Below are 71,702 nucleotides of genomic sequence, written 5' to 3'. Positions count from 1 at the left end.
AATTTCTTCTTCAATATTAGGTTTGGATTCTAGACTGCTAAAATCTGACACCATGTATCTCCACCAAGTACAAAAGAAAAATTTTGAAGTTGGGTGAAAGAGGGAGGTTTATTCACTGGATAATGGATATTTGGCTAACTGCTGCAATCAGAACCTAGTTTTGAAAAGAAATATATATTTCAATAAATTTTGATAGGCTTGGGGTTTTTAGACTATATAGTGGAAACAGAATTACTGTGATAATTGGTAAATGTTGTGGTTGAACTCCATCTGGCAGCTCAGCCCCAGTCAGCCTCTTGCTCCCTCCACTCAGTGTGGGATGGGGGAGGGTGTTGGAAGGGTAGAAGTGAGAAAAATTGTGAGTTGAGATAAAGACAGTTCATTAGATAAAGCCACACACAGTCTGAGGTGTTCTAGTTTAATCCCATGCATGGCCACTGACGCCAGCTTACTCCCTGGTGGGGTAGGGTGAGAAGCAGCACTGTAAGTGCTGCATGCTGTAGCACCTGTTCAGCACAAATCCAAAACACAGCCCCATACCAGCCATTGTGAAGCAAATTAACTCTATCCCAGCCAAAATCAGCACAAAGCACATGTGTGCAAGCAAGGTATGCTTGATTTTAGGCCCAGAAGCAAAGAATGCTCAGTCAGTGCTGTTTTAAATTGCTGTAGAGAGGCTATAAGGAATGTTTTATAACTTCTCACTTCATTTAAACAGCTCTGTTATGAACCTTATCACACAGGAATCAGTAAAACTAAGCTTGGAAAATGCTTTAAATTATCTATTTGCTTTGAATATCTGTCACTGCATTTAGTGAAACAAGGGAAATAGAACTGAATTCTTCCAAGTAAAAATGTGTCTGTTTTTTCATTAAATGATGAAAAGCCAATCATACATTTGCATATCTCATAGCACATGCTTCCCATTCCAGCTGCACAGAGTAATTATTTGGGATATTTCTTTTCCTATCAGGTTTATTTTTGAATATAAGTCTAGTTCTGAAGCTTGTTAAATAAAAGGTATCAAACTTCCATGTGCTTCAAGTTGCAACAGACATTTTATAACTGGAAAGTGACTCTTCCCAAAAGAGACTTGGAGTTGGAAGGCTGTGTAGTACTTGAGCAGCTGGAGGGCTGAACCCATTGCAGAGTTTCATGGTAACACCTGAGGAACACACTGCATATTTGGTCTCAGGCGTATTGGTCAGAGATTTCATCCTGTTGGATCATTTGCTCTCCCAAACTCAGGCTAATGTCCACTGATATCAAAGTCATCTTCATTTCACTGACATAGTTACATTACTGCGGTAGCAATAGTTACTGTCACTGGAGAAAGCACCTCTGGCACAGGGTCACATTCTTTGTTACATGCAGAGCTGCATCTTGTGTTTGCTGTTTGCTGTCAGCAGAATCTCTCTGGCAGTATTTACCAAGGACTAAAGAAGCAAAAGATTAAAACCTCAGTTTCTGCTTTGCTGTTGTTGCTATAATTGGCTGGTATAAATCTGATAAAGTCACAGAGAGTGACAGAGCTCTGGAATGAAGCACTGCTTTTTTTTGTCCTTCATGATCATATTATTGAGACAGCATCACATTTCAATGTTTGGTAGTGGGAATATCTACAACACATATATGGGCTTCAGTCAGAGATAGGACAGTCCGGATACCTTGGACTACAACTTGGTCATCACTTTTCTTTAATTTTTACTGCTACTTTATTTTCTGAAAGTTGAACAGACAGTCACTGGCAGCTGACTGTCCCTGAAACTGATTGAAGTCATGCAGGCTGTCACCAAATTCTACCAGAGAAGCAAGCTGCATGGTCTTTATGCTGATAATTATACTTGTGACTCTAGCTTTAAAAATCCAGATGTTCAACATCCTAGGAATTTCACCACCATCAGCTGGGGGTCTTGAAAAATTACTTACTTAGGACAGTGGTACCTCTGTCAAAAACTCCATGGTAATGAAATCTGTAGGCTTTTGAAAATAAAATAATTTTCCAAAAATGAATAATTGAAAAAATAGAGCAATTTTTTAATTTGGGGATAGGACCATTTTTTTATTTGGGGAGGTCTGATGAGAACACATCTGTGTGGCCCTGCCTCAGTTTCCCTTTATCTAACTTCCTCATTACACCCCATTTGGTTTCCTGCTTTATTGATTGTCTTTCCTGCTTAGTCTAACAATAGCATATTCTTTGTTTAAACAGATTCATGTATATATCTGTGTCTCAATGGGAGTATTATCTAAAGAAACACAGCTGATAATCAGATCAGCTCTCCCCCTGCTGGCCTTTCACGTCAAATGGTAAGTTTTTCTAACTCCTGGTTTGTCTGTCTCCCAGCTTCCCAGTGTCATTCACCCTTGTATTCAAGTTTTTCCCACTCACAAAACCATTTAAGATAAAACCAGTTATAATTTACATTACCACAATACAAGCATCAGTGGCAGGGAAGGCCAGCTGACCCAAAGCACAGTGCTAAAGGTGTACACCATCTTCCTTTTGGAGGAGGCAGTGAGATGGAAGTGTATGGAATATCTCCCGACTGTGTGTCGGTGTGTGCATGCATGCACGTGACAGTGTGCCTGTTTCCTGGGGACCTTCACACTAGTCAGAGAGGACCTCTCTGCATTTAGTAATCATGCCAAATTTTCTTAGGGACTTAGCCTGCTTTTCTTCTCTATCCTCCCCAAAGGCAGCAGCATTTGAAGTGTGTTCCCCAAGGATATCGCAGGACTTGATTGACTGATTTTACTGTTATTATCAAAATTCTCATTTCAAGCCACCCATGATATGATTTTTCCAGTGTTTAACGTCAACTCATTCAGATGTTGACAGTATTCAGAATCCTTCACACTGAAGAAATTCAGGTGCCCAGATAACAAAATTATTGAGGCTTCTTAATCATTTGGGCTAATGTCCCAGAAAACGAGGCACACATGTGAAAAACAAGTATATGGACATCCTTCCTTATACCCAACAATGACAGTGAAATTGTAACTCCTAAATTCTAGCTGTGTCAGTAATGTCATGTCAATATAAGGAATTGAAAAGTAGAGTGTATGAAAACTGTAGCTAAATAAACTGGTATTTATATATTTGTTACTCTTGAGATGAATTCATGCTATGACCTGGAGAAAATTGCATAGCTCATCATTTTTACTTCACTCTCATGAGATGCAAAACGCTGTTTTGTATTTGCGAAAGAAGCGAGGAATATGTTCAACAATACTTTTGTGAGTCAAATTATAACATTTGTTTTGATAAGAGATTGGTGACTGTATCCTGAGTGGTGATTGCTTACGTACCTTTTACGTTTTAATGGAACCAATGAACACTGGACTTCCCAGACATTTAAATGACATGGGAAAAGTCCTTTAGTGCATGCAAGTGCATAAAATTACCTCCACTTTAATCACAGAGTCATTCACAACACCACACTTCTCTTTTCAGCATTTTGTTTGAAATGTCAAGATAGAGGCTTTTCAATGTTAAGCTTTCCAGATTTCTCTTAGTTTGCTTCCTTTTATTGGAGGCAGGGGTGCAAAATCCTTCACCTTCCTTGAAAAACCAGGAGCTGTCAGATTTTCAGCATCCTCTGAGTTATGACAGCATCAAAGCAGCAATTGACAAATCCCTTGACATGTAAGGTCTACTGATTTCCATCAAAGAGAGGTAGTAGCACTCAAACACAGCTCCAATCAGTTCATTCTTGGATGACTAGTTTTCATTTGTTTCTGGAGGACCTTGCTGATTTTTAGGTTTTTGTTATTAAAGTATATGTGTGCATTTTGGACAGTATCATCACATTGATTAGAAAAAAACAGACTAAAGTACCAAGATGCACCCATTGCAGCTTGTAAAATCTGCAAGCAAAAACTCAGTTATTCACTGAACTTGTTCACTTGGGTTGTTATGCTCCTCTGTTTTCTTTACAGGTGGGATTAAAGTGGAATAAGAGAGGCAAAAAAGACTGTAAGTGGTTAAAAAATGGCACACTAGTGATGTTCAGGAGCCTTCCTGAGCAACACCTGCCATGCTTTGGCTGCCCTGCAAGCATCGCATGGAAGGGAATGATGGGCTGCAGAGAAGAGGGAGAATTTTGCTGTGGTGCCTGATGAACCCCTGCAAAAAGCTGAGCAGTCCCAAGAATATAATGTACCCTGTGGCCACAAGTCACTGCTTCTCTTGTGATAAGAGATATCTGCAGTACAGACAACAGAGAGGTCGACAAACTGGAGGGGCTGAGGGGAGGTCACCCGGACAGCAGGACTGGATCCTGCCCACTGCAAGAAGGGACCAAATCCTTTGTGGGGGTAGCTGTCTTTGGTTTCCTTCTTTTTTGGGGGGGTGGGGTTTTTGTTTGTTTTGGTTTGGGGTTGTTGTGGGGTTTTCAGTTTGTTTGTTTCTGTTTGTTTCTTTCATGCTTCCTTTTTTTTTTTTGAAAGGTCATGAATGGCACACCTCTCCCCAAAAATGCAGCCCTCCCACCCACATTTGGAAAGGCTTTGAAGAGACCAGAAGACAGTATGGGCTGATGGCATTGCAGTTTCTACAGATGTGCAACCTTGGGTCAAGAAGCAGTTCAACGCAATGCAACTGTCACCTTACTTTCTCTCTGAGCTACTGCTGACAGGATTCAACCTGGAAGATGACACTTCCCTACCCAAGGCTTTCTGGTACTGTAACTGTGGGGCTTTAGGAGAAGGTGAGGGCACAGGGTATATGCAAAGAGGTGATATTTGAGCACAGGCCTCTTGTCCACATCTGCATCTTCCCAACTTTGTGCTCCTTGTCTCTTCTCCTCTGCTGATATTTCTCCATTTCTTATCTCACTCCGGCTTGGTCCTGAAGTAGAGATGTACGAAATATTGGAAGTATCCTGCCACCTCTACTCATAGTAAGCATTTTGGTAGAAAAATTGTCCATGTGGTATTTCACAAACTGCCCACTGTTGGTGGGAAGTGAAGAGGGAGGTGCCTGTCCTCTCCTCCCTGGGATACACTGATAGGACACATGGAAATGGCTCAGAGCAATCAGGGGAGGCTCAGACTTGACATGAGGAGGCATTTCTTTTTCAAGTGTGTGGTCAAACACAGGAACAGGCTTCCTTAAGAGGTATTCCCCAAGCCCATTAGTGTTCCAGAGCCATTTGGACTATGTCCCCAGTAACAGGCTTTAATTTTGGTCAGCCCTGAAGGGGTCAGGCAGTTGGACTAGATGGTCACTGTAGGTCCCTTCCAAGTGAAATATTCTATTCTAATTTTCTATTCCAATTGAGCAACAGACTGTTTGCATGGAGGTATTCAGGACATTTTTCTTCCCCAGACATCACATGTAGAAATCAAAGTTGAGTATTTGTGTTTCACTTGGATGTGTCTCTTTCTCCTGGAGAAAGTCAGATTGACTATGGAGAGGGTAAGTGTGCAAAATAGCATAGCTTGTCTGCTGTGATGGTAAGCAGAAATCAACCATACAATGACAAATTTGTTCTCGTGTCACTTCCCTGTGTTTTTACTTCCTCCTTTTACACTGAATGCTATGGGACCACAAGTGTCTTCGTAGGATCTCTGTGGGCATGAAAGATAAGATGATGGTGTCCTGAACTCAAGGGAATATGGTTGCTGACTACTGTAAAAAGTGTTCTAAATTCTTAGGGGAAATGAAGATTAAACAATTCAGACCTTCACTTGCCTAAGGTGAGTAAATTTAATGAAAGCGAGATCAACATATTTTTTCCCATTATCACCAAAACATCTGGTAGCTCAATTGTAGAAGATCCCGAAGGACATGCCGGAAAGAAAAATCCAATTTCCAATTATCCTGTTGGAGCTAAAATGCTGCCATTATGAGCAGGCCTGTTCTACATCTGAGAGACTGAACCCTTGTGAGAGATGCCGACAGATAAACACTGGCATAGCTCTTGGGGGCTTTCAAATGGAAAAAGGGAAAAGATGGGTGCAGAATGGCCATACCAAACAGACCAAAATCAAATCTACACCCCAGTGCAGCCAGAGGACACAGATATCTGGCTAATGATGTGGCCAACTGCTGGGCAATGCTGGGGGGGGTGATGTAGCTTTAGTGCCATCCTCCTGTTTCCAAGATGCAGACTCCTCCGCCCGTAACTCTGCTGCGCTTTGACCAGAGAGCAGAAATTGATCTTCCTAGGAATAGCATGTTCCTGAAGGTCACTGGTGTTAAATGTGGATTTGGTGATCAATTCAGGTCATTGAACATGATGTTCTAAATGTGCTCATGGCCTGTAATCTTCCACCACAGCCCATGTCGAGATCAGAGTGCAGTGAGTGAGGCACTACAGCAGGTGCCATTATTCTGCCCCGTCCAGGTACATGTGTTGGAGCCAAATCCTTTTGTTGGTTGCTCCCCCAGGAAGGAGGCCACAGCCTCCTACCAGCCACACATGAGTCCAGCTGCATGAACAGTATGAAGTTTAACAAGGGCAAGTGCCAGATTCCACACCTGGGATTGGGCAACCCTGATTGTGTGTACAGACTGGGGAAAGAGAGGCTGGAGAGAAGTGCTGCAGAAAGGGACCTGGGGGGTCCTGGTTGATGGCAAGTTGAATATGAGTCAGCAGTGCCCTGGCAGCCAGGAGGGCCAACCGTGATCCTGAGGGGCATCAGGCAAAGCATCACCAGCCGGGCAAAGGAGGTGATTGTCCTCCTCTGCTCTGACCTGGGGCAGCCTCATCTTGAATATTCTGGCAGTTTTGGGCACCACAATATAAGAAAGGTATTGAGCCATTAGAGAGTGTCCAAAGGAGGGCAACGAGGACGGTGAAGAGCCTTGAGGGGAAGCTGTATGAGGAGTGGCTGAGGGTACTTGATGTGTTCAGCTGGAGAGGAGGAGACTGAGAGGAGATCTCAGTGCAGTTACAACTTCCTCATGGGTGGAAGAGGAGGGGTAGGCACTGATCTCTTCACTCTCATAACCAGTGACAGGACCTGAGGAAACAACACAAAGCTGAGTCAGAAGAGGTTTAGGTTGGATATCAGGGAAAGGTTTTTCAGCCAGATGGAGGTTGAGCACTGGACAGGCTCCCCAAAGAAGTGGTCACAGTACTAAGCCTATCTTGAGTCCAAGAAGAGTTTGAAAAACACTTTCAGTCACATGGTGGGATTCTTGGGGTGTCCTGTGCAGGGCTAAGAGCTGGACTCGAAGATCCTCATAGGTGCCCAACTCAGCATATTCTATGATTCTATGCATAGCTGAGAAGCCTTCATGTGGTGGGGTGTTCCTTTTGGTGTAAGATGTATGAAAAAACACTACAGAATTTTCCTTTGAGGACCCTATGGACTCATTATAGATATTCTGCATAATCCAGGTTGTAATGTGTGTGCAAAACTTTTTTTGCAGCATTGGGTTGCCTTCTGAGTGTTTAGCAGTGCCACGTTGGTTTTATATCAGCAAAGAATATTATGTAAACCTGTTTCTGCTAGGGAAAAAAAGGAGAAGAGAAAGGGGAAAACTTGGCTGGTGGAAACGTGATCAGTGTTCAAGTATCAGAGCCAGTTCTGATTCCAGAGCCATCTAAGTGCATTAGTGCAGCCAAGGGAACAAAAAGTTGCTATTTATGCTCCTCACTGCAGCCATGGCACTAACAGTTTTGCCTGAAAGGTGGCTGACATTCAGTGAGCAACTTGAGTGCGTTCACACAGATCTAGCAAGGCAGATCTAGGAAGCACTCCTGGCTCATCTTTTTCACAGAGGCTGCCACAAATAACTCCACACCAACCTTGGAAGTAATGGTGCACGTTGCAGACTCATGTAAAGAGTAGAAAACTGATTTTACAGCCAGGGCATGAGCAGTGAGGGATGTGAAGTCACAATCCACCCCTCGGTGATGTCACCCTCCACCAGCAGGTGATGCCCTCACAGGCACACAGCGTCATGAGATTTCTCGTTTTCAACTTCTAGATTTCCATGCTGCTCTGGAGCCCTCAGTCACCTGCATCATGCGTCCGTGGCCATGTATCAACATCCCTCATCCAAGCTTCCAAACCATTCCAGAAATCACACAAGATACATACTCAGATACATACTCAGTAGAAAAATGTTTTCTTCATTTTTCCTCCATGTCAACAGCATTAAGAATTCCTGAAGAACTTCTTCTATACTGGTAGCTGCAGTGTATTTGTAATATCTACATAAAGAAAGTTTATTCAATTGAACGATAGGTATTGTGTATCTATTTTATACATGGCCTTTCAGGCTTTTTTTTCTGCTTCTGAATCTTTATTCTTATTTATTATCACTTTGTGTCAGAATAGTTCTTCTCACATCTACAAAATAATATTAAGAAATAGTGTCTCCTCCTTGTTGACCCTGCTCTGCTTTCTGGTCTGGAGTCACATACTGTTTATTTGGTAAAGAGGGCCTTAGTTTTTTGTTATTTGAAAAAGTCCTTCGGGAAATAGCTTGCCTGGAGAGAGTGGCTTTAGGAGCAACAATCCGGATTAAGATTTTACTATCACATTTTTAAACACTATCACTTAGGACAAAAATCTGTTAGAGTGATGTATCTTGTACAATTTTTTTTATGTATTTGATAATACTATCAAAAAAAGGAAACAGGAGAAGGGTGTAGAGCAAGCAAGAAGGGGGGAAAAGATAGTGCTTTAATAATAAATACTTCTGTATATTTTTAATATCATGGCAGTAGTTGTTCCAGTTTTCAACACTGGGAATGATGGGGAATCATATCTCCTTTCTTAGCAGATCGTACTCCTCAGAGTATGGACAGAGAATAGAAAAAAAGTTGAAACATAAAGGATGGGAATAGAACAAAGCAACACTGAAGGTAGAGTCCATACCTCAACAGAGACTTTGTAGGAAGCTTTAGAGTAGCCAAGACAGAGTAGTCACTGCTATCTGCTTATCTACCAGACCAGCCATTTAATTGTACAAGGTTATCAGGTTGGTTAAGCAGGGTTTCTCCTTGGTGAATCCATGCTGAATGTTACTGAGGGCTTTCTTGTGCTTTGCACACCTGGAAACTCCAGAACTCATCCCTTCCCCAGGGAACGAGGCAGATAAGTACTGGGAGACAGCACAGGGCCTGTGGAAGATTGGCACAGTGCTCAAGTAGAGGCTTTCCAAGGCCACACAACACTACCACCTTGAGTCAGCATTTCCATAGCACAAAAAAAATCCAGTAGTTAAAAGCAGTGCATTTTTATTACCTTTTTAGAGATGAACAATTTTTCATTTCTTGCTAATGATCATGATTTCTCTCTCTCCTCACTTCTGGGAAATCACTTGTATTAAAGCAGGGCTGTAGTCCTTCAGACAGCTCTAGAATCTGTCATGTGCATTCATTTTATGGAGTAAGTTTACTGAGCTAAATGCAGTAAAATATCAAGTACCTCACCACACTCCTCACCCACCCATTTTCTGCCAGTGCATCTTATGGAGAGCAAAGGCTTCATAGGGGTCACTAAGTTTCAAAAACATTTCAAACATTTTATAGGTTGCAATAGAACTGGTAAAGACATAGTCCCCAAATTTGAATTGTTTGCCTCACTGGTATTCTAGGAGTGATCAGAAACTGTGCAAGCAGGCACAGGCCAGAGAGTCACCAACTACTGATCTTTATAACAAAGAAACTGGCAGTCTAGTTCCTTCTGGGTTTTCCAAAAGAAATACATGTGGGGGAGGACAGGAAATAAAGGTGTGGTCCCTTTATCTGGGGAAGGGGAACCAGGACTAAAATCTCACAGTCCTGTGCCTCACATTGCTGGATGAAGCACATCAACCTGTTACAACCTGACTGCAGGCACTGCCATGTCTGCGAGGCCAAAAGTTCCCAAGACTTGTGCAGGTCCTTTAGCTGTAAAATTGATTTTCTCCTCTATCACGTGAGTCTGCAATGTGCTCCATCATTTCCAAAGTTGCTGTAGAGTTATTTGTGGCAGTCCCTGTGAACAAGATGAGCCAGGAGTCCTTCCTAGCACTGACTTCCAGCCAGGTCCACATGAACAGACTCAAGTCCCTAAGAATGTTCCCTCTGGCTGCACTAATGCACTTAGGTGGGTTTGGAATCAGAACTGGCTCAGGAGGGGTAGAAAAGCAAATTAGCATCCACTTGCAAACTGACTGTGTTTTCACTGGCCAAGTGAAAACAGTTTCTGCCCTTCACAGAAACAGGTTTGCATAACATTCTTTGCTAATATGAAACCAATGTGGCACTGCTAAACACTCAGAAAACAGCCAGGGCCAAATCACTACACTGTCAAAGCTATGAATGATGCTTCTTGTAACATGCAGAGATAAAACAATGCATCACTGTGCTACAGTGCAAACCTGGACTCCTGCAGAACTTAGGAGGAGGTAGTGAGAGAAAGAGTTCCAGGATGACTGCTTGGATTTACGTGCCGTACTCCACCTGAGGCCCATCTCAGGCTGCTGTACCCTCACTGTTCTTGTCAGAAGGTGAAATCACCCACCTTTTCCTGAGAAGTTTAGCACCAATGAACCTTAAGGAGACAAATAGCCAGAAGATTTGGATCTCTAGCACTACAAATAGAAAGAACAGCAGCAGTCCATGTTGAAATTTCACCGTGGAAAAAATCAACAGAATTGAAAAAGAGAAAATAGGACCCTCGTTAACTGCATTTACCAGCTCCACCTCGTGGTCAGCTGTGTATTTTTGCAGGGCCATCCTGACACAGACTTTGGGAGTGCTGGGTGGGCCGAATAAAGCTTGGGTTGCCCCGGAGCACCTTTGCATGTCCTTATCTTTGAGCAAGGAACACAGCACACAAAGCACAGGCGATCAAGTTCAGGTTGTGCATGAATTCCACCTCACACAGCGGCGTGAAACTCCAGGCACAGCCTAGGAAGGGATCACCACACCTGTGAAGGGCTAGTCAAACACTTAGAACGAGCCAAGCGTAAAGGACACCTGACTCACATATACTGCAGGTAAGTGTGCATTTGGGATCGTGCTTAACTTCTAGAAATAAAATGCAAGAATGGTGCTCCACTCTCTCAGCCTGCAAACTAATGTTCTTTGTCGTGTTCTGTCAGTTTAATAGATTGCATCCAAGTCTTACGCAGTGGAAAAGAAAGGAATAGAGTTAAAATCAGTTCTTCCTGGTTGTGGTTCATGAGGAGATCTTAAGAGGTCTGCAGCCCAAAAAATCAGGGATGATGTGATGAAAACTAAGTAGTTCTGATCAGAAGGAAATTTCTTGTTATAAGAGATAAAGTCAAGTACTCAGGCTACCTCTGAGTATTTCTTTTCTTGATGATATATGTCCGCAAGGTTCTTACATACATCACACCATTTCTGCCTGTCAGCAATAGAAAAGAGGAAGAAAATCTCACACAAACAATTTAAGTTTTCCCAGAAAATATAAAAATGGCTTTCAAATTTTAGCAAATAATTATTAGTAGGTTCAGCTGCCAAACACGTAACACTTGTTACCCTAAATTTTTCCTCATTACTTCTGTAACTGAGTAAGAAAATTACTGTAAAGGATTTTAATTTTCTTTTTGAAGAATTTTCAAATTAAGGAAACAAACCAAACACTCCAGTCAGTTACAGTGACAGCTGAGAGTCTGATTTTTTTAGAACTGTACATCTATGAATTGCGTGACATATATTCTGTGATTTTAAAGCAGAGAAAAATAAGTCTACTGATTAATGCAGAGCTACAAATGAACTAGCAGATCTAAATTCTTCAAGGCAGTGAGTTTCATCAGTAGACAGAGGATAACACAGAATCCTCTAAACTACTAATCTCAAGTACAATTATTCCAGGAATATTTGCCCTATCAAAATGGACAGGATCCAGAAACCTTACACAGATGAGATTGTTTAGTGTTTCAGCAATGGCATTCCCTGAACTAGAAATCTTAGGAGTGAATTATGGAATTGAATATGATTTACCTTTCATAGAGTTCCAAAAGTTTTTGGTAAACATCTGTGTGAGGTGATAGATAAGGCTCCTGATGGTTCCCCAGAAATTGGTAAAAGGATTAAAATGAAGAACGAATGATATGGAGACAACACTGCTTTCTCCGTCCCCCTCCCCCCCAAACAACCTGGCTTCCGGGAACGCGGGAAGTGGATCCTTAGGCCTATTTCATCTGTCTATCATCCCAAAATTAGTTTATTGGCTACAGCCACTCAAAAACTGCCTAGAGAAAAAGGTATAAAAAGAGACTTGACATAAGCAAAAATAGAGGAGAAGTTCCATCAACACTGTGGAGGTAACTGATGGGCTTCCTTTCCTCCCTCCACCTTCTTGGGATGCCTTGGGGGGAGCAGTCACTTTATACACATACCCTAATTTTACTTTTGCTCCACAGCACTTTAAAAATCTTTACTTATTCTTTGTTAGTTCTTCTGCTTTAGGTTTTTTGCTTAGGTTTTGCAGTATTAATATTCTTTGTAAGCTGGTTTTTGCTTTAGCATGTGTGCCTATGCTTTGTATTGTTATTATTATTACTACATAGTTTGTGTGCTTTTTTTGCAGTTAGACCCTATTCCAGACACAGCAAACCCCAAATTGCACAAATTGTCACAAATTTGTATTAATAAACATGTTATTTCATGAACTGTTTGAGTGAGTCTGTTTTTAGGTGCTGACAGTTTCATCGATGGCAAAATAACTCATAGGAAAAACCTGCTGAGGGGTTTTTCTACCACTGTTTGGTGTAGTCCTTATATAAAAAGGTATCAGATGTCCTGTCTGTCTCAGTGAATTTGTTAAGCAAAGGGTCTCATTAGGTGAGATGCTAACAGACTGTTTTGGACATTAGAAGACTTTGATCTTCTAGGGGGCGCTGATAGCCGGAAAAAATAAATTAATACAAGTTGGACAGAAAATTCATCTTTTCTATCTCTTTTCACATTACAATCTGCTAAGTCTCCATTGACATCTCTTTGGTTGGATTTCTCATATGAATTTGATAATCTCTTAAAAAAAAAAAGTATTGGTATGAACAGTTATGTGTTATGAGAATAAGTTCTGCCTAAAAATATTACTCTATTTCCTTCAATGAGGTCATGTTAATGTAACAATCAGTGAGCAGAATCTATTAGATAATTCTGCACAGCCTTCTGAATCCTCTTAAGTGAAAAGCTTTTGTTGCTTCCTGAGCTAATTACCAACAATTTGAAACTTTTATATATTACATAATCTGCCTGCATAACAGACAATATACAAAGCACATTAAGTCATGCCATGAAAGACCCACACTCAAGTAACATATTGTCCTGTATAGTAACAGAAAGCCTGAATCTAACTGCAAAAATGAGAAAATTTCAGTATGCCTTGAAATCAGGCATCAACAATTGTAATTTTAAAAAGTACTTATACTGAAAATACAAGAATCTGAGAAAAATAGTGATTGTTGCTGTCAGAGACACACTTAATATGCAACCTTATCCTTCATAAATCCCCAAATAATACAACAGTATGTGGTAACTATATACTGTAATAGGCTGACATGCACACCCCACCCAGCACACGGCTATTTTAAATGTACTACTGCTTTTGAGTAACAACAAATTTCATAACAATCCACATGGTGTTGGAAGCTGGAAATATAAGTTACTAGATAAAACAAGGTCAACTAGATAAATTAGAAAAACTAGAGAAGCACTGTCAAGTGTTTCTTCAGCTGCAATCATGGAAATTTCTAAGCATGGAAGAATTGCCTGTATTTCTTTGAATTCATGTTCTCTCTTGCATGCTTCACTGCTACTTAGTCTACACAAGAAACTTAAATACCCTGAAACTGAAGTTCACTATGGCATTGGACACACAAGTAATACAAGCTCCAGCTTCTCTGAAGGTTCCATATAACTTCAGGCCTCCAGAAAACACAACCCAAGTCTCAGCTTTGCTTTGTTCCTGTGTTCAACTCCATAGTCACACATTTCAGGGAAAGAAAAAGTGGATCTTTACTATAACTGACAGTAACTGGTTTGGTTCAAGTTCAGTAGCCTTCTTATATTCCTCTTTGGCCTGATCAGCTTTGGCTGCTCTAAACTAGCAGCTGCCAGGCCAATTAATACCCAAGCACCGTAGTTTTTTTTCTCTTGCTTCAAGACTGCCTAGAAATACACAGTTTTGAGTGAAATGATGAATGAAAAACATCTTATAGACCCATGGCTTGAATTTTATCATCACAGTTCAGTGAACTATTCTATTATATAATACTAGAAGTTAAATAATTTTTAGGAGAAGGGTAAGATTAATAACTTCAGCTTTTCCTGCCAGACAATGCTTCATATCTGAATTTTTCTGTCAGTAGCCATACCTGGAGCTCAGCAATCAAAGCACTTCTGTGAGGTCTGGATTAGAAATGGATTTTTATCACTAGCATTCTACACTTTATATTCTTATCACCACATATAAGCAAATGCAAAAGGAAGGGGAATAAAAGTTCACTTGTGGTCAACTAACACAAATGATCAATGAAGTTAAATCTGAAGATCAATCTCAACCATTATATCAATAATGTACTCCACACTCTGCATTACTATACAGCTGTAGGAGTATGAGAACAGCAAACAAAAAGTGCAAAAAATATTACTTTCCAAGTAAAAAGTTATTACCTTGCAGTGCTGTAACGCTTCCTTATATTCTTTATTTCTTATGGCATCTCTAGCATTCTTTAATTTTGTCCTCACCTCCTTACTTAACATTTTGGCTACTAAGTGAAAAGGACATATAATCAGTTCTTATAAAAAGACATAGTGAACTCAAAATGTTATTTCTATCCTATTGTAATTGCACAGAGAGTATTTTAAACACCAAAACACAGCACAAAATCCCAAAATATAAACACACAAAAAACCGCTGGGAAAAAATAATATGGTTTAAAAGTTACTTAAGCTTAGCTCCAAGGCAGGATTTAGTCAATATTCCAAGCAGTTGATACAAAGTAGCTATTCCAGAATGAAAGCTTTGTTAAGGTTTAAGACAAATTTAAATAGGAGGAGATACGTTACAGGACAAGCACCTCAGCCACACTCCTAGGAATGAGCATGTAGCCTTTTTTAGGAATTACAAAACAGTGAACAGTGCTCAAGAGGCATTTTGCACTGGATATATGCTCAGTTCCTAAGGATCAGGGTTTTTCTTCCGTGGTCTCTCCAGCAGCACCATGATGAGCCTGTTGCTGCTCCTCTTCCTTCACATTTATTAAGAGCAGACCCCCCTTGCAACTACACCAGGAAGCAAAAAAGCATTTAAGGACACACCAAAGAGGCATTCACGCTTTTGACCTCGGTGCAATGTTTTGGTGTACATAGTAAATATTTTGCCTCAAATGAACTTTAGGAACACCACAGTCAAAACTGCCTAAATGGAATGAGGCTGAGAAACCATAGTGGTGGTGGTGTAGGAAAAATCCTTGCTTTTAATTTAAGAAAACAGCAAAAAATACCTGCAGGACAAGGAAAATTGCAGCAAGGAATTCTTTATTGCAGCTCTGGGTGCAATCCTAAGTCACATGGGCCTGGAAAGCACACCTGTTGTTTGAAAAATGTGCCTTTTTGTACCCTCTTGGTTACATAAGCTGTTACACATTCAGTAGGTGTCAGGTATTTTACCTTAAAAGGTAATTTCTCGGACTCAGGAGGGAGTGTTACCCTCCCTCCTGATTGATTGGTGACGTACAATGTACAGAGGGGTCTCTCTGCACACAAAGGCCATCTACATGGCTGAGAGTACATTTTTATTTTTATTCTTTCCCTATTCCCGGATGCAAAGTTTCCCTGGTGTCAGGCCCAGACAGGGCCTTCCACCTTACAGCTTTCACAATATGCCTAAAAAAACCCCTTGGAATTAAATGAAAGAAAAGAAAATCCCACCACCTTCTGTTTTCCACTAAATTCTTTTTGCTTATAATAAAACCAGATTATTTATTTCTCATAGTGTCAGTGTTGAAAGAGACGGGAAAAGCAACCAGCCAAAGAACAAAAAAACTTTTCAGCAGCTGAAAAGCAAAAGATAAAGAGTAGCTGAAGTGCCTAGTGATAAACTGGCAAGATACATTAGTAGATAATTACTAATGAAAGGACAAAGGACAAAGGATGAGGGCGACTTGCCAAGATCCCCTCACATCCTGAAGAAAATAGACAGAAATTGCTCCAACTTACATTGATCAGAAGTTTCTGGAGACAAATTTGCGTCCCCAGAGGGCACAGACGCCTCGGCCACCACCAGCGCACCCCGATGTGGCACTGCCTGAGTGCCACTGTCACCCATGCAACAAGAGACATCGCATCGGCACCTGCCCTGCATGGCGGGACATGTAGTTCCCGCTGCTCCAGGACACGCTTGGAGCTGCAGTCCGGGGAGATGCTGCTTCTCATGGATGCCCCTGGCTCCTGGATGAGAGTTGGGGAGGAGACCACATCCCAGCGAGAAGAGCGGGATCGCGGTGGTGGCTGCCAACGAGGGCTTCCCGGGGCATGCTTGTGTTCCAAACCAAACTCGGCTTTGTTCCCAGGAATGTGCTCCACGCTGGCATCAGGCACATGACGGTTGTCAGGTAGCTCTGCACAGGTTGGTCCAGCGGTCAGGTGTGCTACCCATGGGGGACGCAGCAGGAGGACACTGTGGGACAGGGCTGCTGGGACAAAGCTGGCGTGTGAAATGTATGCTCTTCTGTCGGCTTGAAAAGCAGAATGGAAAGGAAGGTCACTAAACTCTGTTACTCTTCCCATTCTAAGTTCTAAAACCATTAGGGATGGGATGGACAGTTCCTGTAATTACAGATGAAATGGCTGAGTTAAGCTGTTGGGCATCACAAACTGATTAACTCAGGCTTTTATTAATTATAAAATAAATACTACAAGTAACTTGTAGTATGAGTCTTTCCAGCCAAAAGGACAATGGAACCAGTAGGTATGTTTTTATAAATTTCTAGTAGCTTTGTTACAGTAATTTATTGATATTCTTGTATTAACCCGAAGACAGGTAGAGAAGATATTTTTTTTCATTCACAAATACTAAGTATATTTCCTTGTGCACTGCTAAAGACAGCACATTTTTTACCCTCTTCTCACCATGCTTCTACCTGCCCACCCAGCCTACGGGTGGGCAAACCAACAAGCTGAAGCCCTGCTGGCTGTTAAAAGGCCTGGGCTTTCATTTGAAAGTGTGCCTGCCTTTGTGGAGGGTGGTGCTCCCTGTGGAAGACTCAAACCTGTTTTGTCAAGTGTGACAAAAATTTTCTTCTCAATGCATTTGGCCTCCAGATTAGTGATGTCTTGAACAGCCAGTTTTTCTGCTGCTGTGTCACAGAAGGCACTGCACTTCTTACAGGGCTTGCTGGTGGAATGTGTTAGTTGGCAACTCAACTCCTAAATTTCTGCTTGAGGTTAACTGAGTGATAACAGGCTCTGCTTGCAACTCATGTCGAGTTCCTGGATGACAGGAGCTTTCATGAATTACTCAGAATAATTGCATTGCCTCGGGTCCCTCAAAACCGGCAAGTCCTACATGGTTCTTACAGAGTGGATCTCCAGAAATAGCTGCAAAGTTTTCACCTTCTCAGCCTTTTCAAGAAGCTTCTGTCACTGAATAGGCATCACTTGTGCAGTACCCAAAGAATGAACTCTGGTCTACAGCTGTTCAAAGAAACAGTATCTTTGTTGGAGAAACTTGTGAATATGTGGTTGACAGGGCGACATATCACTTGTGTACTTCCTCATGAGCACTTTCATCTCAAAGTCCCCTTCAAATTCCTAACGGAGATTACAGCTTTATTTCCAGTTTGTCCTACTGACTGCATGTTCTATTTGCCATTCATAGTAGTGTACAAAATTAGGTGATTGGTATTTTGACATGCTCGCATACAGGCCAGTTCCAGTTGCTGGTATACCATTAGCTCTACTGGAGCCAAATGAAATTATTTTCTCTACAGCACCATGTTATCCAAGAGCATTTGCTGCCAGAAGACAAACAGAGGGATTCTTTTTTCTTCTGCATGCATTCCCTGTGTTGAACTCTAAAAGGTGAAGACAATGACATTAATCTCCAATTGTGGATGTAGTGTGTGAATGATAGCAGGGTGGCCAGGGAGGTAATGAAGAACTCATGCAGTAAGGTTAAAATATTTGAAACAGTGACAAAATAATTATAATCTTAAAATATTTCAGTAATTTACAAGAATTATTTCCTGCAGTGGAACACAATTTTGCTGTGCCTAACTGTTTCTGGATTCTCTCTGAAACCTTGCAAAGTCTGATTATATGCAGTATTCTTTGTAAATTCTCTCTTGGATGGTTAGTGCCTATCCCCAGGGAATTGTGTGTAATGGAAGCAGTTGTAACACAGACTGTAAATTTTTCAGGTTTGCTCTCGCTAATTTTTTGGGAGGGTTTTTTGTCCTCTCACAAATTATTCAAGAAAATTCAAACAGTAAAGCTAAAGTGTAAATTTGAAAAAATATCTCCTATATATACCCTATATATGTCTCCTATATATATAAAGGTGCAAAAAGTCCAGAGTATGAAATTGATAAGGTGGCTTAAATTGTCTAATCTCTATTCTTGAAAAGATGCAGACAGAAAGAAACTTAAGCTTCCAATGTTATGTCTAATGTCTAATGAGTAACATAGGAGAACATGATCTTAAATTCAGCATTTGTTTCAAATGGTTATTTTAAAAACAAATACACTCTTAAAAAGAAAAGGAAAAAATAATATTCTTATTTTTAAAAATTGCAGATTTCAGTGGGAGAACAGTCTTTCTTCATGAGCCAGTGTCTATCTGTCAGCATCTCTCAGAAGGGTTCAGTCTCTCAGATGTTGTAGAACAGGCCTGCTCATAATGGCAGCATTTTAGCTCCAATAGGATAATTGGAAATTGGATTTTTGTTTCCAGCACGTCCTTTGGGATCTTCTACAATTGAGCTATCGGATATTTTGGCAGACAATTGTGATGGTAATGCCAGTGGTGTAATAATAATAATAAAGAGGAGCATCATAAGTATTTCTTGCAGTTGAATAGCAGCCTGAGACAGTTATTCGGGAGAATGTTTATTAAAAGCCCCAGCATATGCCCAGAACAAACCCATTATCCCTCTTCTGTGGAACTCATAATGGGGAAAAATATTTTTTCTCACTTCCATTAAAATTACTCACCTTAGGCAACTGGAGAAGAGACTTTTTCTGGTCTCATTAATTTAATATTCATTCAAAATACTTTGCAACACTTTATGCAATAATCAGCCACCATATTCCCTTGAGCTGGGCAGAAAAATGACCTGAAGACCTCCATGCAAACAGTCTGTTGATGAATCAGAATAGAGAATAGAACCGAATAGAAAATAGACCACTATTTCATTTGGAAGGGACCTACAGTGACCATCTAGCCTGACCCCTTCAGGGCTGACCAAAATTAAAGCCTGTTCCATAGTCCAAATGGCTCTGGAACACTAATGGGCTTGGGGAACACCTCTTAAGGAAGCCTGTTCCTGTGTTTGACCACACACTTGAAAAAGAAATGCCCCCTCATGTCAAGTCTGAGCCTCCCCTGATTGCTCTGAGCCATTTCCATGTGTCCTATCAGTGTATCCCAAGGAGGAGAGGACAGGCACCTCCCTCTCCACTTCCCACCAACAGTGGGCAGTTTGTGAAATACCACATGGACAATTTTTCTACCAAAATGCTTACTATGAGTAGAGGTGGCAGGATACTTCCAATATTTCGTACATCTCTACTTCAGGACCAAGCCGGAGTGAGATAAGAAATGGAGAAATATCAGCAGAGGAGAAGAGACAAGGAGCACAAAATTGGGAAGATGCAGATGTGGACAAGAGGCCTGTGCTCAAATATCACCTCTTTGCATATACCCTGTGCCCTCACCTTCTCCTAAAGCCCCACAGTTACAGTACCGGGAAGGCTTTTTGCACACAATAAACAAAATAAAATTGTTGCTGTACTTAGCTGTATTTTTTTTCAGTACTGGTCTGAAGTTCCTATATATAATCATTCCCTGTAGTTGTGTTGATGACAGTAACAGTAATAAAGAAACTCATCCTCTGACTTGTTACCTAGGAGAAGAGACTGACCCCCACCTCACTAAAACCTCCTTTCAGGTAGAGAGTGAAAAGGTCCCCTCTGTGCCTCCTTTTCTCCAGGAAAGGAGAAATACATATGGAATTATTACAAATGCAGAAAATGAATGTAAAAATTAAATAAAGGAGCTGATGATTTTCCTTATTACTGTTACTGTCACCAACACAACTACAGGGAATGATTATATATCAGATTATTTGTTAGTAAAAAATAAAAGTTCTAAAAAAAAAAATCACATGTTTCAGGTATGGATAATCCTTGCTGGCCACCATGCCTAACAGTTTACTCTAGAAAATACAGTGTAAATGCATCTAGAGATAAGATTAAACCTGAAAGCACAGCAGGTTCATTAGCTTATCAAAGAAATGTCCATTATGAAGAGTCAAGTGGAAGAAATGTGATAAAGACTTTTTATAGGTATTATACCATTGATCTGGGCAAGCATAATAAAATGTGATAATCGGTATCAGTTCTTACCTTCTTGGAAGTGCAGGCAGTCATTATGAGATAGAGAATCAGAGAAACAGGACTGAAATTACTGTTAAGAGTGAATTATTGAAGTGAATTCTGTTCAAAAAAGCAGGACATGAATCTCATTGGAACTAAATATTAGATGAAGTAACTATTTGAGGCTTTATCCAGGATCTTTTAGGCTACCGATCTGGAAAATGTTCTTTTCAATGCAGTCTGCAAAATTTGCTTTTTCACAAGAGTCACGTGTAAATGGCAGTTCCTGGAGAGAACATGGGGCAGTAGATAAAGCTGTATTTCTAGCAGTAAAAGCCAGTGAAAAATCTTTTTCTGTATTGTCCCCTGCTCAGTCTGTACTGTTTATTCTTTAACTAATGCAAGAATTGCACAAGCCTGCTTGAAATGCAAAGGTCACATTCACACTGTTCTAGGGGATTTAAACTACAACAAAAAAAGTGATGTCTCGGACCAACCAATTTTATTTCTGAATGAGGTATCATAAAATCCACAAAGTATGACCAAAATAGCATTAAGGCTTTGTAAGGTTGCCAAATAAATCAGGCTCTGAATGGGAACAATGTCCAGGCAGCTACTGCCATCCTGCTGATCTTACCTTCTTCTGTAAGTGTGTTTGGCATGAAAATATAGGAAAAATAAAGACAATAAAGTAGAAAGTAAAAAAAAAAAAAAAAAACAAACAAAAACCCAAACCAAACCAACCAAACAAACAAACAAAAAACAGAAAAACCCTGGTATTCCCCAAATTCAGCCGATACTAAGGTAAAAGACCACAGGCACAGAGGAAAATGCGTTAGAGCAGGGTACAGGAATGAGTTGCTACAATTCACAAATCTGGAACCTTTCTGCTGCTCCCAAACCCCCCACCAGGTGGCACTTGGCTACAGGGACAACTGCATCTGTGCCATCTGCAGTGACTCAGAAAATATCAAAGCAGCCAAACTCTTAAGAAAACATCAGGAAAAAAAATCTATTAGAAGACTAGCTTACTGTCTATATGTGTGGAAGTAACCTTTTCTCTTACTGACTGAAATGCACTCACTTCCACAACCAGGTGCTGCTCCAGTAGCTGGTTGGTAGCTCAGGATTCTGTCATGGGACCTGTTAGGGGGTAATGTGACCCATTGTTACTCAGGTCTTACTTGAATGGATGGTTTCAACATGGTTAACAACCTTGAAAAAACAAACAAACAAACAAACAAAAAAACCCAAAACAAACAAACAAACAAACAAAAAAAAACAAAAAACAAACAAAAAAAACAAAAAAAAACAAAAAAACAAACAAACAAAAAAAAAAACAACAGAAAACGGGAGCAAAGCAAAGCTGGTTATTATTTCACCTCATAGTGCAAAGGACAATGCACTTCCCATGGGGCTATGAGAGAAAAATTGTCATTTTAATGTGCTTTTGGTCAGCAGATGATTGTCACCAGATTAGCTGTCTCCTTATCTGTGCTGAAGCTTAACACCTGTGATTGTGCTGTTTAAGGAAAGGGAGGAGAAAGCAGGTCTTTGGTCATCTGGCACCAGCTGTGGAGGCAAGAATCTGCTGCCTCCTTTGGGCCTTTTGCTGCCTCTGAGTTGAAATATCTCATGTTCTGTTCGTACTTTGTGGGTTCACATCCACTTCATGGATGAGAAAGTGGCCATGAGCAGTAAGAGGGTCTTGTTACAGGTATTTCATGATAAGGAGTACTTAACTACACCCCTCATCTAAGGAAAGAAAGTCTTTTGCCACCTTGCATTTAATAAACTCAGTAGCATAATGACAAGTTGCTTCAAGGGCTTTCTTTTGTAGGATGCCTGATGTCCCAGGGTAGTCCTTAATGTGCAGGTGGGTAGATAAGCATACAAGTATCAGCTGTGAAATGAAGCTGTTTGCTATTGATCGCTTATGCAATTTGGGCCATACAGGGGCCACAATGTGCTGAGCCAGTTTTCAGAATGAGGTGCCTAGATAATTAATGCATGCAAAATTCAGGCTGTCTGTAGAAATGTCATCACTAAATGAGCTAGAGGTTAGGTGGTAAGTGTTATTTTAATAATGGTTCAGACATGCATACATGTGTATGTGTGTTTGTACAAATACATATCTATGTGTGTGTATTGCTATAGGTGTATGTATTTATATACACAGTTTTTTGAGAAGTGTCCTCATTAAGGGTTTTCTAACTACATTTTGCATTTTAGTATTTTGGCCAATTTGGAAAGCTTATAGGCAGAGTCAGCCAAACAGTGATAGCAATAATTGGGGATTTCCTACTCTGGTTCTTATGGTTAATTCACTACAAGCTATGCTTATCTCCCGAAGAAAATAAGTGTCAGTGCCTTATTGGTTTATCCTGTGAGTCTGATAGTGACGTTTCACTTTCTGGGTAAAACTGGGTGGAAGTTCCTTGAACTGGAAAGCAGAGAGTTGGCCAGTCTATACAGTTGATCACGTGCTGATCAGTTAACAACTCGCCTTGGAAACGTCACACTGTCACTTAAACCACTCTTCTCAGTGCAGTGAAACATGGAAATATGCAGTTGCTGATCCTGAGGACACATGTCACATAGCTGTGACTGAGCAGAGTTTTGGGAGAAGGCAGCATTCACATGGGCTCACGGTGAGGACAGCAGAAGGAGGAATGTGAAGCTCTCCTCTTCTGTTATCAGGCCAGCCCCAGCATGTCCCAGCTTCTTATCAGCCCTAGCAGAGCTGGGTTCTGACGTGCTGAGCCTCCATACATCCTGCCATAGGGTGCTATAGAGGCCGGCCCCACTGCCTCCCATTTGCACATAAAGAGGCGTTGCGATGCGCGTCATGACAGACCAACAAGGCCTGGCAGATAGACAACGTGAAGAGAGGCAATGCTGGACCTCATCATCCTCAGCATCCATTTCTTCATCTGCTTTCTCATATCCATTGCCATCTGGTGTGGAGCAAAGGTACAGTGCAGCTTTCAGTGGCTCTACATACCCTGCAGCCAGAGGCTCTCCCACCTGCAGTTTCCCTTTGGACTCTGTGTTTATAAAGACCTGTTTTAAACTGATTTTTCTGAGGAAGTGAGAGTAGCATAGTTGTACTGGGAATTTGAAGGAAACTGGAATACAGTAGCTAATTGTAAGTAAATTTAATGGGAAGGCAGTTTTTGTGATAAAGCTGCTTATATAATCTGTTGGGAGAGGGTGAGTCTATTAGATGTTTGAAATACATAAGAGGAGGAAGGCAAAGGCAGGCACATTTGTTAGAAAGGTCAAGTTGAATACAGCTCAATAAACAATGCTTTTTCCCTTTTGCAGAATAATTTTTTTATCAACTTACATCACTTTATCTTTCTAGCCATATTATTATTTAAAGAATAATGGATTTACATGTGAATGTTACTCATTGCATAAATAAATTATATAGTATGTTACATTTACCATCTTTGTATTTGTTTGCATATAGGTTTTGAGGGGAGAAGGTGGTTAAAGTGCAGAGTAAGTGAATAGTGATTGAGAATTTATCTTGCCTCAGCCTCAGGTATCTGGTTTGCAACAGCTGGTTTTCCTTGTCCGTTTCTGTTAGTGGACATGTGGACTGAACATTATCACTAAACTCCTGTGCTTTTCTTTGTCTGTATGTTGATAGTCTTTCACTAAAATTTCTCCTTTCACCTCATGCATCAGGGTTTTCTCTGAGGCATCCACTGTACCATAGAAATCCAAATGTGACCTGCTTTATACGTGGCTTTTTCATTTATTTTGTGTGTGTTTGTGTGTTTTAAGGATGTAGATTTGCACAGCTCAAGCAGAGGAGCAGCTGAAATGAGGCCAGATGGTCTTATATTTATTGGCAAAGAAGAGGACATAAAGAAGTCTGGAAGAATAACAGCCAAAATCAATGGCAGAGAAATTGTTGTTTTCTACCATGAGGGGAAATTTCATGCTCTGGACTCTCGCTGCTACCGTAAGATACTTGCACATATGATCTCAATGTTGCAACAATTAAGCATAAAATATGTTTGCTACATAAATAATTATGGTATTCTGCCATGTTTCAGATGAAGGAGGCCCTTTGTGTCGTGGAGAAATAGAGGTATGTAAACAAAATAAAAATAATGCATAGAGTCATGTGAAAACTCTAATGCATTTTTTCTAGTACTTTTATCTGAGCATACCATTGAAAAAACTGGTTATATAACAGCAGACAGCCATACAGCCAAATCATCAAACATATCTTTCGTCCTAGAAGACGACTTGCTATCTTTTCTTCTTCTTCCTGCAGGATATCCATGGCCAAGCATGTATTGTTTGTCCTTGGCATAAGTTTAAAATTACCTTGGAAACAGGAGAAGGATTATATGAAGGAATAAACCCTCTGGAGCCATCACCAACACCACAGTGGCAATCAAAAGGAGTCAAACAAAGGATTCATAAGCTCACAATAGACAATGGAAGCGTTTATGTGTGTCCTCCAGATTTGTCTGTGAGCTTTGACTCTGACTATTTTGCTGAAAAGTACAAAAATGGTGGTGAGTTAGCTATGGGAAAACAAAGCCACTCAGATGCAGCAGAGTAGGTCGTGGCCAGAAAGCAGAATCCTGGGGAATGCACCAATGAAAAACCACTGTCATGAAATAAAAATGCACTGTGCCACGAAGATCATCTCCAGATTAAATTCTATTGTTAATGTTATGTTAAAGGATTGAAACACATAGAATTGAGTAGGATAAGAAGCCCTGCATTGCCAGAAATGTGACTGATCTTCTGCCAAGGACTTTTTTTTTTTTTTGCATTTCAGAAAGTCTTATTTACAGTAGAGTGCCTTATAATATTTGAAATTTTAGAAGCCCTATTTTGCTAGAATTTTTTTAAATTTTAAGAGGGGATATAGTATGTTACGGCTTATAAAACTTATTACAAAGCTAAAGGTAAATAGTCAGGTGTAAAGGTTATGTTTATATACTTAACAGTTTCTACTTATAATGCCTTCAGTATAAATGAAATGGAAATTTTTAATTTTTTTGGTATTTAACTGATCTCTAGGTGTTTATTAAGTGCCACAAATGGAAGTACAACACTTCAGTAATTTTTAGTGAGTTTTTTTATGCCTGTTCATGCATTACTACTGTGAATCTATAGAGGTATTTATTTTCCTTCTCCTCATTGAACTCCTCTTGTTCAAATTATCATATAATGTGACAATCACGTCATCATATAATGTGACAAGAAATTGTTATGTATAACTCGTTCTTCCTGCTTCTGTTGGTTAAAGAGGAAGTTGTTGGGTATAGTATGTGATGTAGTGGCCCTCATTTGCTTGTTTTCGTTTATTGTAAATACATTTTTATACATTTATTTGAAAATATGTGCTTTCTGTTTAGAGCCAAAACTTGTGTTTTCCTATGTGTAGTCACTGTATAACATCATATCTGCCCCAAAAACTGCCTCCAAGGAAGTTTCTCTCTGAGCTGTACTGCTTTCCAGGACATGGTGGGGTTTTCTGCCCAGACTGTGGGGTCCAGAGTGCAGAGTTACTCTGTGAACACTGAGCATCATTGAATCATTGAATCTAGAAAAGACCTCCAAGACCATCAAGTCCAACCATTAACCCAGCACTGCCAAGCCCACCACTAAACCCGGTCCCCAGGTGCCACATCTACATGTCTCTTAAATGCATCTTGCATGGCTGCAATTCTTCAGCATATTTTTTTGTTGTTGTTGTTGTTGGCTTTTTGCAAATTTCATTCATAATCAAGTTCAGTTTGAAATGCCTCTTCTTCTTCTGTAAGTTTCTCTTGTGCATGCAGTAGGTTGTCTTGCTTTTAATGTATGTCACGGGTAACTAGGTCTGTGTCAACGCTATTGTTCATACAAATGTATTTAAAAGTAGTGAGGCAGAGGGAAGTTTCAGAGGAAAATATCTGTGCCTCATTGATCACAATGAAAAAAGCAAAGCACACAATCAATTTATTTTACCACATCTAAACTGTGATAACCACCTTTGATCATGCCTCCTGACATTGTTTTTGTGGTCAACAGAGAGAAGTGGCACCGTGAAAGTGCTGTTTAGCTGACCTATTTCAGTTTTGTGTTTTATGAGAATTACAGCACAGAAATGTTTTCTCTTTCCTCCTCTTCCTGGCTGACCACTCAGGCAGCCAGTGCCTGCCTTCTCTTAGATGAATCACATCTACTAGAAAATGCTGTTATGTACTGACCAGTTCTGTGATTTGTTGGGGTTTTTTAATTATTATTTGTTTGTTTGCTTTTAAATGAATATGTAAACTCCTCTTGCAGCCACAGGGTAGATGGCAAGAAGGTGGGGCAGGTGGGCAGCTGATACCTGCTGATTCCCCACTGATACCCAAGAGGCTTGGGTGGTGCCAAGGGGGATGGACAATTGTTTCCCTTCCCTCTCTTCTCACCCAACTACCTGCACCTGTGGTGAAACTTGATGACAGATGTCGTGACCAAGTGAAAGACATGGATCATTAAAAGGAAAATATTTGCAAGATCTTCAGATACACCTGTATTGACTCATGCAATTGCTGAGATAGTATTTTTATTGATTTCTTTTGAAGTAGTACATTCATAAAAATAGACTGTTTACATTAATAAAGATGCAGTTCAGTTTAAGAAAGCGCCAACTATGAACAATATGATACTGCCTGCATGAGATTTAGAAGAATGCTAGTAATAGGAAGTTTCATTTGAAAGCTTCACAAACATGTTCGTATTAGTGGAAGAGTGCTCAGGTTTTTGCAGAGTTGATTTTAGTGCCTAAAATTCAGCAAAGTGTTTAATCATATGCTTACTCTCAATCATATGGAATAAGTGAAACCACCTGTTCAGGTGTAGATAAGTCTTTTTTATTCAGTACTTCTCAGGCATAGTAACTATCTGCAAGCTTTTAAGGTGGTTTTATTCCCAGGAAGATTGAATTAATTTAAAATATAAAGTTTGTCAGTTAGTTTGCTTTCCCCTCAATTTTCTCGTGGATAATCACAGAAGAAACAGAGAATTATTAACTCAGGCAGCTGTGAACAAAGGAGGGAGGGTTGGGGGGCTGTTATTTTTTTTATTTTATTTTATTTTTCTTCTTCTTTTTTTTTTTTGTATTTTTTTTATTTTTTTACAGCAAAGAACAAAGCCTGCAAGCATGTTAAAAAGCCTTTGAAAAACACACTGAGCTTCAAAGTGCTAGAATATGCACCTAATTTGAAAATACTGTAAACATTTAATGTCCCAGAGTTGGACACTCTGAACCTCTTGTCCCTCCAGTCCTTTCTAAGTCTGGAGTTATATTGATAATATCGCATGAAGATGTGGAAAATTAGAGGATTATCCTGAAAGGGAGTCAGTCAGGAGATTGGTCATGAGGGATGGAGGGGGAATGCAGGGGAATCTCAGATGTGGTGGAAGGGCAGGTGCCAAAGATGGATGAGGAGTGAGGAGTCTGGACAGGAGAGGAGGTGCTGATTCTCACAGGGGAAGGATACTTCAATGGAGAAAACCAGGAAGGACAGAAAAATGTAGTTTGGGAGCAAGGAGACCGAAGAAGAGTGGGGAACCGGGAGCCGTCCAGGGAACCCCTGGAGGGGAGGGAGGAAGGCTGGGATGTGGCTATTTGCAATTAGAGACCAGCAGCGGGACAAGGAGGGAGACGAGGAGCGGTTAAATCAGTGAGATTGAGGTGGCATTTGAGGGACAATGAACAGACAGCAGGAATGAGTAGCTGTGCGAAAGAGAACACTGAGTCACTGGCTGGATAATTGCTACTTCCTGAAGAGATGTGTTAATGACAGTGATCAACCAAATCGTTCACGAGGAGTGTTTGGTTGCCTTTAGGGGGGGATTATGTTTAATTTGACAAATGAGCAAACACCATCTGTTTTCCCGTCATTAACTGGCCTGGCAAAGAGCAGAGAAATATATTTCGTGCTTTGGAATGAAAATTTTCATGATGATTCTGCAAGACATTCAGGCTCAATAAGCTGCTTTCACCCCTTATCGAGCACATACATTTGGGAGAGCAGTCTTTGCAGGGTAACAGATCACAGGCAGAGAAAAATATCCAGTCACTAGGAAAACAATTTAAAAAACAACCTTTCACTGTTGAAGCCCCTTTCAGTAGCTTTGTGCCGTTTCCTAATGTCATGCTTAATGTTGGAATGCAGTGGTTTTCTGTTGAATCACCATCATGCTGAAGGATGCAGGAGGAGTCTGTGAGGCTTAAGAGGGTGTGATAAGTTGGGTCAGTTCTTCAAACTCTATCCAGCAAACGCTGGTTTTGATGTGGCAGTTATTCATGCAAAGCTACAGATTTCATTAAGTGGAATTTTTTAATTGAATGAAGAATTAAGCACGGTTTGCAGCCTCTGACATCTATAAATTACTGAACTAGACTAAAAGTGAAAGTGACAGTTTTGCCTGTAGGTACACAAACTGGAAAATCTGTGCAGATATCCTAATTAGCACATTCATGACTCTTCCTCCATGAGGTGAACAGAGTTCTCTGACAAGCAGTGGTTGTGATGCTTGAATAGTGGGATTGTTCTCCTGAAATAGATGTTTGAGAAGTATGGTTTATTGTTGCAAACCATAGTAGTTAGAAATATAAGGCTTATGATGGAAAAACTACTCTAGAAATAATAATCCTACATGAAAATAAAATCTGTTCTATCTTATTAAAACAACAACAACAACAAAAGTTATAGTTAATTTAACTCTTCAATTTTGGCTGAGGTTGTGGTTGACTAAGCACCCAGATAACACAGAGATTAGAGGTAACAGTGATGTCCCTTTATTAACCCATCTAGTGGAAAAACTAGTAAAGCTTTTACTCACACTGAAGTAGGACTGTAGCACCTGAAGCCTTTTACATGTTTTTTTTTAAATGTATATATATGAGTTGTCTAATAGGAGATTTCACTTCTGCTCGCAAATGTCCTGCCTTGATTTCAATTAACATCCAAGATTCACATTCAAGGAAAAATTATATTTTTTATTACAGTGTGTGCTAAAGATCCCCCCCCCCCCAAAAAAAAAAAGAGATAAAGAAAAAGACCAACCAAACAAAAAACAAACCCACATGTTTAATTGACACAGATTGCTCCAGGAAAAATTGAATAATTCTGTAGCTGCATTTTGGCACACGAAAGCACAAAAGAGCAGTGATGTCCTCCCCCTATATTCATTATATAGCCTTGAGCACCTGGTACTGGCTCAGCAGCCAAGAGACCAGCACTACCATTTGCATCTGAAGAGCAACAGGTGTTCAGGATCAGCAGCACCTCCCAAGAGGCTGTGTCACCTTGTACTGCTCATGGTATTTTTCATGAGACTCAGCACTGAAAGAATACCCTACATCAATTTGTAGATGCAGGTGTTCGCACCAGTTTTCATTATCCATTTGTTTTTGTGCTAGGCAGAACAAAGGCTTGATGTTAACTAAATTAATGTGCAAGATCTGCACCTGTGTCAGGTCAGAACAAGGGGCAATGGCTTTAAACTGAAAGAGGGCAGATTTAGATCAAGCATTAGGAAGAAATACTTTATTGTGAGGGTGGTGAGGCATTCGCACAGGTTGTCCAGAGAAGTTGTGGAAGACCCATGCCTGGAAGTGTTTGAGGCTAGGCTGGATGGAGCTTTCTGCAACCTGCTCTAGTGGGTGACATCCCTGCCCATGACAGGGAGTCTGGAACAAGATGATCTTTAAAGTCCCTTCCAACCCAAACTATTCTGTGATTTTGTGATTTTATGATTTTATGTGATGTTACACTCCTGGTTATTTTCTCAGTTGTTTTTTTTTTAATAGCTGATAACTGATTAACTTTTAACTATAGAAACAAAACATAAAAATGTGCTACTTCTGTCTTGATCTCTTATCCCAATGGGCTTTTCTTCTATAATTTGGACAATGCAAGCTTTAACAGTAATTATCTGTTCATTTCTATGGACATCTTTTACAAAATTTTTCTTTTGGAGTATTTTTTCCAATGGAAATGGAATTTTCCAATGGAAATGGAATTTTCCAATGGAAATGGAATTTTTTCCAATGGAATGGGAGTATTTTTTCCAAGAACATTCATAGCAGTAAAATAGAGTAAATCAATAATATTGCCTCATCCAGACTGCATTTTCAAATTTTACCAATCAGTTCCTCGGTGACTAATATTATCAGTGCTTCATAGCTGTGAAACTGAAGCAGAAACAAACATTTGAAATGTTCCCTTGTTTTGGTATAGGTTAGTATTTGTGTATTATAAAAAAAAGTCCAAATGCTGCAAATGAAACAAAAAGATATACTAAATGTGGTTTTGGCATTTACCCAAACACTCTTCCTATATCTCCCCATTGCAAAACGGAAACAAGAAGGAACCCAAAAGTTCCCTTGGGCTAAAGAAAATAAATCAGATTTTTTGTCTTTTTAAGTTCAAATGGTACAAAAAGAGAGCTGTTCTAAATCCCCTTCCTGAGATGTCAGATAAGCAATGAAACTCATAGTGGCTGTCCCTTGCTCAGGGCAGCAGTTCTGCTCTCTAACAGTGGTGATGGGCTCTTCCATTACTGAAGCAGTGACATATTTACCCTTTTCTTACCTTTATGAGGTATTTACCCTTTTCTTACCTTTATAAGCCCTCCCTGTACCTGCCTCTGCTGAGCTCACCCTGAAGCAGGTGCAGTTCAGTTGACTTAGGCTCAGACTTATGTCTAAAAGGTTATAATATCAACAGCCTCAGCTGCAAATGTACAGATTTACAGTCTTCAGCCTTGCAGAAAGCACAATAATGAAGGAACAAAGCATCTGTGGATCTACTTTAGGGTTTTATATCTGTATTCTGTACATAAGTGAGTGTTCCACAGTCTTCATGCTTGATGCGCCCTGCAGACATTCCCAGCGGGGGGGGGAATTAGGGTGGGAGTAGTGGGAGTGTTCCATTCTCCAGTCTCAGGAGACCAGTTGGCCCAGTCTCCAGCAACATTTTCTATCCTTTTACAAGGCCAATGTGCACCAAAATCAAACATCTCTGCTCACCCATCTCTGGAATCTATTAATTATGCGAGCACATAGGTAGTTCCTCCTGCAACTCCTACCTGCTGTTCCAGTCTTAGGACAAACCACATTGCCCACCAAAGACTGTCTTTCCTTGCTGCCACACCGTTCTAAGTCCCACTCTGTAGGAGCTGCAGGTGGAAAGAGTGACAGTGAGAATATCAGTTTATTTAGACAGAATTCTTCCAGGTGACATAAAAAGTGCAATTTAACATTGACGAACTCTTAGTGTTTAGCATTAAACAGGCTTGTGCAACGTCATCTGTATACCTCAGGAGCAACATAAGCATTAATGGAGAATGAATACTTCTAAGAAAATTGTTGTCAAGGTCTTTCATCTTCAAGTTTCCTTTCAGCCAGGGAAATGGAACAATGCAGGCAGGGCAAGGTGCTCGACAGCCAGCAGACTTCAGGTCTTTATTTCAAAGGGGAAGAACTGAGTTTCCAAAACAAGACACCCTCACTTTATGCAAGATCTTTTCTATCCCAGCAGCACTTGACAGCCTGCACGTCTGAGCTGACTGCAGCTGTATCCTGTTCTGCTGAGTGTGGGGCATGCATGATGCTTACTGCCAAGATGGGATCTTGGTATGATACTTCGTGGTCCCTGGGAACAGGGCCTAGGCACAAGCTTATTTTAATTAGGATTATGAGAAGCTATGGTACGTTGTTATGCATATATATGCATATTAGACAAACTATCTCTGTAAATAAAGCTGCAGCTGCCAGGTTGTGGCGCTTCATGAGTCACCAATGAGGTAGCTGTGAGATCATGTCTTCATTCAGATGTTCATCCTTTTCAGAGTCTGATAATCCAGGTTCCAACAAACAGAAGCCTTACAGTTTAGGGGTATTGTAGCACCTGGAAATCAGTGGGGCAATGCAGCTGCTGCTTCCCGACTGCCTTGTGCCTGCTTCAAGATAACCATGGGCAACTTCTGCTTTATTGATCCTGTGTTCCTCTGGGTGGCTGAGAAGTGGCCTCTGGCCAATCTCCTCCTTCTCAAGTGACTGCTGGCCCTTCTCCGGATCATTGGCCAGAATGCAGCCACCAGTAGAGTGACCTGCAGAAACCTGGCCATCTACGTGGGGCCAGACCTGCTGACCCCAGCCAGCAGTAGGAGGCCTCCTGTTGCAGGCCATGACGGAGTTGACAGAGAAGGTAATGCTGTCTGAAGGAGCCAGCTGTGTCTTTCCTGGCCCATCAGAGCCTGGGTGTTCAAAAGTCCCTGATAGCCCCCTCTATCAAAGAACTGCCTGGAAGACCAGCCCCACACCACAGCCTTCTGTGCAAGAGGCTGCTTCACACCTTCTCAGGCACTTGGGTTGAGATCAAGGCTTTGATGTGTGCAGGTGAAGGTGCTGGTGGAATTTATGGTTGAAAGCCGTGTTGACATCTTAGGGGAGGAGATGGTTGGCCTCTCCTGTCCATCAGCTGAGGAGTCTCCTGTAACATCAGCCCAGTAACAGGTGCAAAGAGGAACCAGAGGGTTGTCACAATCTGAGGCTTAGGATACCAGAAACCTCAATGTCAAGAAGCCAATTGGTGAAGGGCTTTGGATGGGTTTTGCTTCGGGTGTTCCTGCCTTCAAAGAAGGTACTTTGCTGCACACATTTGTGCTTTCTAGAAGAGCAAAGTGGCCCTGCAGGCAGACCAGACCAGGCAAAAGACTGTTTGGATGCATTCCCCTCTCTGCCAGACATTCTCAAAGAAGGTGTGAGGGACACAGTGGCAGAGTCCGAAAGGCGGGTGTTATGTCAGATTCACAAACACTAGGACAACATGTCTCAGGGAGGGGAGTACTTTCTACTGGGTCTCCAGCTGGCAGCCTATCTCTTGTGATTATGGGGTTTCTTCTGCCCTGGCAATGACACATCGTACCCCAAAATGGAACACCTGTTTCCCAAGTGCATTAGGCATGTGCTTAATCAAACTCCAAAATACCTCTGGAAAAACAGAGGGGAGTAGCTGCCATCTTCAGGGGGCTTTTGCTCAGCTCCTACTTCATCATGGCTTCATCCAGTCTTTTTGGGGTGGGTGGACTGTGCAAGATGTGAATGATGCAAACCAGCATCTTTGCTGCAGAGCTAAGCCGGCGATTTGGCAGTTGGTCACTTTACTACTCCAGGCAGTCTCTTGTCACCTGTTAACTCCACAAACTGTCTGGTTTAGGTACCTTCAGCTTTGCCTCCAAACACCCTCAAGAGTGTGGCAGAGTCCCTGGTATGTGTGGAACAGCAGATAAGCCTTTCAGAGGAAAGGAGGTAAAATGAGCTCTCTTTGGTTAAAAATAAGAATGCCAGTGGATACCTGGACCTGGTGCTCACCAGCTGGGGTGAGCTCACCAGACAGGCTGAAAGTGGAGGGAGCCTGAGGTGTAGTGACCATGCCTGAGGTGAGCTCTTGATCTCAAGGACCATGGGCCTGGCAAGAATCCAGGTCAGGACCCTGAACTTCAGCAGAATGAACTTCCAGCTGTTTAAAGAATTTGTGGATGATCCCTTGGGATCTGTCCTTAGGGATAAAGGACCTGACCAAAGTTGGCAACTCTTTAGGGCCACTTTTCTTAGAGCACAAGGGCTCTCCATGTTGCTGCTTACGGAATCAAGCAAAGCAGGCAGGAAGCCATCATGGATCAGCAGGGAGTAAACTGAGGAGTAAAAGGAAATGCAGAGCCAGAAGGGAGCAGGGCCATGTGGTCTGGGGAGAATACAGTTATACTCTTTGGATGTGTAGAGATGGGGTCAGGAAAGAAGGCACAGATTTAATGAGACTTGGCAAGGGATGTGAAGAATAACAAAAAGGTATCCTATAAGGACATCAGTCAGAAAAGAAAGGCCAAGGAGAGTGCACACCCCTGATAAGCAGAAAGGGAGAACTGGCAACTGTAGATGAGGAGAAGGCTGAGGTACTTGGTAAATTCTTTGCCTCAGAGTTCACAGGCCATCAGCCTTCCCACAACTCTTGAGTCCCTGAGGTTTCAAGTCCCTCTCACTGTCAGCAAAGAGCAGGTTAAGACCACTGATGGAAATGAATGCGCACAAGGCTGTGGGACCCAATGAGATCCATTCCAGAGTCCTGTGAAGACTGCCTGATGTTGTTGCAAGGACACTCATATTTGAAAAGTCATAGCAGTCAGGCAAAGTCCCCAGTGACTGGAAAGAGCTAGTCATTGCTCCCATTTTTAAAAAGGGGAGAAAAGGAGACCCAGGGAACTACAGATTGGTGAGCCTCACCTCTGTGCCTAATGGAAGCAATGTAAAGGCACATGCAAGACAAAGTGATCCAAGACAGCCAGCACAACTTCACTAAGGGTAGATTGTACCTGACCAATCTGATGATCTTCTGTGATGGAGTGACTACTACAGCAACAAGGGAAGACTGATCAGTGTCATGATGTAGATGTGGTCTACCTGGACTTCAGCAAAGCCTTTGACACCGTCTCCCAGAGCATACTCCTGAAAAAGCTGGCAGCCCACGGCTTGGACAGGGGCACTCTGTGCTGGGTTAGGAACTGGCTGGAGGGCCGGGCCCAGAGAGTGCTGGTGAACGGTGCTGCATCCAGGTGGCAGCTGGTCACTAGTGGTGTCCCCCAGGGATCAGTGTTGGGCCCAGTCCTGTTTAACATCTTTATTGATGATTTAGATGAGGGGATTGAGTCCACCATTAGCAAATTTGCAGATGACACCAAGCTGGGGGGCAGTGTTGATCTGCTGGAAGGCAGGAGGGCTCTGCAGGGGGACCTGGACAAGCTGGAGAGATGGTCTGATTACAGTGGGATGAGGTTCAACAAGGCCAAGTGCTGGGTCCTGCACTTTGGCCACAACAACCCCATGCAGTGCTACAGGCTGGGCACAGAGTGGCTGGAGAGCAGCCAGACAGAGAGGGACCTGGGAGTTTGGATTGACAGAAGCTGAACATGAGCCAGCAGTGTGCCCAGATGGCCAAGAAGGCCAATGGCATCCTGGCCTGGATCAGGAACAGTGTGGCCAGCAGGACCAGGGAAGTGATTCTTCCCCTGGACTCAGCGCTGGTGAGGCCACACCTGGAGTGCTGTGTCCAGTTCTGGGCCCCTCAGTTCAGGAAGGATATTGAGGTGCTGGAGCAGGTCCAGAGAAGAGCAACAAGGCCGGTGAAGGGACAAGTCCTATGAGGAGAGGCTGAGGGAGCTGGGGCTGTTCAGCCTGGAGAAGAGGAGGCTCAGGGGAGACCTCATCACTCTCTACAACTCCCTGAAAGGAGGTTGTAGCCAGGTGGGGGTTGGTCTCTTCTCCCAGGCAACTAGCAGTAGGACAAGACGGCATGGTCTTAAGCTGTGTCAAGGGAGGTTTAGGTTGGATATTAGGAAGAAATTCTTTACAGAGAGGGTGATCAGACATTGGAATGGGCTGCCCAAGGAAGTGGTGGATTCACTGTCCCTGGAGGTTTTTAAGATGAGACTGGATGTAGCACTTAGTGCCATAGTCTAGTAATCGCATTGGTAGTGGATCAAGGGTTGGACTTGATGATCTCAGAGGTCCTTCCCAACCTGGCTGATTCTATGATTCTGTAGTTCTGTAAGGCCTTTGACAGGGTTTTGCATGACATCCTTATGTCCAGATTAGAAGAACATGCATTTGAAGGTCAGACTATTCAGTGGATAAGGAATTGGATGGATGGATGCAGCCAGAGAGATGTGGTCAGTGGCTCAATGTCCAGATGGAGGCTGGTGATGGAATGGGCTCTGTCTTGGGACCTTTACTTTCATTATCAATGACATGGACAGCGGGATCAAGCGCATCCTCACCACATTTCCAGGTAACATGAAGCTGAGTGGTGCAGTTGACACAACAGAAGGATGAGATCCATCCAAAGGGACCTGGACAGACTTGCGAAGTGGGGCCACGAGAACCTCATGAGATTCAACAAGGCCAAGTGCAAGATGCTGCATCTGAGGAGTCTGGAGGAGAAGTACTTGGGCGTATTGGTGGATTAAAAGCTGGACATGACCTGACAGTGTGTGCTGTCAGAAAGCCACCCATGTCCTGGGCTGCATCACCAGCAGCGTGGGCAACAGGTCAAGGGAGGGGATTCTGCCCCCTCTGCTCCTCTCTGGTGATACCACACCTGCAGTGCTGCATCCAGCTCTGGAGTTCCAAACATAAGAAGGATATGGACTTGTTGGAGCTGGTTCAGAGGAGGGGTACAGTAATGATGAGAGGGCTGCAGCACCACTCCTATGTAGACAGGCTAAGAGATATGGGCATGTTCAGACTGGAGAAGGGAAGGCTCTGGGGAGACCTTACAATCCCTTCCAATACCTAAAGGGGCTACAAGAGATTTAAAGGGCCTACAAGAGACATGGAGAGAGGCTTTGGACAAAGGCATGGAGTGACAGGACAAGGGGGAATGGTTTTAAATTCAGAGAGGGCAGCATTAGATTAGACATCTAGAAGAAATTTTTGATAATGAGAGTGGTGAGGCAGTGGCACAGGTTGCCCAGAGAAGCTGTGGATGCCCCACCCCTGGAAATGTTCAAAGCCAGGTGGGATGAGGCTCTGAGCAACATGATCCAGTGTGTGGCATCCCTTCCCACGCCAGGGAGGTTGGAACTAGATGATATTTCAGATCCCTTCCAACCCAAGCCATTGTATGATTCTATGGATTTAGTAGTATTTACTATTCATACTTATGTTGTAAGAATGTCATAGCATCTTAATTATTTGGGGACTTCTCCAGTACCTGTGAAATCGTAGTAAGACACAAATAGGGTCTTTGCCATAATAAAATTGATGTTATTTGTCATGTTGTTTCTGCCTTCAGTTTTCAGCTCAGAAGTGTTATGTTTTCCTGAGAATTAACATTTTTAAAAAACAAAACCAGTTTTGTTCTTTCTTACAGTTCAGTGGAGAAGAAGTTAACTTTCAGGTAAGGGGGAAAAAGATTCATTAAATTCAAACAAAATTGCATTATTTTATACTAAAAAGTGTAATATTTTACTTTCCCCCCTCTCTGATGGGCAGCACTTCCCCATGGCCTGTGGTGCTTGCTGCATGCCCACCTCTCCTTGCAGCTCAGCCTCACCCCAAGTTCAAGTTGACAGGCCTTGGAGAGGGGAACCAGGGCAGGCTGGGGTGGGGATGATGCTCCTCTGCATGACGTGGCGGTCCATGTCCACCTTTTGGCAATGGATTCCAATTCTGAAACAGCAGAAACAACATATAAACTACTTTTTTTGATCCTTTGACCTGCATTTTAATGCAATTAATAGCACTTGTTAAACTATGACATGAGAAGGCAGCTCTGCATCTACAGCTGGGGATTCCTACCACTGTGAATGGGGTTTCTTCTTCTGCAGCAGTGCTTTCAGCCCTTCACCTCTGCATGGTGTGAAGGGCTCAAAGTTTGGGGTGCGATGGGTCATGCCACCAGATGGCATGGACCCACCAAATAGGTCCCCTCCTCATGATACAGGATCTTGTTCCCTTCACTGTCGAAGGCAGTTCTTGTGTGGAACATCCAGAGTTGGCTCTGGTAATCCATCTGGTAATCTGGTCTTACCCTCAGTTAGTAGCTTTCCATAACCTACTAGTTGCTTGCACAGCTATGTTCTACCACAGACCTGATCTGGTTTGAATTTGAAAAGTGACATCTTTCTTTCTCCTTCTCCCTCCATTAGATCATTTCCCACCCCCTTCATATTTTTGTTTCAATATTGATCTGATAATATTTGATCTGATACACTAAGATTAGAAAAAAGAAGTAATTAAAGTAGCTGTTAATAAATGGCCAGGAATAGATAACACATTTGAGAACATTCATCAGAAACTGTGACAAGAAAACACAGAATTGGGTTTTAGGTCTCTGTGTCACTGAAGCTGCCAGTATGTTCAAAAATTGCTTTAGCACGGCCCAGGGAATGCCAAACCAGTGGGACCAGCTACCATTCCTTGTGAGATGATACAGTCTGTGTTATCTCAGAAAATGAGATCAAGGGACACGTGGATGAACACAGTCTGTTGGAAGGTGTTGGAGAAGCTCCAGCGAAGGCCAGCATCACTGGCTTTCGGAGGAAGGGCAGTAAGTATGCCAATAAAGAGGGTCGTGTGGGCATAATAATCCTCTTGCATTTTTAAAAAGCCTTTGAGAAGCTTTTTGCAAAGCTTATTAAACTTTATAAAGAAAATAAGTTGCCACAAGATTGGATGAGAGGTTGGTATTGGAGTTGAAAGCTGGTGTAAGAAGAGGAAGTAAAGGACAAGGCTTAGTGTTCACTCTCCGGGAGGGAGGAGATTTGTGCAGTCAGGGGATAATTCAGGTCAGAAGGGACCTCTGGATGTCATCTAACCCAGCCTCCATTCCAAGCACGTCTAATGGGCTCATGTTGTGCAAAGACTTCTTCAGTGAAGTCCAATATATACCTCCAAGGATAGCCATTCCACAACTTGATACAAAAGCCTTGGAATTTTTGCTGTTTTTTGTTTAATGCCTCCACCTGTGACCTCTAGAAAGCAGTCAACAGTGAAAGCTGTCGGGCTGGAGGGACAGCAGACTCTGGCTGGGAGTTCCTGTGCCATCCCTGAAATAGGCTTCAATGTACAGGAGACATTGAACTTGGTGATCTTTAATGTCCTTTCCAACCCAAATAATTCTGTGATTCATGTAGGGAAGTTAAAAAAATGTGCTTTTCAGTGCTTCCTACACCATTATTCTGGCATGGTTATGCTGAAAAATACTAGCGGTCCTTAACACGGTCCCTCCATTCATTCCTTGCTTTCCCTCACACAGAGGGATTTTGTTGGTTGGGATGTGGCAGATGGCTACAACAACAGAAAATCTCCTTTTTGTTTGATGGTGCTTTGTCCAAGGAGAGGGTCTTGGCTGGCAGATCCTGCAGCAGCTGTGTCTAGTCTGGACTAGCACCAATGAAGCCAAGGCTATCATAGGTTATTTTTTGCAATATTAGGAGGAAACAGCTCTATATGGGAAAGTATATTTTTGTTATTTAGAATTACCTTCTATCTCTGAAAAGAAAAACAAAAATCAACCAAACTGGAAATCTACCTCTACTGGAACAACGTGGTTTCTCACACACCTAAAGCTGATACCACCAGCAGCTGCAGCTGTGTTCAGTGTGCACTCAGGCGATGAGAAGGCCTGGCAACAACTTTGATTTCAAGTGCATTAAATCTCCTCACTGTCCTGAAAATATAGGCCAGATAGTTCTCTGTGGATCAGTTCAAGGAAGGCCACATCTTCCACAAGGGAAAAATCCTCCTCCTTGAATTGCCTGCAATTAGGTCCTCGCACTGGAAAATAGCATTCCCCTTTGTCATCGAGGACTGCAAATTTGTTTTGAGTGCTTTATCTGAGGTACTCACTGGAAAGCTACAACGGAAACGATTTGAAACAAAACAATTATGTTCCAGTGCAAACTGCATAAGACCGAATATGCAATTGTTTCCTGAGCCCTGTCAAAGACTCCCTTTTCTGCAGTTTAGTAGTTGTTTGTTAGCAGCAGTGGCAAATGCCTGCTGGCTGAAACGTTTGCTGATCACAGGGTATTCAACTTCCAGATTGCCAAACAGGGAATAGTCAAGAAATCCTCTGTAATCCTCTCAGTTAAACAATCTTTACAGCTTTCCCTTTCAGTGCCCATGTAACTTGCACAACGTATCTGGGGTAGGGGTGCCAAGCAACTTCTCTATTTGTGATATTTATTATTCTGCCAAATTGAACTAATTTCCTTTCCTGTTTTGTTTGTTTATTTGAACTGTATTACACAGTCCCTCAGCAGTGCAGGCAAAAACAGCGTTATGGACCTACTTTCACAGGAGAACAGACAGCATTCTCATCCAATTTTAATGCTTGTTTTTCAAATGTCATTTGCAATCTTCTGATTGCTGGAGCATTACTAAAACAGTTCAGTATTCTAGTCTGTTAAGTTTTAAGTGCTGTTCATCACCTGAAATGAATTCCACACCCACCACCTGCACACTTTGCCAGAACTGATACTTCTGTAAGTCCCAAATAGTTTCCCAGGTGCTTGAAGGAAGGAGTGAGAGGAAAACAAGTGTTTTCTGTGACCCTCCATTTCAGTTGGTACCCCTGTCCTTGGCACCCTTGGGCAGGACTAGGTCAGCAGCAATGATTAAGCTATGTTAATTGGAGTTTGGGTTAATTAGGTCACTTCTCATTAGGACTGCCTTATTCACCAGCCCAGTTTCTCTTGGTGTTACAACTCCCTATGCGTGCGCACATCTGTGTACGCAGGTGTATATGTATATATAATAAGTAGGGATGTGTGTATTTAAAGATACGTATATATGTCTGCATATACATATTTGTGTACACATTCGCATCTGCACATATGTTTATTTCTTTAGCTATACCAGGTTATACTCATTAGTATTAAAAGAACTTTTCTCCCAAAGGTTTCCTCATTTTCAACAGCTAGACCATTACCAGTTCAAATTTAAGGATTCCAAGGGCTCTTCAGTGCCCTTTGAAAAGTACACGAATAGACAGGGTTGCAAAATTTTGAGTGCTCTGAGTATCTTGACTTACAAAATTAACATATACTCAGTGTTTGGAGAGTACTGAGGCTTTGGATGTGGAAGGTGATACATCACAGTCAGAGGAGTCAGAAGATCATCTAGGGAAAAAGGCAGTGGTTCCATTTGATTGCCTTAACTCACCGCAGAAACATGGATTCAAACTTTACACAGCAGGAAACAAAAATATAACCTCCACCTGTCATTGGCCTTTTAGTTTTCTAGGCAAAGCTAGAAAAGCAGAAGTTGGAATAGGATCAAATGCGTGAAAACAACAATTATCTGTTGGTTTGGTTTACGGGTTTTTTTGGTTATTGTTTTTTTTTTTCAGTAGGCCCTGTAGAATTTGTAATAAAAATACAAATACCTTACTAGCATTCATTAGCAGATATTAATTTTTTTAAATGGTCCTGCCAATCAGTACTATGTTGGTATAAAACTTAGGCAGTGACATCAAATGGCATCTCCTACATTTACCAACAGCAGAAGAGCGCTTTTCTCAAAGTATAGACTATTGCAGGCAAAGCTCTATTAATTATTCTGCTGATAATCGTATCAAGTCCTGTTTTGAACGAGTTCTTGGCTGTGGGATTAACAGTAGCATGTGTTCGCATAATAGAGTGTTGTTTATCAACTAGTGTGCCTACAATATTTTTACTTCTTTTGTTACTTTATTGTATATAGCAGTACCTGACAGAGAATATGACATTTTTAGGATGGATTTGCTACATTTCCTGTGTAACCTGCTGACTCTGAGGGATGAATTAGATGATCTCCATCAGTCCCTTGCAATCCAAACTATTCTGTGATTCTGAGATTTGTATTTGTTTTATTGTAATTAGAGAAATTATTTTTGAAAATAATGCTGTAAACATCACATGAACGCCAAAAATAGTTCACGGCATTTAAAAAATTATACTGAAAAGATAGATACTATTAATAAAAAAAAAAAACAACGGGGGGGGGGGTTAAATAGAGGATCAGAGGATCTTCACACTGCTCTCTCCTCTGGCTGTGATGGTCACACTGGCAGCAACCTGGGGTGGGAATGTTGGTCCTTTTCCAGGGCTGGGGGGCAGCAGAAACCCGTCCTGCAAACACCCTCCGCGTGCCGTGCGGGACCCCGGGCTGCCTCAGCGCCTTTTCCTGCCCTGCTCCCCCGGCTGCACCTGCTCTGCCCCGGCTCGCCCTGCCCCCGGCTGCGCTCCCGCCGCCTGACGTCAGGATGCGATGGCCGGGACCGCCCGTCCCGGTGCTTCGCGCTCACCGGCAGCCGCCGAGCAACGCAGCCAACGCTGCCTGGCTGCTGCTCCTGCTCCTGCTGCTGCTCCTGCTCTGCTGCTGCTGCTGCTGCCCTGGTGATCCCGCTGCTGCTGCTGCAGCTGCCGCTGCTGGTATTGCGACTGCCGCTGCTGCTGCAGCTGCAATCCATCTCCCGGAACAGCCAGCACCGAGTTCTCCAGGCTGTCCGCAGAATGCGGCAGGAGTCCCAGAGGTCACCGCAGCGAGACTGAGCGTGGACACCGACAAATAACAAGCCAAGGTCGCTGGGGATTTGTAAAAGCAACCTTTCCAGGTTTCTTTTCCGCTTTGCTCGCCTCACCCTGCTGTTGGATTTGAGATCATGTATGTGTTTCGATGTTGATTACAGGAGGGTGTTAAAATCTAGGGAGGGAAGAGGATTCAGAAGGATTAATATGCTAGTTTTGATTTAAGGGGATTTTATTTTCTTTCCCCTTATCCCTGTCCTTCATCTTTATCAACACAACTTTGTCTTTATTATTTTTATTTTAGGTCAGTTAATATTGTAGCTTTTGGGAATGAAAGAGATGGTTTTTCTGAGGACAGCCAGCAGCCCAGCCTGATCTGGAGCTATCTCGGGAGAAGTGCTCTCATTTCCCAGATCGACAGCAGCTTGTCTGCCAGTCACGTTGGAAACCCAGTTTTTACTGAATATCAAGCCTGCGTGTTTGGAAACGTCAGACTGGTGGTACACGACTGTCCTATCTGGGTAAGAGATTGGTCTCAGTCTTTTTTGACTGAATCTAACACTGTAAGCTGTTTTAGTAAAGTGAAAATATATCCTAATTTCAAGTAATTTTCATTGTTGTGGGATTTTGTTAATATTTTAATTATTGCAAATAGCAAAACCATATAAGATGCAGCCAGGCAAATCCTGCAAAATCTCAAAGGTGCTGCAGAAAATTTTCCCCTGCCCACCTGCCCTGCAGGAAGATGGTATTTTCAATTATATTGTTTAATGGGTATTTTATTAAAGATAATCCAGAAGTAAACAATAATGCCTTTTTTGTGACACTGAATCATGAAGTGTATTTCCAGATATTTATCAACAATAAAGTAAAACTTTTTTTTCCTGTAAAAATCAAAAGGCAGTAAGTTTTCCAGCTCTGACAAATGACAGATTAAAAGATTTGATAACTTGCAAAATACAATGCGGGGAGTAATTTTATTTCTCTTACAAAGAATAATCACATTTTAACATTATTACTCTTATCTGATGATAAATGAAAAAGATTTTAGCACTGTTGCAAGTCGTCAGCCCTTTTGTTAGTAAGGGAGATAACTTACTTATGAGAATGAGTAGATCAATGCTTGTGTAAGAAATTATACTAATAATCTAAATTAAAACATATTTAATGACTACTTAGTAGCCTTAAAAAAAATTCATCTTAGCAGCTTTTAGAAATTAAAACAGTAATCAGTTTCAGTTCCATAATTCTATTCTTAGGGTGATTTTTGTCCTGTAAGGGAAATCTTTTTTGCGATCTTCAGGATCATGAACGGCTTCATGAAATACGTGATCAGAAGCTGTCAATCTTGAAACTAAACAATCCAGTTTAGCTGTCCTTCTGTTTTCTCTTTCTTTTTGCCGACTGCACTTAGAGACACCAGTTCAGATGGACTGGAGGATCCTATTTCTAATCTGTGAAGCCGCATGTGACCTGCACATGCAATTTGCTGGAGTCACTGGAGCACAGCAACGAGTTAAATCTCCTGAATATAAATTAAGGCTGTAGGACTTCAAAGGCTATTTCAGAGGAATGGAGGATGGGAAGGGAAGTGGAAAGGCAAACAAGGATAGCTGGACAGGGGGAAGAAAGGGCCTAGATTGGAGACACAGTTGATGTGGTTTTATGTTGTTTTACTTGTATTTGCTCTTCAGCAAAATTAGGTACTTCGGATCCTTATAATTTTTGCCCTTCAAAAGCTAGCTTGTTATTGTCCGAGTCATTGCATTGCTGAGGCCTTGGGTTTTTTTCCTTTATCAGCTGAAGAAGGCAGGAGATATATTAATAGGAATATTGAGGACAAATTGGCATTTTTCTCTTAGTATAAGACATCTCAGATAGCCGGACTGGACTCTGCAGGAGTTATGCAGGAAGCACTGTCCTACAGAACAGGACTATTTTCTGTAGTCTGAATGCTTGAGGTTTGCTACATCACAGTGGTTCTTTCAGGGCTCTTCCTCTGGAAGCCTGGGGAAACAGTACAGGGCAATTCAAAATGTTGACAGACATCGCCTCAAGTCATATTCTGCATGAAAACATAGAGGTTATGGTGGGCCTTGCATTATTTCCACCTCTTATCATCTGAGCATAACACAAAGGAAGATTTTCATTTTGCCTAAAAGATGTATCTCATCTAAATTAAGTCATATAATCAAGGCAAGCCAGTTGTAGACATAAATTTGGCAACTGAACTTGCTGATAACTGTGAGGCTTGAAACTCCAGGGTGCCCAGCTGCTCTATTTGTCCTCCCCGGCCATCAGTCTGGAAAAGCAGTGTGGATGTGAATTTACTGAGTAGAGCTCCCCATTGCATGAGGAGACCCTTTTGTACGGCAGATCGTGGTACAGGGTATTTGCTTGAGTGCTCATTTGCTTGAGTTCCAATCTGCTGCTGGACATGTCTGTCAGCCCAGGGGTGGGCTTTTTGAAGAAAATACTTCCATCTGTGCTGCAGATTGCTTAGTAAGTTCAGGAGACTAGGAAGTTATGCAGAGTACACCCGTAAAATTTGTCCTGCTGCAGACTTGATAAGAAATTGCAGAGAAACCTTGAAAAAATGGGGAAGGCGCTGGTACGTGGTGTGGAGAGCATCACTGGGAATGGAGACTTCGTCTGTAAATGGACCCTAGAGAAGGATGAACTTTTCAGTATTCCCAATGCAGTTCTCTCGGGTCCTGGAGAAATCCCAGGGGAACAGTCCGATGTTGTGATCAAGCACTGCTTGTCCATACAAAGAGTATTTGCTCTTGCTGCTGCCTCAGATCGAGGGCTGGGCCGGGTGGACATAGGAACATTTATGACTAGCTTTCAGAAAGAGTGTGGGCATTGCAAGGGGACTTGTGTGAGGAATTTTACTTCCACTCCATAAAGGCATTCATAAATTGTTTTTAACAAAGCACATACTGTTGTTTTGAGGGATCATGTGATTTTGTAGAAAAATTTTGTCTTCAGTACCTCTGAAGGCTTTATTTTCAACATTAAATCTTGAGAAGTGGGACTTACTAATGGCAAGAATATATTATGAGACACGTAGAATGGAGTCATGCAAGGCAAGAATGAAGCTTTTTCCAAGTAAGTCCTGAGAGGAATAGCAACAGAAGTATAACTAATAAGGTTGTATTATAATAACCATAGCTGTGCTGTTACTTTTTCCTTTTGTCTATAGCTGACTTAGGAAACAGACTTTGCCAAAAGCAGGAAGTATGATGGGGAAGAGCTGCTACAGGGATTTCATAGATGGAGCCTTAAATTAAGGTTATTCCTGAATCTGAACTGTTGCTCATCACCTGAAGAAATTCCCTCTGTCATTTTTTGCACGAAAGGTTCTCTAAAAGTGATAATGAAGGAGGCTTCAGATGCTCTGTCTCAGTGATGCCTTGTGCAAATAACCCATTGGTGCTGGAGGGGCTTAAGGAATGTTAAATCTAGTGTGTAAGGGCATACAGAAACTGCACAACAGTAGCAGAAATTGGGTGTCCTGAGATGCTGGGTTGGCACATTCTGCAGTTTTCAGTTTTTGATGTGCCCGTGGCTGACCTTTACCCTGGGAAAGTAGGGTCCATCCCCACCAAAACTTCATAAAATTTTGTAAAATCCTTCTTGATAGGATTAACAGACACACATGCTTGTGGCACAGTGCACAGATCTCCACAAAGCAGCTACAACATGCAGCCACACACACACTTGGGAAGCTGTGACAGCCTCCATCACATTTCTATAGGATTTCTTTGTCCTAATAGTTGAACAAAAAGGTATATTTGCACTCCTGTGTGGCTGTTTCCAGTAAGGATTTTGGTAGTTTTTCTCATACCTGCAGAGCTTGAAGTATAGAAAATTGGGCTCAGTGCAAAAAGGATGAGGGAATCATATGAGGCAATGGCCATATTTTCTTTTTATTTTGTTTTCCAGAACACAACTGCTTTTTCTATTAGTATTCTTTTCACTAGGAAAAAAAACCCAAACCTCTTATGGTTTTTTTCCTATGTTATATTGACCTCTTCAGCCACTGTTTTGTTATACGCGAGCAAGCACATGCAGACAAATGCAAATCTCAGTGTGCTCTGTCGAGATTCCCATGGACAAATAAATAACAAGCAATAGGATGAGATGAAACAACCTCAGATTGAACCAGGGGAGGTTTAAATTGGATATCAGGGAAATTTCTTCACCTGTAGGGTTGTCAACAAGCTGCCCAGGGCAGTGGTGGAGTCACCTGGAGGGATTTAAAAGACATGTAGATGTGGTGCTTAGGGACATGATTTAGCAGTGGGCTTGGCAGTGCTGGGTTAATGGTTGTGCTCAGTGATCTTAGAGGTCTTTTCCAAGGTAAATGATTCTGTGATTTTAAGAACTGCATTAGAGGTGCCACTGGTTGAGTAGGGCATGGAGAGTCTTCCAGGACAGTTTTACTGGATGATGCTCTCCATGGAGAGCCAGTATGAGGGCTTGGGCCAGAGCAGGGTGTCTGTCTGTGTGGGGGGGGGGTTACCTGGTGTCCTGTCCTTTCCTGCTGGTGGGGCTGGTGTCAGGATGGAGCCACAGCTCAGTGTGCTTTGGTATACAGAAGCCCTGCCCTCTGCTGTAGGTCAGGGCTAGGTTTATGCTGCTACTAAGCCGGAGAGTCAGAGCTGGTTCTTCATGTGGGCATGGCTGTGTTCATATTGACCAAAACCTTAGAAATCTTTCCAAAATCTTTGCTTTGTAGCATGAGATTTAGCTCCATTGTAAACTGGAAGGAGCTACAAATGATATAAAACCATATTATTACATGTAAAAGAATACCTGTTAAATTCTGTGAGAAGGGTCCATAAAACATCCTTTCATTATTCGTGCTTAAAGTTGTGGCAGAGTTATTGTGTATTTGTGCTCTACGCCTTGCTTATGTTGAGATGGGTGGTTGCAACCTGGGCTGAACTTGAAGACAGACAACAAGAAGGAAATTGCAAAGGAACAGGCATGCTTTCTGTCTGACAACACAGAACAGCTAAATATTCTAATTTTTGCTTTGTATTGTATTTTTCCCTTAATCCTTTGTTGTGTTAAATGTATACAACCCTCCTGAAAATTCTCTGTTGGGGTCTTCATTAGCTAAAATGTACTAAAGCTGTCCCTTGGAAATTCTCAATCTTTTCCTGCCTGTGTGACCAGGTTCTGCAAATGCCCACCTAGCTGGCTGTCTCAAAGCACCATAGCTGCTAGTCTTACTGCTAGAGATGCTAAAGTTGCATTTTTGTGTAAATGTTATATTCTTAACAGAGGCTAAATGATTCTATTAAATACTAGTTGAGACTTTCCTTAGCCCGGGATTATAATAGTCTCTAACTGAGTTGTCTCAAAAATAAAAATACCAAGAACAGTGCAGTTAAAATGCTCTCTTGTCAACATGGTTAATCATATAAGAGCTGTCCTTGATGAATTGTTAATTGTGGTTTACTTATCGCAGAACAAGAATATCTATTAAAGAAATCAATGGCATGCCTATTATAATTTATCTCCTGACTTATTACTTTGTAGAGGCAAGACCTGAATTGGGAATGATGTGCACTGGCAGTGTAGGCAAATATTTGCTGACTTTGATTTCCGTCAAGGTCACGCTACTTCTTGCTCTTAAGAGAATTGCACCTACGAGTGCAATCGCTACCTCACGAGATTTCAATGACCCTTTTGAAGTGATCAAAAATAGTTTTACTGACAATAGAAGTCACATCACTTGTTGATATTACTAATCTTTTATGTATTAGACTCCCATTACTGCTCTTATTCCTGTGACTTGTTTGAACATCAAAATTCACATGGATCCTCCCCAACCCAAACTTTGCATCCTGCTCTTTAATCACTTTTGTACTCTTTTATTCCTCTTTTTCATGTAATCTTTATTTCATCATTGCCAATTTCCATTTTTTTTTCCTCAAGATCCCAAGTTGTTCTAGTTTTGCCTCATGTTGTTCAGGGCTGCTGCAGAATCACAGCATAATTTAGGCTGGAAGGGACTTTAAGGATCATCTCATTCCAACCCTTCCCTGGGCAGGGACACATTTCACTAGACCAGGTTGCTCAGAGGCCCATCCAACATTACCTTGAACATTTCCAAGGATAGGGCAGCCTCAGCCTCTCTGAGCAACCTGTGCCAGGGCCTCACCACTCTCACCTTATGTCATCCTTATGGCCAACCTAAGTCTACCCTCTTTTAGTTTTAAACCAGCTTATCCTATCACAGCAGGTTCTGTTAAAAAGTTTGTCTCCATCTTTCTCATAAGTCCCCTTTAAGTATTGGAAGGACAAAAAGAGGTTTCTCTCTTCCAAGAGATGCCAGTATTTCTAGGGGTTTTGAGTTGTTTTTCAGTTCTCTGGACCTGTTCCAGATTTCTGTCAAGAGTTTTCCATTGATTTTAAATGCAAAGCCATGAGTTTCCCTGGTATTTCTGAGCTACCTATAGGTAAAGCAGAAATTGTGGAATTGTAGTTCCATGACAAATACACAAGTATTAACTGTGTATTGCATGTGGATACAGCATGGTTGTAAATTAACAGGATATCAAACAATTTTAGAGTGTAAGTCTTACAGTACAGAATAACAAAAAATTGAAGGTGAAGAAGAAAGTTTACATATGTGATTGAAGACATTAACACTTGTCCTGAAGACAGTAACACTTCAAAGCTACTTAGAATCTCTTGTGAAGCGGATAAAAATCCCACCGAATTTATTACATTTATATTTAACAGCTCATAGGTACATAATATAGTTCTGTGGAACCCTTCCCCTAAAATGGTATGATTAATAATGGTTAATGAATTGCTGAAAACCTTCACTACTGAAGCTGCTTTTATTTCCTAAATGAAACAAATTTAAAGTTAAGTGATTAAACCACTAAATGTTTTTCCTACAAAGAATATTCCTGGATAAAACCTGTTTTTTCTTCCTCTTGAAGAATTCTGAATCCATAGAAGACATTTATTTTTTATTATAATTAACTTGTTCTCCAAGCAAGGAAATTACAAAATATGAATTCTGCTCTTTGTTGTATGTCTTCAAATAAGAACTAAACTGTCGAAAATACTTCTGTAAAGTTTTGCATTAAGAATATTGAATATTTCATCTTTATAGACAGTAAAATCTTGATCAATGTTTTTTCTTTTTAGGATATATTTGCCAGTGACTGGTACACCTCTTGCAGACTCATTGGAGGAGCTGATATTATTGTGATTAAATATTCTGTCAATGACAAGACTTCATTTCAAGAACTAAAGGACAGTTATGTCCCGATGGTAAAAAAAGCATTAAACCACTGCTCAGTTCCAGTAATAATTTCTGCTATTGGTGCAAGAAAAAACGGTATGTATCCAGCCCCCTATAACAACAGTTAAAATCTCGTTTGGAAGTTAGGTATAATGTAATTTCAGTCGAAGCTGATTGTTTTTCCAAGTTGCTAACAGAAACAATTAGTCTGTCAGGATGACAGTAATATGCACATGTATTATGGCTCTCTAGACTGATGTATTGGCAAGAACATTGTGCTTAGTTAACCCCAGTGATGAAAGGCAACCTCTGCAACAACTCTTCTTGTGGAGCCATCACACATGGGGATTTAATGTAGTATTTTGGATTAAGAAACATATATTTGCATGTATGAGATGAACACTAAGGTAAGAGTTCTCTCTGGTCTTCTCTTAGGTATAAAGTATCTCTAGTGTATGAGATTAAAATTATATCCACCAGTTTGCAAACACGGAAGAGCTGGTGGGAAAAGCCTTGAAATTCCCTGGGATATCATCAGATGAATGGACACACGAGCCTTTCAGGCAGCACAAGGTGTCACATGCTGCTGCAGCAACAGAGTTGACCTGTTTTGGTAGAGTAGTTATGGTGTAGATATGGTATAGCTCTGGTATAGCTTACCTGTTCACACAACATCCAGTCTGCTGTGAGAACAGCACAAATTGATTTTACACAGAATGCTTAGAGTTGTTGTTGTTGTTGTTGTTGCTGTTTAAACAATGTGGAAATCAGAGTCTCACATCTGTGTAATGAGAGTTGACTTACAAAGATCCAGCAGCTGATGAGGGCAATGTAAGGGCAATGAGAACATGTTCACCTCTTGGGTAGACATTAGTAGCTCCTGTCTACAGCAGATAATTAAAGTTCAGAAAGAGTACCACAGATGCCTATAGAACAAACTTACAAAATTTATTCTGTATTTCCAGATGTTTTTCCATTGTGTTTTTATTGACTTTCATATGGTCCTTTTAGTCATGGGACCTGATTTTTAATTTTTTCTTTTCCTAAAGCAATAAATGCAAAACATGAGCCTGACTTGCCTTTTACTTTATGACTTGATTGGAACAATTGTTTCTGAGCATCTCTCCTTTTAATGAGTAAGGGACATGATAGGTGTAGATATAGACATTTATTTTATAATGTACATACACATATTCAGCTATATGAAGTGCATCTTCTTTGGACAGAATGCTCAGTTTTGCCAGAGTCTACTTATAGATCTTTTAGCTCAGTGACTGATAAAGGGTGGTTAAATAGCTACATAACAATAAATATTCATTTTCTTTCCTTTAGTAATTCACTGATAATGACCAAGTGTTTTTATGCTCTGATATATATGGAGGTAACAAATCTGCCATTCTAAAGGCTAAATTGTTTGTCTTCCCCATGCCTTTTCTTACACTTTGTCTTTAAGCACAGGATAGCACCACACTGTGCGACTCTACTATCGGTTCTTTTTTTTTCTTTTCCACCTATTTTTTTTCTATTTTCATCCCTAAATAATGTGGCCGTGGGAGACATTGGGCTGGATCTCTGGGTTTGCTCTGGGACCTGTCAGAGCAAACTGCTGTGCACACACAGAACTCTTTTGTTTCTAGGAGGTATTTGTGAACACAGCAGTTTGCTCATACAAATTATTAAGATCTTAATCCTCTGTAGTGGTAAATGGTGCTGCCAAAACAAATTAAAAAAAAAGCTTTTTTATTAACTGTTATCCGTAGGTCTAGGCAGAAGACAGTAACGTGGGCAGCACATTTGAAAGCACATCCATGGCTGGCAGGTTCTTACTGGCATTAAGTGAAGCTGAGCCAGGGTGGCTAAAAGATTTTTAACAGTTAACTGCCATAATCTTAAAAATACCTATTTTGGTTTCAAAAGATGTATGCGATATATGTGTAACTGAATCACGTTCCACAGCATGTACATACCCATCACAGTTTGATCTGGAGTAGAAGTTTTCCCTTTCCATTACTGTGTGTGCTTCTTGCATGGACAGGCCACAATACTCAAGTTTAAGTGTGACATTAATGAGTGGTAACACCTCCAGGATAATACAAGACCTCAGCATATAAAGGTACTGAGCTAAAGCCAAAGTTGGCTTCTAGAAGTCTGGCTGGACTTTTCCACCTTAACAAAACCAATAAGGTAACACTAATGTAATGTATACTTAGCTTTGTAGAGAGGCTGATGGTTTGAATTGATTAATAAATAGTTGGGGGAAGGTTTCAGCAATTACAGATTTCTTACTATAAAATTACTATGTTTCCATTTCCCTCTTGGTTCTTTTCTAAATCTTTACAATTATTTAGGAATCTAAGAATTCTGGATCATTTGGCCAAAACTGCCTTTTTTTCAATCACTTTTTACCCCAGGAGTGCCTTGCACCTGTCCCCTGTGCACTTCAGACAGGAGGAGCTGTGTCACAACGTCTGAGGGAGTTCAGCTTGCAAAGGAACTAGGAGCCACTTACCTGGAACTGCACACTCTTAATGACTTCTACATACAGAAGTACTTTGGAGGAGTGGTGAGTGAGAATCCACTGGGCTGGAAGCAGCATGGCACAGGTGGGAGGTGTACAACTCATGTCAGGGCTTTGGAGAGCAAGTGGAGGCACAGGGCAAGCCCTTCCACCAAGTTCCCACAGATGTGAGGTTTAAGTTAGATATTAGGAAGAAATTCTTCACTGCAAGGGTGGTGAGGTGCTGGAACAGGTTGATCAGGGATTCTGTGGATGCCCCCCGCTGCCCAGGAAGTGTCCAAGGCCAGATTGGATGGGACTTGAAGCAGCCTGGTCTAGTGGAAGGTGTCCTTTCGTATGGCAAGGGGATTGGAACTGGGTGGTCTTTAAGGTCCCTTCCAAGCCAAACCATTCTAGGATTCTATCTTTCTGGCTGAATTTGCAGTATCAAGGTTGCAGTTGTAACTAGGAAGGTTTAGGAAACAGATATGTCACAGTGAAATAAGTTTGCCACTTTCACTCAACAAGATACAATTAGCATCTGCAGGGCTTGGTAAATTGAGTATCTTTGTGTCTGTCATTTCTAGGAAGATCAAATATACAAGAATTAACCACCATCATTTGAATAAATAGTCTGTTAAATAGTGCTAATTCCACCTAAATATGTAGCTTCTGGTAAAGGAATGTTGGGACTTTGCTGGATGGCTGGTCACAGTGTCAGTATCTTCAGTCCTGCATACAGTACCTGCTTATACTTCTTAGTTTGATGTCTAGATTCTTCTTAAAGAACTAGGATTTTTTAAAATATATATATTTCTTGTTTTAGCTGGAATATTTTATGATTCAAAGTTTGAATCAGAAGTCATCTGAAAAAATGAAGAAAAGGAAAAAGATTCAGAAGTGCCATCGAGTCCAACCACCTCAGCTTGAACAGCCAGGTGCTCACTGATGTCTGATCTCTGTTATCGTTCATTACGTGTGTCACGCTCTTTGCGCAGTTGACATTTGTAATTGTTACTGTGAGCTGTTCTGTCAACTGTTCTGGTAATGTTGCTCTAGTTGCATCATTTTCTAGTAATGGTTTATTTAATTTGGGGATAATTGTATGGCAATATACAACATTGCAGTGGACTTCTAGTTAATTTTAGGTAAAACTAATAGGACTGATTTTCTGGTTGACTTGATGAAATTATGAAAAAATGAATTAGTACAAACTTTATATGGAAGCTTTACAGACAAATTACAAAAGAATTTATTAGATCATGATTCTACAGTATCATCAAGTAATGTTTTTATTTGCTGCAGATAAAGCAAGGGAGAGGTGTTTGGCCTCTGCATGTGATTTATGAGCATCTGATGCATTTATCCAGTGAAATAATTACTGACAAGTAATTACCTCTAAATTTGTTGTTGTCTCTTCTTACACGTGCTAGAAATTTGCTCAGACCCCTTAGGTTTGGGATATGCAATCAAGATTTCTTTATAAACTAACTGCCTAGAGAGGGTTCATGAAAGGATGGACACTTGCTATTAAACTAAATATTTCTTGGTTTTTTTATTTTACTATAACAAGTATTTCTATTTTTAGAGTATTTTACTGAAGACATTCAAATGGCGTATAAGAAATTTTCTTACTGAATGCTTCTTTCAGAAATTGTCCCTCGTTTGACCAGGTCAGTTGTCCTGTGGTTAACACTTGCTTCAGTTTTACAGCCTGACTTGTTGTCTTTCACAGAAAAAATGCCAATCCTGAAGGGTGAAGCCTCTCACTACAACACAGACCTGCACAACCTGCTCTGTGGCTGCCAGTGCGCTGACGTGGCCTTCTACTCCGAGGACCTCAGCACAGTGGCGGAGGCCCACAAGGTCATCCTCTGCTCTGTCAGCCCTCTCTTCATGCTGCTCTTCGGGGTGAAGAGCCCTGCTGACATCCCTGACACCTCAATCGTGCAGATGGCACAGAGTCTCTTTGCTGTGGAGACGGGAGCTGCCTCCCCCCTGGCCCCCTATGGAGCCCCACCCTGCATCCTGCCCATCAGAGTGGTGGTGAAGGACTCTGTCTTCTGCTCCTGTCTACCTGACATCCTCCTCTTCATTTATTCAGGTACCTGCCAGGAACAGGTCAGGCTGCTCATTTCCTGTGTGGCTGTTGTCTCATGAAGGAGTGTGTGCACCACCCCGAGGAACATGTGTTCGCTGTTGTGAGATGATGTTTCACCATGTTTCTACCCCGTGTATGAACAATGTCTGTTTGAAAAAAGCACATTACCTAGATTTAATAAAAATTACACTAGTTGTCATTCTAGATCTACTGAACCTAAGTTAAATTAGTCCATAAACTACATCAGTAATATTCAAAAACTTTGCCAAAAAAATCTAGAGTTTGGGACAGTTTCAGATCCCAGGCTTTTAAAATATTTTGAATGATTGCATATTCTAAACCCAGGGATTAAAGTACAGGGTCACTTAAGAAAAGTTAAGTAATTTTTCTGCTGAGTATGGTGCTGCTGGGGAGAAAATGGTGGTAACTGGTTGAAGTGTAGGGAACTGTAATGTTGCATGAGTTTTGCTACTAATTTAGTACAGACAGTGACCTCACCTACCTAATGTCAGCTGTCTGTTAAAATGGCACTGATATTTTTCTACCTTTTCAGGTGTTGCTTAGGAACCTTCAGCTGAAAGTTTGTTTTGTTGTCCTTTTTTTTTTTCAATGCAAGTACTAAATATCTGTTTATTCTTTGTAAAATATTTTTCAACCTGTCAGTGTATAAGAATATATTTTTTATATTTGCTGAAAGAATTAGTAGGCCTTTTAATGATGTATTCTGATTTTAACTGTAATACTTTAAAAAAAGCCACAAATAATTATAATGTTAGAGCTGCAACTCTAAAGAATTTCAGTCAATATCTGCATACTGATATCTGCCTGACATATGAGAAATATTTCTACCTTAGCAGCTGAGACATGAGAACTGGCTTATAAAGGCACAAGAAAGAATCTCAGCTTTCAGTTAGAGATTGTACATTGAAGTTCTTTCCAAAACTTCACTCCAAGTTTGGCACTCCAAGTGCCAAACATAAAGAACAGACAGAAGTTTTTCAGTGTGAATGGATTTTTTTTTTGCTCTTATTTATGGGAGACATGAATAGGGGATTAAAACTGGAATTTCAGCAGGTGATGGATAAGTGCAGTATCTCAGAATCATAGAATAGTTTGGGTTGAAACCCAGCACTGCGAAACCACCACTAAACCATGTCCCCAAATGCCACATCTATACATCTATTAAGTCCCTCCAAGGCTGGTGAATCCACCACTGCTCTGGGCAGCCTGTTCCAGTGCTTGACAACCCCTTAGGTAAAGAAATTTTTCCGATACCCAATCTAAACCTCCCCTGGCACAACTTGAGGCCACTTCTTCTTGTCCTGTCACTTGTTACCTGTAAGAAGAGACTGTCAGGGGATTGTAAAGAGCAATAAGGTCCCCACTGAGCCTCTCTTTTTCCAGGCTAAACATCTTTGTAAACATCTTCATCTGTTATCATGTACAACTTCTGTCTTCTGCCTTGTGTGCACTAATTTTATTTTTTACCTTCCTTTATGTCAACCAAGGGGGTGTGAAACTGTGTAGTTGCAGGCAAAGCTCTGCTTTAGGTCGCAGCTCCATCCTGAGAGACATTGCCAAAAGTCATTGGTGCCTCTGAGAGGTAATGAGATCTTCTGAAGACACTTGAGGCACAGGCTGAGAAGAGATAAATAACATTATGAGTTTTCAGCTTTTCAGGACTATGTCATGATGCCCATGAGGTTTAAGCACCTACCACCCCTATGGTGTAGATGGAGCTAAAGAACTTCCCCAAATATTCAAACATTGAGGATTTTTTTTTTCTGAATCTCTACCTGCAATATGTAGTGACCGAGCTGGGAGGAATTCAGAAATTGAGTTTGAAAGCGAGATGCTCTAGTCTGTTGGTACTTGACTGCACTCTGTAAAAGTACCATGGAAGTTTTATTGTGCAAGAAGTGCATCTTGCCCTTCATAAACACCAAGATTTGGCTGAGTTATGTGCAACAAAGTAAGGTTTCTGCAGGATCTGTTTGGTGTTGATACCATCTTTGCCTGCTGAGACCTGTGCCTTGTTGATTTATGACCCATCTCTTCCTGGTCTTGTTACAGGTGCTTTCCAGTGGGAACGATTAGAAGAGGATATAAAAAAGAAGTTGAAGGATCCAGAAAAAACTGAAGAAGTGCTTGAGAAAGTTAAATGCATCCTGAAAACTCCAGGGAAGGTACATCTAACTGCCTTGGGGTCACTGTTAGTTACTTAAGTCTTCAAAAATTACTTTGTAGACAAAGTTTCCTTGTCAGTCTTTGTTTTAAAGTGATTTTGGCTTACAAAATGTAAGCCAAAAATGTACTGTGTCATCAGTGGGTAGGCAGGCACATGCAGCATGGAAACATGGAGATGCTGATGCAATGTGCAGAATTAATGTAATCAGTAAAAATCACAAAGTGGGTATTCTAAAAGGATTACTCGTATTCACAGCTTTGCACGTTGTCTGACAATATGATTATGTGTTGCTAATTCCCATGTAATAGAGGCTGCCCAGGAAAGCTTTACTTTCCTGAACATATGCCAAAAGTTGGGCTTCTGCAGTAGATCCGGAGGGGTGGTTTCTCTTACAAGTGCTGTGATGTGGAAAGCTGTCTGTATCTCAATATCTTTAATTCAGTAGATGACTTCACAGTAAAATGTAATTTATGTCACATTATTAAGTTAAGAAAAAGTTACAATATAGAGCTAGTTTTAACAGTCGTTTGCTGGTGGAGCTTATATATTCTCTGATAATATAGAATTGGCTCCAAATATTTCCATCTCTCTAAGTTGGAACCCATCTCAGACTCTCTTGAGATAACACAGAATAAAGTTACTGAGCTGTTTTTAGCTCCTGATTGCTCAACTGTAGGCTTGCCAGTCCTAAGTGTTTGTAACTAAAACGTACATAGGTTTGGACTTGGAAAGGACTGAAAACTTTCAAGATAATAAGCCTGAGCTGGTTTTGTTTCTTTTGGGTTTTTTAATGCCTTCTATTTCACATTTATTTCACATTAAAACATTTTTCTTTGAAGGCCAAGAGAATGAATTGTAATTTTAAAATTTAAAAAAATAATAAATTTAATATTTTACCTGTAAATTCAACCTCATCTGAATTCCACGTATCACAGTCTAGCAATGTGATTTTGATGCTGTTCCTTTCGGCAGCTTTAGATTCCATTTTTAAGGTAAGAAAATCAAAACTGAAAACTAACTGGGAATATACTGGGTTTTGGAGAGTCTTGACACTGGTGTACCCAGATTATTGTAAGAGAACACTGTGTTACCAGCCTGTGAGCTTACCCTGCCTCTGTGGAGGCAGTACCATGGCAATATCAAGAAACACACAACTTTCAGCTGCCTCCTATCTGTGCACAGCATCGTGCTGGGGGTGGACATGTGTATGTGTGTCCCACCCTTCTCCCCCCCCGAGTCCTTAAACCTTGTGTAACTGCAGTGTTGGGACTGAACAGGGAGTGTGTGAAAAAGTGTGGAGTCCAGGAAACTCTGATGTACCCAAGCCTGCCTGCAGGCACTGGATGAGGGAGTTTTGTCACAGATCAGAGGACAAGGTGAGAGCTGGAGTGTGACTATGGGAGACAGAGCCCACTTGGAGCTGCTGCACTGTAGGAAATAGGGAAATAGATGATACAGGTGATTGCAGAGGAATGCATGTGAGAGAGGCTGTTACTTAGTTTCCCCATATAAATTATGTCCTGTAGTCTTTAATTCTGTGGGCAACTACACATGACAGTGCTTTATTTCCAATTTATTTTTCAGCAAAACTCTGTAAAGGTCTGCAGGTCTCACCAGATAAAACAATTGTATAATACTTCCCTCAAGCTGTTCTTTAACACACCTGTCCTAGCTGATGTTATCTTCAAAATACAAGGTAAGGCACCTCTGTTCCCCTTGGCATGGGCACCACTGTGACTCCAGCCTTTATCCTTTATCCCTTCTGCAGGAGTGTGGCACATGGAGACCACCGTGTTCTGTGGCATCACAACTAAGGAAATTGGCTATCACTGTGGAAAGCAGAGAAAGCTTGTCCCTGTGGATGCCCTGCAGCAATGTCCATTATCAGCATGGTTTGTCTGGGCTACACCTGTACAAATTGCCTTTGTCTGTCATGGTAGACTTTGTGCCTCCCTGATTGACATGCACCCCTTGGAAGCTTAATAAAATGAGGGATGTGCTGTGAGAATAACAGTGCCACAGCACCAAGGCAGCAAGGCTAAACCAGGGATTGCACAACAACATGAGTGACTTAATTTGATTTTCTTCTATTCTATTATATTTTGGTTTATTCTGTTTTGGTTTGTTTTTTTATTTTGTTTTACTTTGTTTTATTTTATATTATGTTGTTTTGTTTTATTATACTTCATTCTATTCTACTTTGTTTCATTCTATTTCATTTTATTTTACTTTACTTTATTTTATTTTACTTTATTTTGTTTTATTTTATATTTATCTCGCCCGTGTTCCCACCTGCACAAGGACTGGAACATATTCAAGGGCTCTGCCCTGCATCACACTTTGGACAGTCATGGTCTCCTCATCTGTGCTCAGTGTCCTCAGTGAAAAGACCAGAGATGGTGGTTTTTAACTCCACCTTCCCTCTCTCCATCTCAGGCTGCTGCTGGCTGTGGATGTGCCTTTCATGTCCCTCCAGAAGCCGACAGGGACTTGCTTCCTCAGGTTTTACCAGCATGGGCAACCCAGCAATGCACATATACGTGCTGGAATTTGATGACCTGCAGATCTGGTGCCATCAACACCCACCACATTTTACTGCCCAACATGCTGCAGTGTCATTTCTGGAAATTAAATGTGTTTATCCTTAAAATGAAAGATACAGCGGGAGAAATGTGTTGCATACTTTTGTGATAATAAGAATGAGATGGGTTTTAAATGCTTAATGGTTTTCTCAGTTTGTCTATACCCGCCCTTCATGCAGAAATGGTCTTTTAGAATTAGAGTTATTTAATTACTTTCAGCTTTATATCTAAATACTTCATTCATGAAGCATTAATTCCTCAAGCGTAAGCACACAAGGACAAGCAGAGTCTTTCTAGGTGTTCTGTTTAATATGCAGGAAAAAAAACCATAAAAATATCTTTGAAAATGAGGACAGTGCTGATGTTGAGTGCAATGACATGAACAATTCACCTCAGTGTCCCACTCCTGAAAGAGGCTTTGTGGAAGTTGATGAAATCAGGACAACCCTATATATTTTACAGAAAAAAATCCAAATGAATGTGTTGGCAAGTAATTTAAAAAAGCATGTGTATCCACTAGTAAAATGTGAAATGTTTTTCCTAGGACTTGATACATCTTCCAAACCTTTTTCTCTAATTCATCAACTACAATAACTATTAAAATTAAATAACTACTAAGAAACGGAAGGCTTTAGTCTTGATCAGACAAATAAATTTGTTAGTTACCAGCTAATTCCTTGGATACTGATCATTGCTTTGAGCTTTTTTTCTAGCTTACAAAAGTACTTGGGAGCCATGGAAGATGGGAGCCCATTATGTTTGTGTTAAGACACATAACGTGACTGAACCTCCTAATTAGTAGATAGATGTCCATTTACATGCACATATAGAACTGCATGTATTCTACATCACAGCAGCGACATATATATTACTTGTGTTATGACCACAAACAAGTGTTCTCTCCATATGGAAATATATATATTTTGTATGCAGCTTAGACTTTTTGGAAGTAGAAGCACAGGGGAAAAGAAATAGAACAAAAAATTTAAAAGCTGCCAGATGACTTCAAAGAATTAGATTGGTGCCAATGTTGTGGTTAAAGAGAAAACGAAGACAAAACTTCTTTGTAAGTATTTCCAGTATATTCATCTTGCATGTCAGTTAATCTGTTTATTATAATTTGTGTTAAAACATTTCCACTGAACTGTAAAAGCTCATTTTCATTTTAGTTGCTGTCCTGGCACTTGCTTGGCACTTCCTTGAACACAGACAGGACTGCTCAGTTCAGCTGGACTCTGCAGCATTCTGAGTGTCAGGGCTGGCAGCACTTTCATTAAGAGCCTATATGGCCTCTACCACACAGGGCTCTTGGCCTCACTAGGTTTTCTAAATGTTGTAGTAAAGCAAAGAATTCACTTGCAAATAATACAAAATTAATACATTTCTGGAAAAATTCATCAGCCTTTTTTTTTCCTAAGACAACCATCTGGAAATTTACTTATTCCAGTTAAATACTTATTCCAGTTAAATTTCTACTTATTTACTGGACTTAGTGGAATTTTGTCTGGAATAATTTGCCTTTCTCTGCTTTGTGTGGTTCTTCTGGTGCACACGTTCCTTACCGAGGGGGGTACCAGTGAACACAAATTACTCATAAAATCATAGAATCATTTAGGTTGAAGAAGTCCCCTATGATCATCGAATCCAACCAGTAATCATTTGCATAACAATTCATAGCATTGCATATTTGCCCAATGGACTGGAGGTTCAGTTACTGTGAACTGATTTATTCTATTTTGTCTCTTCTCTTTTGGTTTAGTCTATTTCATTCTTGTTTAATAATTTTTTTACTTTGTTTTTATTTTATTTTTTTTTATTTTTTTTATTTTATTTTATTTTTTTCTAACTCATGCTGCCGCCTGCACAAGCACAGGACATCTCAAGTACAGTGGTGTCAGAGGTTTTGGTGGTTGAAACCCCATTTCTGGCAGATAAAATTTTGCCCTATTTGTAGCATCTGGTGTTGGAAGCAGGCTGTCATAATAAATTTGGCATTCCATTTTGTTTGCTGCTGGCTGCTAGGCAGATGTGATCATCTTGGCCAGTGTGAAGTGAGTGTGTTATTAGTTACTGTTAACTTCAAACACTTTAATCATGTTCAGTGAAGTGAAGACCTTCTAAGAAAGCATAAGCTTTAAAATAAATATATGTGTATATAAGTTCATTGTATATTTTTATCTTGCATGTTGCAGGTGCAACTGTACCAGCCCACAGGGCAGTTCTGGTGGCTCGCTGTGAGGTTATGGCAGCTATGTTTAATGGTAATTATCTAGAGGCAAATAGTGTCCTAGTTCCAGTGTATGGGGTTTCCAAAGACACTTTCCTCTCCTTTCTAGAGTATCTTTATACCGACTCCTGCTGCCCAGGTAAGAAAATTTTAAAATACGTGTATACCTGTGACTCATTTTTCCACAGTGGGGCATTGATAGAGAGTAATGTAGCAGCATTTCTTCCAGTGAAAAATGCCAGTATTTTAATGTGCAATGTCTCAAGAAAGAGAACTTGTTTATATTGTGGAATAAACAAATCAGTCTTATTCAAGTAAAATCAGCTGTAGGCAGAACAAATGGTACTAATAAAATTATATGTTTGATTTGTACTTACTTGACTCAAAAATAAGTGAAGTTTCATTCTTAATCCTTTACAATATTTGGAATTTTCTTTCTACATCACAGTAATACTGCTTTCTAGTCCTCTTTCTGTGTTTTATTTCAAAATTATCATTTTTTTAACATGCATATAGTTAACTTTCATATAAACAAGGTTAAATTGCAAGAATAACTTATTTATACACATGGATATCTTATTTGTATGTAAAACCAGGGGAAAAAAGTATGTCAGCTGGAGCATTTGGCAAGTAAAATTGAGCTAAAATATTCTTTGTGTCTTAACCTATGTCTTCTTTTATGAGAAGAAAATCTACATACTAAGTATGAAATATTATTTAAAAACAGCTGATTTTCCCTTAATATAATGAATGAATTAATAATATTGTGACATGTATTTTTGCCTTTTTTTTCTTTGGAAATAATTCTACTTTATTCTTAGGTTTTCTATAGGTTTCTCTTTTCACTCAGCCTAACATTTCCTTGTCCATCAGTTTAAATATGCAATCAGCATTATATATTAAAAAAAATGGTTGTTGTGTTTTATCTTTGCCTTTTTACTGTATTTGCTTGTAAAAGTGTCATAGAAATACTCTTATGAAAGAGAAATTGGAAAACTAAATCCTTATTAATCATAAATTAAGTAGATCAGCAGCACTTGACTCAGCATCTTCAAGATATAGGATATGGACAGGAATTTTTTACACTTCCCTGCTAAAAAGTTCTAAACACTCTTTTCTCCTTAATGAAATAGCTTACCTGAAAAAAGAAGGTGATATAACAAACTTAAAATTGTAATACTGAAAAACAAAAGAAGGTGATCACAGCAGTTTGATTTTCTGTTTGTTGCTATGTATTTAAAGGATGACTTGGCGAAAAGTAGCTTTGATCAACTTGTCAGAAGGGTAAAATACATGTAAGTGTATGTTTTGATGTTTTTCAGCCAGTATTCTCCAAGCTATGTCTCTGTTGATCTGTGCAGAGATGTACCAAGTAATGAGACTTCAGCATATTTGTGAGCTTTATATTATCACTCAACTCCAGAGCATGCCTAGCAGGGAACTGGCATCCACCAGTCTCAGTATTGTTAGCTTGCTCAAAAAAGCTAAGGTATGTGTAGTATGTATCAAACAAGAATATGTATGTTGACTCTAATTAGTTGTTTAATTGCTAAGATTTTTAAGATCTTAATAATATCTGTTCCTGTTTGTTCTCTGGTTTCCACCTGTTTACATATTTCCATCAATGATTTTTCGTTTGGTTTCTCCCACAGTCAAAGCTTTATTTAGTAAATTGCTATATTGACAGGGAAAATCTGAAATACTTTGACATGTGAGATGTGGTTGTGTTTTAGACACACTAGCACTACATGTTCTTTGTGTTTCCTTTCTTCTCACAGTTTCACAATTCTGATTGCCTTTCAACATGGCTTCTTCATTTTATTGCCACTAACTACCTCATCTTCAGCCAAAAACCTGAATTTCAAGAACTTTCAGGTAATTTATCTGTTAGTTCTGAAACAATAAATGTTTTACTGTTCTACTTAGATCAGAGGTGATGTTCTGGACAATACCACTTGCATGAGAAGATGATCAGGGTTTCCTTAGGCTATACAGTCTACTCCAGTGGGATGGTTCACCACCCTGCTGTGGGACCAGCAAGTGACAGAGCCAGCACTGCATCACCTTGTCTCTTGGTTCCTATTCTGATGGCCAGGTTCCCATCCATAACTGAATTGACTGGAACATTTTGGACATTGTATGCCAACCTCTTCACATTATCTGTATAATTTTGTTTAGTTTGTACATTTGAATCAAAGTAATGGATCATTTTAGTACACCCTCTTTAAGTGTTATAGTTTTCCTTGAAAAAGATAGGATTTTTACAGTACTCTCCAGCAGATCTCATGAAATCAAACAACTGTTGTCCATTCAGGGAACTGATATGCATTTTCCAAAAGAGTGTATTTGCTTCCTGATGTGTAACTCTAGAAAATCGGAGTCCCTCAAAGGACCAGGAGGCTGACTCTGGAAAATCTGGGGTAGAGGGTTGAAAATGCATCTTCCTGCAAAGGCAAAGGGGATTCATCTAAATAATATGGCTAAAAAATTCTTTTATCTGATTTTGTCAGTGACAAAACCCACATGCAATAAGAGATTAAAATCTTGCTGAATTCTTAACTGTGCTCCTCACCTTGCTTTTTGTACTGATCTTAGGACCAACTGTTGGCAGAGGAACTAACATACCCTGCTTTATAGTGTTGCAGCATTGAAAAATCCTTGCAATTGCCTGCCACTCGTGGTTATCCTCTAGGTATAAAGAATGCTCATCTTTAGGAATACCTCTCTGCTCTCTTTAATGAATATTATACTAATTTTTAAAAAATAAGCCAACTTGTTAATTGCTAACTAATAGCAAGGAAACATCATGTGGTAACTCGTATGTCTGGGCTATAGCAGAGCTCGTGCAAAATGGGCAGCGCTTATCTTTATTTCTCTTGTTGTATTTATATGCTTGATTTTTTTTTTAAGCTATTTTAAAAGACTCTTTGCAACCTGTGCACTTGTGCTGTATGTCTGCATATTACATTTAAATCCTCTATTGCTTTGTCTAGTGGAGGAGCGCAATTTCGTAGAGATGCACCGATGGCCTTCCAATTTGTACCTGAAGCAGCTTGCTGATTACAGGAACTATATCCACTCTCAGAAGTGCCACTGCACAGTAATGTAAGGAGACTGAGCACATGCGAAGTGCATCTTGACTGCGAAATCTCAGATTGGGGATTATACAGAATATAAAAATCATGTCAAGAGTGAAACCAGATGCTGACCTCCTCTGGAACGCTCCATGCCATGCTGTAGTGCACTGACAGACATTCTTTGTTTTGCTGATAAATCATTCTAATTTTTTTCTTAAATCATTGAGAAATGCATCTTGAAGATTTATTTCAAGCACAAAGACTTCCTATCTGTGGGGATTAAATGTAGTATGGGACAGCCTCATCTGTTCCACCTTCTAATTTCTTTATTGTTTATTTTAATGATTTTCATGGTTATTTATGGCTGCTAAACTCGAATCTGTTGAAAAAAAGACTGGTTTTGTAAATCTGTTTATAATAGCACAGTAGCAGCGCAGGGAAGCTGAGAAGTCAAATCATAAATTCCTTATACATTTCAGAATGCAAAAATTTATTGCAGCATTTGTTGATTTGCAAGATAAAGGATAGGCTTAATAAGCATTTTAGTTACTATTAGTTGTCTATTTCAAGGTTAGTCTGTAGTTCTCTTACAATCCTGTGAGTAGATACTTTAATCCCAGAGAAATGCGTATACATCACTGTATTCTCTAGTGCCTCCCAAATGTCTAAAAATTGAAATAATTTTTCCTGCCAGTAAATAGGAGAAGAAAACCTGTTTTAACAATCTGTAAACACCTTTGTTAGTGTGGTCATGTTATATTTTTTTCCCCAAGAGGAATAAAACCAAGGAGAACTACATCTACTCAGAGCGTACCCATACGGTATGATGGACTGGGAAAAAAGGGATATGGGTCAACAGCCTTTTTGGGAGAAAACTCACTGGCAGAGGTCCCTTTTTTGGGAGAAGTGTGTCTTGTAATCGTAGGCCCCCACAACAGCTGACAGCACAAATGTCAGGAGTGCTGGTCTTGGAGGAGATAACCCTTGTGGGCAAGGGGTGTCAGCTTCTGTGGTGGGACTTTAAGCTTGACCCTCCCCATTGAGGACTCAGTTCATGTTGAATTATCTTCATGTGCTCAAAAGCTACACCGTGTGAAACAAACCTGGCTGTGGATTCTTTGATATAACAGAGAAATCTTGAATATTATGACTGGGATGACCCTTGCAGATGCTAATATTGCTTTCTTGACCAAAATTATGTCATGCTACTAACTTATGGGTATACATAGTACTAATGCCAAAATGAACCCAGCCTTTACATGGGTACCTACCTGAGCACAGTGGCTTTTCTATTACAAAATCTTATCCAGGAACTATATGCTTCGTTATCATGCTCGTACTTTCAATTTTGCTTTTTCATTTTGGTATGTAGTCTGAACCTAGAAAGATAAAGGAAATACACAGAAAAAACTCCTTAGTGTTTCCTCAGTATTCACAGCACACCACATCAAATCTACCGGGAAACTGCACCTGTGAGAAGAAGGGGGAAAAGCAAATTGATGGAGCTGAACCTTTTTTTTTGACTTTAGCTGTAAGACTTTTTTTTATATTTCAATACGGTTTTATAAGTGAATTGTTCTTTTCAAATTCCATGCTAGAGTCATAGAGATTTTTTTTTTTCTGGTGATACTTTGCAGAGCTTTAGAAGGTACTTTCTTTGTTATTTTTGTATACACACAAAAAAAATAAAAAAGAGCTTGTAACTCAGCTGGCTGCTGCAGGCTCAAAATTCTGAGGTTACTTTTATGCAAGAATGATAGTTTTTATTTTTAAAGCTTTACATCTGAAGATCCTAAAATTCTTTAAAAGTTGAGATATGCTTATGTATGCCTTGAATATAAGGAGTCTGAAAGATAAAGAACTACATTGCCTTTTCAAGATCACTAAAGAAAACTGAAATCATTAAAGATAAAAATGAGTGGGAAAGTTACATGTATGGAACTTAAATGTGGAAAAGATAATTTTTGTCATTATATAGCTATAAAAAAGCATAAGTTAGGGTTATGTGTGATACGAATAAAACTGTAAGTTTTTTGACACTTAAAGCCTTGGACAACAACGAGCATACAGCAGAACTCCAGCTTGCCTGGACACCTGATAGCACTTGCTTCTACCAGCAGCCAGCTCAGTTATTAAAAATGGGGACTATATTGCCTCCTACTGATTTCCTGTGCAGAACTGATACAAAAGCTGTATCAGCTCTGTGAATGCTTGTCTGAGTTGCATGTAGTCCTGAACTTTTAACACTTTGAAAGCTTTCCCAGGTGTTTTGCTAGAAGTCAGTCTGTTGCCAATGATTTGTGTATGGATAACAGTAAGAAAATATTGGTTTTAACTGTCTGTAAATGTTTTATAGGCGTTTAAAAATAGGCTTAATGGAAATAAAAACACTACATATCCAACCCAGAGAAATATTTTGCTATTATGCATTTTAGCCAGTGGTAGCCACAGGTTTTATACAGAGAAGTCATGTAGTGTAAAAATATTTATTATTTATTCACAGATTGATGCATACTACTATTCAGACATTAAAACAGCTTTCCATTTTACTCAGTGTCCCCATGATACTGCCTTTGTCAGGTGCAGATGTGCTGTACTTGCAGACATAGACCATCTGATAAATTTTAATTCTTAGAAGAATTCTTACTATAAATTCTTATTTTCATTCTCGATGATGATTTTCTGTAGAAAAGTATTTATCATAAAGATATTTTTAAACCTGATACTTTAGCATTCAGAAGCATGACTGAAAATACATCATGATGCTTTGTGAGTTGCTGGTGGTGGCTGTATGTTATAGAGGCTTTAGGACCATATCCATCATGGATAGTTGGGAATTAGAGCAGTAATGGATTTGGTATTTATTAATAACTTTGTATGGTATAAAGTAAAAATTGCTATGCTTTAAACCCCCACACTTTATACTATGATACAAAGTAAAAATCAGAAACCAACTAAAAAAAAAGTTATTTAAGAAAATGGTTTTGAAAAAGTAAAATATCTGAGGAATGCCTGCCTCCATTGGTTCCAGCATCTCCCAAACTCCCCTGGTACTGGCAGCATTGGAATCAGAGAAGGTCAGTGATGAATTTGGGTGCCCTTAGGCAGCCCTTGCAGCATTAGAGGTTATATATTCAGGCTTAAGTTTAAGTGGAGGTGTGACTCCTGAGTCCTTCACTAGAGCTAACTCTCAAAATCCACTTTTAGAAGACAATTTTTTGAATAATGGATTACACCATATAATTGTTGCTGTACCGATATGTGTGTGTGTGCTTGTCCCAAACTAAACTAAGCTTTATAGAGACCAATGAAGTCTGCCTTCTGCACTAATAATATATTCCACATGATAGTTAGAAAACCTCTGCTGTCGTCCTTAGGCCATGGTGCATTTGATTTGAAGAAAAACAAACAAACTGTTAGAAAGAAGAACGACTATTTTATCAGGCATCCTGAAACTCCTGTATGTTTTTCTTTTAAAATACCCTGCCTAAATTACATATTTTTAGAATGAACATGTAAAATTTTGATACAAAATAAAAAATTTTCTCTAGTCTCTCATGTAGTTATTTACCTATGTGCATTAGAATATTTGGGAGTTGCACAGGAGATATTTTTGTAGCTTATTAGAAATATAGAACCATAGAGTGGCTTTGGTTGGAAGGGACTTAAAGATCATCTTGTCCCAACCCCCTGCCATGGGTGGGAACACCTTCCACTAGACCAGATTTCTCAAGAGGAAAGGTGTGAGGTTTACCAGCAAGAGAAGTGCTGGCAGTGACTGAAGGCAGAATGTCATTTCCCAGCAGTAGATGGATGGGGGAGCCCATGGTTGGTTTTTGTCTTTGACTGGTTTTGGTTTTTTTTTTTTAATTTATATCTGCACTGTTCTGACTACATTTGCTGTAAATCTGCACTGTCTGAACCTGCCATTGCAAAGAGAGGAATTCAGCATGTCTCAGATAACTTAAGATGACTCTTGCAAATTTAGAAGTTCCTGATGGGGGTCAGGCAGAGCAGCCACTCACGTTGGCATCTTGGGGATTTGGCAGTAGGCAGAGTTTTTTGGCTTCTTGACGAACATTGGGAACAGGTTCATGCTGCTTCATACAGTTCTGCCATGGAAAGAGGGACTGTACCAAGGGGAGGTCCTGTCAAGGATGAGTCACCAAGGGGCCAGGTTGCCAGAGTGCCGCAAGGCTGGGCTGGGTTCTTCCCCTTAGGCTTTGTCTGCATAGGGAATTCTAAAGGTTAAACTTCTCACTAAAAATCAAAGGACTTTCACACTTAAAAAAAAACAACAGCTTGAACTCCATAAGTGATAACTGAACTTAAAAAAACAAGAAAACTCATCCCCCACACAAATGCAACAATGGCATACGTCACCAAGTGTGAGTATTTCAGGCATGTTTTCTGCTCCACAGGAGACTTAGAGATGATGCTGAGACAATGAAACAAACTGCTAATGCTTTCTGTACATCAGGTATTCCCTGAAGTTTGAGTAATGCCTGACTGAGAAAGCATGCATTTATGTGCACTGCCCCCTCATTATTAAAGACCATCTCAATCTGTAATCATCACAAAATTCAAGAGGGACAGCTGCAAAATAGGAATAGAAATAGGAGACTTGGTTACTGTTCCAGTAACTGTCTAATGACAGGTTGCAAAGTCCATAAGGAGCCTTGTGAATTTGGGTCCTGCAGTCAAGACTTTCTGAGAAGTTTCTGCCAAATGGAAGGCACTGAACTGATGATAAAAATGAACAGTGGTTTTGTTCCATATTCTTCTCAGCCAAAGGAGACTCAAAGTCCAGACCTGGGCAAATTCCAGCATAGCAGCCTGCAGAGGTCAATAAACTAACACGATCCCAGTTTGGAGGCAGAAACTGGAATGGTTTATTCGTACAAACCCTGCTATTTTTATAGATCTGAGGTACTACATAATCATGAGGGGGTTTGCATATTCATTCTGTTAGAACTGTGGACTTTACAGAGATGAAGTAAAAAAGGGGAAAACCCAGGTTTACAAATCTTGGGGTTTTACATCATAGGGGAAAACCCATTTTATCTTAGGGGAATTACAGGGGGGAAAAAGGTATTCAGGTTTACAGAATGCACAGGATCCAGGGAATGCAAAGGCAGAGATAAAGCACAATAAGTCTTCTGCACAGGTCTGATGAAATCAAGGTGTGGACTCTGGCTTGGGCAGGGCACTCCACACCGATGATATCTCGTTTACTTCATAAACTGAGGTTTTTTCCTCAGCTCTCGTAGCCCACGGCCTTTTGCAAAGACCACTCAAATCCCTCTCTGCAGATTTTTTTGGGATCCAACAAGCAGCCACATGCACAGCTGAAAGCTGTTTATAGCAGTTGGTGAGGGTTCAATGAATCTCCTGTCCAAAAAAACCAGCAATACTGCCACCATTTTACAATCGTTTCCCTTCACATGGGGAGAGAACGCTTGGGATGCCTACTGAAAACAGGGCTTGCAGGGTCAGACAGGCTGGGTGTACTTCTAGGAATTATTTCAGGATGATGTGGAGTGATCAGAATTGGTTTAAGAACTTATGAGAAGATGCTACTCCTCTTGTTATTTTCAATAGTTTTATTTTCAGAATGAAAGGTTATGCTTCCTAGGATTTTGAGTGTGATGTGGCTTCTTGTGATTGGCAGTAGATGGGTACCAAGTCCCTGAGAAATCTTGTCAAGTGAGGCACTTAGAAGGCTAGCCATGCACTCACTGTGCTTTTAACCTTCTTCCCCCTCCAGTTCCTTTAATAAACGGTAGGAAAATTAACACTATTTGGATATCCCAGCAATAATGCAGGAGTAAATAGTTATGTGTATCAATGAGAACAGTCCTTTCAGCTGGGAATGTAGTATGCCAGTTTACACATGGACAGTATGGACATACACATGTGCTCAGTTTTTCTCTCTTCCTATAATTAAATCTAGACATTTGAAATTTATTTTCTCAGAAATATAGTGTGACAGTTGTCTAGACTTCGGAAATAAATAGTAAATTCTGTGTTCCTACCAGGATTAATCAGGCCTTCCTCCACTCTCTCGTGGTCAGGGGTAACATGAGGCCACCCTGGCAGAGGCGACTAAGGGCAAAGCATGTAGGGACCTCGGGAATGCCACAGGCCTCTTACAGTGTTCTTCAACAATCTTGCCTCTTGGGTCACTCTTGTTACCTGTTCACAGTGAATATTAGCAGATACCTGGCCAGGATGGCTGTTTTAACTCCTGTTGGTAGAGAGGAGTGTGGCTATAGGGGCAAGCCATAGAGAGTCAGATCCTGTGGGATGCTGCTGCACTAGAGGACAGGTGCCAGAAAACTCCCTTCAGGGTGCAACCTGTGTACTCTGAGTGCTGCAGCAGCCTCTCCCCTGTCTCAGAGTCCTGGTCAGGCTGTGTGAGTTTTGCAGGGGCAGAAACTGCTTAGTCAGAATATCTCTGCCTCATCTCCCTGCACATGCACCTGTGCATCTCCCCACGCATCCCCCATGCATCCCCACATGGATCCCCTTCACATTTACCTGCATATCCCTTGTGCATCTATCCCCATACATCCCTCCACACTCCCCACTGCTGCCACAGGGTGAAGGGTTTTGGTGGATGTCCCAGATGGTCCCTGTTTGTAGGTTGTAAAGGGGATGATTCATGCAGAAGGGGTGCAGGGTGCAAAGTGCCCATTCCTGGTGTGGGGGGCCACAACCCAGTGTCAGTGCAGACGGGATGGTTAAGAATGCCACCACCAGCATCTGTCCCATGTCCTTCAATAGGCAGATAATATGTGCTGCCTTTTGTCTTCACCCCCATTGCAAGCAGAAAGCTCCATTTGTGAAAATTGCCATTTTAGAGAAGAGGAAAGGTGAAGCTACTGAGGTGTTCTGTAGGAAGGCAGAGCAGCTTGGCCTAGGCTGTTGGAAAGTGTCAAGGTAAAGAAGGCTGCTAAAAAACACTGAAGAAATTGGAGTCTTTGTGAAAGCAGAGTTGAAGAAAAAGAAGCTGACTCATGGCAGCAGGCAGCAGGCACAAGCAAGTCTGAGGCTTACCCATATCCTATAACTTGAAAGCAAAACTAAAAATTCTTCAGACTGGCTTCATAGGTGGAGTTTCCTGGAAGAAAGCAA

The 71,702-nt window shown here is 40.7% G+C and overlaps 2 protein-coding genes across 6 annotated transcripts; both read left to right on the top strand.

The window, feature by feature from the left end:
- Positions 1 to 23,038: 23,038 nt before the first annotated feature.
- RFESD (Rieske Fe-S domain containing) lies at positions 23,039 to 27,057 on the top strand. 2 transcript variants are annotated; one of them, XM_008923699.2, is made up of 4 exons: positions 23,039 to 23,498; positions 24,321 to 24,501; positions 24,596 to 24,630; positions 24,820 to 27,057. In XM_008923699.2, the coding sequence occupies exons 1-4, from the start codon at positions 23,421 to 23,423 to the stop codon at positions 25,111 to 25,113; spliced, it is 588 nt and encodes a 195-aa protein (XP_008921947.1). In that variant the 5' UTR covers positions 23,039 to 23,420; the 3' UTR covers positions 25,114 to 27,057. The 2 variants fall into 2 exon arrangements, with proteins under 2 accessions (XP_008921947.1, XP_017928431.1); XM_018072942.1 differs by having other exon boundaries at positions 23,438 to 23,498; positions 24,001 to 24,501.
- A 15,468-nt stretch (positions 27,058 to 42,525) lies between these two features.
- Positions 42,526 to 65,549, top strand: RHOBTB3 (Rho related BTB domain containing 3). 4 transcript variants are annotated; one of them, XM_018072948.1, is made up of 12 exons: positions 42,526 to 42,670; positions 42,922 to 43,138; positions 49,797 to 49,989; positions 52,305 to 52,456; positions 53,217 to 53,328; positions 54,126 to 54,494; positions 56,565 to 56,677; positions 58,264 to 58,375; positions 61,454 to 61,627; positions 62,811 to 62,977; positions 63,267 to 63,363; positions 64,482 to 65,549. In XM_018072948.1, the coding sequence occupies exons 3-12, from the start codon at positions 49,920 to 49,922 to the stop codon at positions 64,595 to 64,597; spliced, it is 1,482 nt and encodes a 493-aa protein (XP_017928437.1). In that variant the 5' UTR covers positions 42,526 to 42,670; positions 42,922 to 43,138; positions 49,797 to 49,919; the 3' UTR covers positions 64,598 to 65,549. The 4 variants fall into 4 exon arrangements, 3 of the variants coding, with proteins under 3 accessions (XP_017928437.1, XP_017928436.1, XP_017928438.1); XM_018072947.1 differs by having other exon boundaries at positions 42,526 to 42,753; XR_001920699.1 differs by lacking the exons at positions 62,811 to 62,977; positions 63,267 to 63,363; positions 64,482 to 65,549 and adding an exon at positions 59,116 to 60,327 and having other exon boundaries at positions 42,526 to 42,753; positions 61,454 to 61,566.
- Positions 65,550 to 71,702: the final 6,153 nt, after the last annotated feature.

The sequence above is a fragment of the Manacus vitellinus genome, unplaced genomic scaffold (assembly GCF_001715985.3).
Source record: "Manacus vitellinus isolate BGI_N305 unplaced genomic scaffold, ASM171598v3 scaffold_23_pilon, whole genome shotgun sequence".
Taxonomy (NCBI): domain Eukaryota; kingdom Metazoa; phylum Chordata; class Aves; order Passeriformes; family Pipridae; genus Manacus; species Manacus vitellinus.
Note: the sequence above shows the minus strand (reverse complement) of the source record. Positions and strands in the feature narration are given on the sequence as shown.

Excerpts from the sequence above, each read along its gene's own strand:
- RFESD (XM_008923699.2), top strand. The coding sequence starts at position 23,421 with ATGCTGGACCTCATCATCCTCAGCATCCATTTCTTCATCTGCTTTCTC. Across the intron at positions 23,499-24,320 it reads CCATCTGGTGTGGAGCAAAG|GATGTAGATTTGCACAGCTC; the intron begins GTACAGTGCAGC and ends GTGTGTTTTAAG. Across the intron at positions 24,631-24,819 it reads TGTGTCGTGGAGAAATAGAG|GATATCCATGGCCAAGCATG; the intron begins GTATGTAAACAA and ends TTCTTCCTGCAG.
- RHOBTB3 (XM_018072947.1), top strand. Across the intron at positions 58,376-61,453 it reads TGTTATCTTCAAAATACAAG|GTGCAACTGTACCAGCCCAC; the intron begins GTAAGGCACCTC and ends TGCATGTTGCAG. Across the intron at positions 62,978-63,266 it reads GCTTGCTCAAAAAAGCTAAG|TTTCACAATTCTGATTGCCT; the intron begins GTATGTGTAGTA and ends TTCTTCTCACAG.